General features: G+C 29.8%; 1 protein-coding gene across 7 annotated transcripts; it reads left to right on the plus strand.

The window, feature by feature from the left end:
* The first annotated feature begins 4,514 nt into the window (after window positions 1-4,514).
* LOC129919491 (ERI1 exoribonuclease 2) lies at window positions 4,515-43,659 on the plus strand. Of its 7 annotated transcripts, none has more exons than XM_056000383.1 (3): window positions 4,515-4,909; window positions 42,340-42,518; window positions 42,585-43,654. In XM_056000383.1, the coding sequence occupies exons 1-3, from the start codon at window positions 4,887-4,889 to the stop codon at window positions 43,154-43,156; spliced, it is 774 nt and encodes a 257-aa protein (XP_055856358.1). In that variant the 5' UTR covers window positions 4,515-4,886; the 3' UTR covers window positions 43,157-43,654. The 7 variants fall into 7 exon arrangements, 6 of the variants coding, with proteins under 6 accessions (XP_055856358.1, XP_055856355.1, XP_055856357.1 ...); XM_056000380.1 differs by lacking the exon at window positions 4,515-4,909 and adding an exon at window positions 12,859-13,061 and having other exon boundaries at window positions 42,585-43,659; XM_056000382.1 differs by lacking the exon at window positions 4,515-4,909 and adding an exon at window positions 30,573-30,672 and having other exon boundaries at window positions 42,585-43,658.
* Window positions 43,660-72,089: the final 28,430 nt, after the last annotated feature.

A 72,089-nucleotide genomic window follows, 5' to 3' on the forward strand; every position in this document is an offset into this window, starting at 1 on the left:
TTAAATTTAGTCTTTATTTCTATTTTAACTACAAAAAAAAAACAAAAAAAAAAACAAAAAAAAAAAACAAAAAAAAAAACAAAAAACAAAAAAAGAAAACAAAAAAATTAATTAATGCATGTTCAATATCAATATATATTCATATGTTTCTAGTTCTTGACAATATTTATTTATTTATTTATTAAGTAAGAATCAAATGAGGACTAGGTCGACTGGGGATACCTCGGTAAAAAAAACACCATATTTACTTTTTATATTATTTATTTATTAAGTAAGAATCAAATGAGGACTAGGTCGACTGGGGATACCTCGTTAAAAAAAACACCATATTTACTTTTTATATTATTTATTTATTAAGTAAGAATCAAATGAGGACTAGGTCGACTGGGGATACCTCGGTAAAAAAAACACCATATTTACTTTTTATATTATTTATTTATTTTTTACATACACGTACCAAAAATGAAGTAATGCATGTGATATATTATATATATACCTTTCTAGTCCTTGATAACATTTATTTAATTATTTATTTATTTTAATGCAATAAAACGAGGACTAGGCCTACTGGGGAAACCTCGATAAAAAAAACGCATCTGGTATTCTACCCCTCTATGTAGTGTTGTCAAAACATCGTTATTTTATCCATTACATATTTTCCTAAAACTTGTTTTACTAAAAAAAACAACAATCGATACTTAATATTGATACTAAAAAAACTTCAATACTGTAGTCAATATTTGGATGTTTCGGCAACACTATCTGGGTGATGTGGAAAAGAATACGCTATACCAAAAAAAGTTGATTTTGTTTTAAACTAAGTAAAATGTTTCAAAACTATTTAAATTGAAGAATTGCAAAAATGATGCAGAAAGTTTCGATTCTGGTCAGTTAAATTTTTGTAATGTTAAAAAAATGTTGACTTACCGATTGTTATGTAACTTTATTACAATAGGACAAAAAAATTTCAATGAATACCTATAAAATTCATTTTATCCCATAAAAAATAAAACTAGTTCGTTTAAAATCCTAATACCTTACAAAATATCTACATTCATTTATCAGGAATTTTTCAATTTAGTTTTTTAAAACACAAATTGCACAAATTGTTCACTTATCGATGAGCAATATTTCAACTTTTTGCCCAAAAATATTTTTAAATTTGAACATTTTATTCACCTTTCCTTTACCTAGCTTTTCCTTTAATTTTCTGTTTCAATAAAAATAAACATACCTACCTAGGTATCCATATCTAATAAAAACTAAGTACATATTCAATTGTAAATTTTCATTAATCGTTCAGTGTTAATTAATTGTGCCTCAAATAAAATCAACATTATTATCAGACTTTAAAAAAATGATTGCTTTAACTGAAATTGTATTTACGTTGCGCTAACACAATTTCATTGTTAATGTGAACACCCCTTTAAAATGTCAGTGAAATGAAATTGCAATTGCACTAAAATGAATACACAATTAAAGACTTCTGCTCCTTTTACCCAAAAAATTCATTACTTTAAGATAACTAAACTACTACATACATACATTGCAATGCAACCTTCAACTTCCAAAAAAAAAGTTCCACATAGAAAAATAAATTCATTTTACCGTTCAACCATTCTACGAAACGTAGATTATGAATGTGTTGAGTTTTTTCCCATATCCTTTGAATATGTTTTCCTAAATTTCCCCTTCTTTCAAAATGCAAAAATAAATTCGTGTTCATCTGTTTACTCCCACAAATATTGTCATAGAATAAAATTTCATCCTCTCTTTCTCTCTTTAGCTGTCAATTTTAACTCTCCACAAAATTTTTCACTAGCGCCACCTCAAAAACGTGGCGACATGAAAGAATACCAGATTGGCCTCCATGATAGTACTATAGATATATATATACAAAGATATTGATCATCTTCATTTTTATATTCATCTCTTTTCCGCTCATCTTTGTTAACTATTCATGTTCCTTCTCTTATTTTTCTCCCTACCGACGTACAAAAGCCATCTACATATCAAAATAGGAACTAATTTTTGATTCAATGAAAATGATCCCGATATTTTACATGTAAAATTGATCCTGTAGGATCCAGCGGTAGCTGCATGGGCATGGACGTACCATTTTTTCACAACGTTTGTATGAAAATGGAAAGCAACTCGCAGTCCATATATAATACGTCCATGTGCATGGGTATGAAAAAAATTCCAAACTGGAACATCAATATTCAGGTGTGGAATTTTTTCACACAACTACCCTTAAAAAATATTAATTTGTATTTGTCGATTATATTCTGCCAATTTTATATGGAAATTTTAAAGCCTTTACTGCATTGGTACACTTTTTGCAAAAGTACAAAAGTGAAATATTTTTTTTCCACGATAGAGATTTTAGTTTGTAAAAAAGAGTACAAAAATTTGTTTTTAAGCTTTCTGCGTCTTTTGTTTTAATAATTTTGCAGCCCGAAAAACTATACAAAAATGCGTTTGAAAATTTTCACATTTTGTATTTTTTCACTTTTTGAGCCAATGTAGTTAAGGTTTTAAGCCTCGTACGCTGTTCGAGATAAATTTTAGCTCCCATACAAATTATCGAAAAATTGTAGCCGAGCTAAAAATGATTCCATACAAATTATCGATAACTTGTATGGGAATTTTATCTAGGCTAAAATTTATCGCGAACATCGTACCACCCAGCAAACGTAGAACTACAGAAAAAACCGACGAAATATGTACGTCAAAGAAGTACTTCTTTTCCACTGAAAAAAGATAGGAGCTCGGGAAAAAACTCAGTTATATACTTTCTGTATATAAGAATACGTGAAGCATCTATCTCTTTCTTGCATGCAAGATGAAATGAATTTCCCCTCCTATAAAAGTACAGACAAGTGTACTTCAAAACTACATCAGCGAAGCACATCTGGAAGTGCTTCTGATGTACATTTTCTAGTACTTTTTTAGCTACAGAAAAACTACTGAAACTCCATATGGCTCCTTGAATCTAGAAGTACGTAATTAAGTGGTGAAATATGTACGTAAGAGAAGTAGTTTGTTCCTAGTAAATCTAAACCTTTTGAAACTACACATGAAATTACAAATAAACTCTGAAGTTAAAACTTTGGTTAGAGATTTAGATTTATTCAGTCGAATTATATATCAAAACATGAACGTCTTGTGAGACACTTTACTTCAGACTTCTATGAGGAATGTTGGCGTTGAATTTCTCTTAAATCTTACATCTACGTCAGGAATTTTGGAAATTCTTTTTCACTAAACGAAGGAGAGTCGCTTCATGCACACAACTGTTGAGGGGAACAAAATGCTTTCCTAGCAATGTATTTGTAATACGAACTTGCACATCTTGATTGCCACTCGAACGGACTGCATCCAATACTGTGGCGAGCAAGGAGTCTCTGACGTTATTTTTATACTCGACATTATTGTTGAATGTTTATTTTGTCTAGGATTAGAGCGAACACATCAACAAGTGGTCGGAGGGTGCAGACCTGAGAAAAAAAATAGTACCATCAGCTTCACAAAGAGCAGAAGGGAATCTCTTTAACTGTGAAATGTGGATCACACTCAAGTATTGTAGTCTATACTAAACATTAGATTCGTTTCACTCGTTCTGGATGGCGTGGAGGAAAATTTCGAACTGTAAACTCAGTCATTGATGTCTGGAATTGATCTCCACTAGAAGACAGAAAAATCAACAATTATATAATTTATTAATTTTAAAATAAAGCATACCTATATTTTCCAAATCCATTGGTGGTGGTTTTGTATCATTTTTTTTATTTTAATTTTTCTAAAGGCTAAGGTTGTGCATTTTGATGATGGAAAGAAATGGTGGTGGAATTTTTGTGGCGTGCCAAAGAATTTGTGCTACTACACATTGTGTATTGAAAATAATTTTCACAAATAACACTGATTAAGACGATATTTATTTTTTCAAATTAAATTGTTTTATTTTGGAGCACAGAAATTTTTTTTTTTTGCTTAGCTAATGTTGCTATGGCTTTTCAAGGAAAATGGCGAGCCGCCATTACAAAAGAGAGAAAACCTTGAGCATTGCATACATCGCACTCTTTTCCTCCCATTTACCAATGAGTTTATTTTTTTCAGGAGAAACAAAACTACAATATTTTGAGGGGAGAGGTTTTGGTAAATAAGGAAACACATACATCTACAAAGTAAAGACTTTGTTGGTGGTTGTAATTTCCCCTAAACTACTGAGGTTTGGTTTGCAGGGCAGGCTTTAAGTGGAAAATAACATTAATGCCACACAATTTAGCTCATGTAAAACCTTTATTAAGAAATATTTCGATGAAAACGAAACGAAACAATTTGGTAACGAAGTGGAATCCGTCAAAAAAATTAAGAGAGCATTAATTCAAAAGAGAATAAATTTTGAATTTAAAAATTTTAAGAGCATAAGCTGGAAAAGGGAAAATGGCGTTCTTCTTCTTATTTTTGTTCCTTGCAAAAAATAACTGCATAATTTTTTTTCCAGTTTCAGTCTGTCAAGTTTATTCAACCGGTTGGGTTTTAAATTATTATTTATTTTTTATATCCACACACACTCTTAATTCGCTGTGGTCGACGATATCGTGCTTTTTAATAATAATGTAAATATTTTGTTTCAACTTGTTTGTTATTTTTCTCTCAAAAAAATGTTAACAACGGGATCAATCAAACTGTGTTAATTAGAAATAAGTAACCTACCAAAAAAAAGGTCCACCCTAATCTGGTATTATTAAATGCAATTTTAACATTCGAAAACGAAAAAGAAAAACACAATTCTGAAACGCACGTTTTCTTATCTTTAATTTTAAAATACTAAATTGTTTGTGAGACTTCTTGTTAGTTAGAAAATCCATTAATTAGCTAAAATGGCATTGCTGAGGTTAGCAAGGTAAGTAAATAAGCAACTAAAGATAAAGAAACTTTTCTCTTATTCATCTTGTCTGTTGAAATGCATAAATTAAAAAAAAAAAAAAAAAAACAAAACAGGCGCATGTGGTCAAAATATGAAATTGAGTATTTTTGTCTGCAATTTCATTGTTTACGAAAGATGTTGAAAAGGAAACAAGTGAAAGTAAATCCAAAGAGATTTTAGGTAGGTACTAGAATTGTCTATCTTTCTTTGTAATTAAAAAAAAAAAACGAAATTCTAATTAAAATAAAAAAATGTGATATTGTGGAGGTTTTTTTTTATTTTTAAAAGTTATTTGCTTCAAAAAAAAAAATATTGCTTCACTTGTTTTAGGGAAAAGGAACGAGAAAGCACTTCTCAACCTGTTACTTCTGGTTCTCTCCTTCCCTAAATCCTTTTTGCAGTCATAACAAACTGAGATTTTCTATAAAAAAAACAACACGTCTTTGTCTTTCGTTTCAGTCACTTAAAAAAAAGAATAAACAGGTAGCTTTTGGGTGTGTCAGACAACAAAAGGAAAATAATAGAATTAGTTTTATTTCGTTTTATTAAAAATAAGGCAAGTTAGATGGTTTCTCAGAAACTTTGATTGATAAGTATAACAAAAATCTTGCTAGATTTAAATTTGCAGATTAATTATTCACAAGCCTTAAAAAAGTTATGACGACATAACTGTTTGCTATAGTTTTATTGTTGATCTTAGAAGACTGGATTTCTTAAGTTTCAGAGTTGTTGCGTCAAGTCGTAAAGTTGTTAATATATACCTAAATCGGTTGTGGACAGTAGACTGATTCAAAAAAATTTTTTTTTTTTTGTTCAAAGCATTATTGAAAATATTGTTGGAAATGACGAAAAAAAAAATACTGTAAAAGCTGAAACACAATCACGCTTTGCCAGACGCGTCGTCTCGTTACGTTGAGAAATCCTCAAAGCGCGCTTCTGTCACTTTGACTTCGAACAGCTGATTGAAACATAAAATCTGCTGCCAAATAAAAAAAAACACAGTCACTTACAAAATGATTGGGCCAAGGGTTTATCTTGATTTAAATGTGGAAAAATGAAGAAGGATATTAATGTGTTTAAAAAATGCATAGAAATTTGTTTATTCTTTAATCCTATAGTTATAAAAACAAAACCAATCAAAATAAATTGTTTTTAACAATAAAACTCAATCTACAACATCATTAAATTATTTTTGTTTTTAATACGTAAATTGTTTTGATTTAAAATATCTCGATGTCGTTTTTTTGTGCAAAATCTATATAGAGAAATTAAAAAACATTTCAACTGCCCCACGCGGGGAATTTCCGCCTCTTATGCCCCAAAGGCCAAAGGGGGCTTTTCCAATTGCCCCATACGGAAATTCCCCGCGTGGGGCAGTTGAAATGTGACCCGCAGTATAAAATATAGACTGTTAAGGATGGTGGGGCTAGTATTCTTGTTTGAGGATGTTTTTCTTGGCATGGTGTGGGGCCATTCCATCGGATAGAGGGTATTATGGACCACCATAAGTACAAGGAAATCCTAAGGGACACTATTCTACCTTTTACTGAGAAGGAAATGCCTTTAAAGTGGACATTTCTACAGGATAACGATCCAAAACATAAGACTAAGTCTGTGAAACAATTGCTATCCGTCCAAAAAATCGGTGTTATGAAATTGCCAGCCAGTCCCCAGATCTGAATCCTATTGAGGACTTGTAGAGTGACGTGGGAAAAGCGATTAACAGGTCTGATACCTCAAATTTGGACAAACTTTGGGAGGAATTTCGACGAGCTTGGTACTCGGTACCTTTTGAACGATTTTGGAGTCTTGTTACGTCTATTAACAGCTGGTTTTATGCTGTGATAGATAATAAGGGTTACCCAACCAAATACTAGTTATTTTATTTTAACTGTGTTAAAATTTTTGTTAGTTTGTTTTTGTTTTTAGGAAGTGTGCTATTTATTTTGTCCTAAAAAACTTAAGCTGTATTAATGAATTTGTTGTTATTTTTTGTTAAAGAATTCAATGTACTTAATTTCTTTTTTAATAAATCAAATATATCTGTGTTCTTACTTCCTCATTAATAAAACAGCTCTTTTAAGTTGAAATAGTGCGAAAAACTTTCATTTTAGAGATTTTAGGGTACATGTGCTGTTTATTTTGTCGCCACTGTACGTTTGCAATAATTTATTTTTTTTTATTCACATGTCTGATAAATGTCAGAAAGCGAGCAAAAGTTCAGTCTGGTTGAACTTTTGCTCGCTTTCTTACGTTTCCTTACGTTTGTCAAAAAAAGCGTACGTAAGAAAAGCGTCATTGTGGGAGGTTATACAGATTTCGTATGGTTGAACTTTTGGCAGTTGTCAAAATCGACGGCAAAGCGTGATTGTGTTTCAGCTTTAAAAGTTTCAGCCCTTAATATTAACATTAAGTACCGCCGCATCGCAAATTTCTATTTCCCATATGATTTACATGGGAAAGATTGCGTTTTTGAGTTTGGAATTTTATAACTTTTTAGATTTAATCATTTTCTTGTATAAAAATGAACGCTCTACAAAAAAGCTCTTATTAATTTTTTTGATAAACTGCCCCGTTTCTAAGTTATTCAACTTTAAAATATAAAATGTAATTTTTTTTTCTTCATTTTTGTTCAATTTTTTGATGAAAATATTTGTATTCTATGTTGTGTTTTGGTTTCACAGATCCTTTTATATAACTCTCAAACCCCTAAGGGCCAGTTGTACAAATTTTTAATCCATGGATCAGCAACATTTATCTTCAGAAATTGGTAGTAAAGCTGAGTTTTAGCACTGGTTTAAGGTCCATATATCGTCGGTCTCATAAGGAAACCTCGTAAGTCGTAACTCCCAAAATCAAAATTTTTCAGGAGAGACGAAAAAGTAGAGAAACAACAGAGTAGTTTGGGAGAAATGTGCTGTGCAAAATTTGAATTTAAGTCCATTTAGAGTTTCCGGAATGACCTCAAATTTTATCGGTTACTACGCTGACATATTTTCTAAAAAATGAAACTTTTACAGTATTTTTTTTTTCCAACAATATTTTCGGTAATGCTTTGAACAAAAAAAAAAATTTTTTTTGAATCAGTCTAGTGGACAGTGTCTTATTAAAAGATTAAGGGCATGCTTCATAGTTGATTGGGACCTAAGAGTAGGGTTGCCAACTTGTTTAATGTCGTTTTCTATTGACGAGATTCAGAATGAGATTTATGAATCTGACAGCTGAAAGGGGGGGAGGGGGGGGGGTGAAGAGGGGAAATAGTGAACAAATCTCAGATTTCATGATCTATTTGCGTCTTGAGATTCAAAAAAATGACAAAAAAATGAATCTGAGAATCAGAAATCTGAATCTGGATTTTTATCAAGATTCACGCATACAAACACACGCACTTTCTCACACACTCCTCTGTTTGACATTTGTCTGAATATTTGTTGTTGTTTTATTTTTTTTTATACCCACAGATTTCGTACACAATTACAAAACTAGATTTCATATTCAATTTGCAGTGGAAAATCTGAGATTTTGACACAAAAATCTCAAAAGTCAATAGAAAACGACATAAGAAAGAATAGAGTATATTACTCTCCAGTTACCGGCCACCTCTCGGAAAATCGTAAGTGATTCCAAAATTTTGCTATTATGCTGTTCTCTTTTATGTTAGAACAACATACGAGTGAAAATTTGGAATTAACCCTTTTGAAAACACTAGTTATAACGATTTTCCGAAATGTGGCCGGTAACTGGAGACGGCCGAAAATATGCAACTCTTACATATTTGATTTCAGAGACGAAAAGAAAGAGTGCATTTGAAAAAAGAAGAGTACCATTTATTTCAAGTCTTGAAAATGTATTTTTTTGTGCTTCTTGTCGTACATAACAATTTTTGCTGTTTTTAAAGTATGTGTATTATTCCAAATGTTCATATAAATTAAGAGCTCATTTTTGATAAATTTCAATGAAGTGGCAGAAACAGATAGATGGCTCCCATTTTTTGCGGCTATCAATATAATTCATCGAAGTAAAAAGAAATAAGAAGCTTAACTCTTATTTTTTTACAAGAAAAAATCTAATTTTTAAACAAAACAAAGTAAAATAGAGAATAAAATTTGAATTAAAAAAAATAGAATTAAATTCTTATTTCTGAAAAAGTAAAAAAATCCTTGTTGAACATTTTTCTTTATTTAATATTTAAAACTTTAAGATTTTTTTTTGTTGTAAAAAATCAATACATTAATATTTGAGTTAAGCTTCTTATTTCTTTTTATTTTTTGATTTTTTCTATAAAAAAACAAAGTTTAGGTTTTTCAAAACAGCTTTACTCCTTACAATGAAGAAACAAATAACAAACACAAAACAAAAATATGTCGTACTTAAACAACGACTAATATTATCGTGATTTTTACTCTTTAAATTACAATTGCTCAAATTTATAAATTATAAGGTCGAATATTTTAAGCCTCATTTTTATTTAAATAATAAATTTTTCTTTATTCAATTATCTTTAGAAATATCAAAGTTATCCACCAATTTGTAAAAGTTGAGATGTTTATGTGGTGGTACACTCAGCCTTAAGTAAAAAAAAGAGTATTTTGACGTACTCTATCAGAGTTATAGATTATAGAGTACACATACGTGAAAGAGAGTACAATACTCTTTTTTAGAGTACGGTTGGCAACCCTACCTAAGAGCTCATTATATTTCACATGTAAAAATTCTTATGTACTAGGTCCCATACTTTGGCATCAAGATCTTTATTTTCGTAACTAAGTAACTTCTACGATATGCAATTCGGATAGCACTTCGGTTAGCCGCATCTTTACTGATATCCTAGCTCTCCCTTAATTGACGGCTTTTGTTTCCTTAAACTCCATAACTTTACTCAACGGTTGCTAATCTCAGGGAGATGGCGGAACAGTTAAACATTAATCTCTTCTGGGTGGCGGAACGCAGACAAACTCTGGGAAGAAAGAACTATCACACCAATCTTTAGCTATATTCCCTAAAATAAATTTTTCTATTGCTTGGAGTGATAAAATGCACTCGAAGGGCTTCAACGGGATCTACTGACTTAGTTCTTTTTTTTTTGCTAAATACAAGGCCATTTTATCATTTTATGTCAGTTAAAGTTGAAAACTACTGTGCTACATCCTAATTCCTAATGTCGCTACGAGAGTTTATACGTATCTTAAAACACAATTTGATTGGTTTGTTTTGACCTTTAGTCCATAATAATGCGTTTCGCCAAGGCACTACAGATGGACTCATAAGTAGCTGTGTTGTTTTGGCATTGCTATACGTATCCGTAGTTCGCGTTTACATGCATTACAAAAAACAACACGCAGCTGCCGGCCGATAGGAATAGAAGCTAAACCAAGGATACAATTTTGACGAAGTGTGTAAGTTTACGTTTTCCTTTCTCTTGGTTCATGCATGCAATTTTTTGTTCAATGTTGATATTTGGGAAATTCTACTGCGGATAGCTTTGCCAAAAAAACACTCCCAGTAATATGCTGTTGTACTCGTTTTATACGCAAAATTTCTAGTTGATGACTATTAGCACCTATGTTTTCTATATTTTACATTGAAAACTCACTATAAACTACATAATATTATTTTAATCGAAACGCATTATTTTGGTCTAAATCCTCTCGCCGCCTAAACAAGACCGTTATTTAATTTTCGATTTTATCTTCGACTCTACTCAAATTATTTTTAAACCACTTCAGCCTTTTCTCTTCTTGGAATTATTAAATCTGAAAAATCAATTGAAATTTTGTATTTTTCCGATATAAGTAAACTATCTAATACCCGTTTGCTGTCGAAACAGAAAAAAAAAAATAAATGGGTGACGTGAAATAACGGCCAAATTCCAGAAAGGACCCCGCACATTTTGTCTAAAATTTTAGTATGGTGTTCTCTTGAAGCTCCTGATCAAAAGCTGATATGCGCAGGAAGTCGAAAAATTTACAATTTTTAAGATAACGGGTTTTTACCGATGACTATCTCAAAACTTTTTAAGGGATAGTAACTCTCTATATTGTGTTTTGGGCTATTTTTTAGTGGAATCAATAGGTTTTTAGGGTCACTGAAACCTTATCCGAAGTCCATTTTGCACCATCACGTCAGGTTACAACCTCAAAAAACTTTTTTTTTTATCTGGGAGTGCGATTACGTTAATCATATGTTTTTCAGGTCGCTGAAACCAGATTCGAAAACTATTTTGTTCTATCACGTCAGGTTTTCGAGATTACCTCAAAAAAGAAACGAACACATAAGAAGAATTCATTAATATTCCACAAAGTTTTAACTTGTTTAAATATAAATTTCAAAATAAATATGCTCCATGCATCCGATCCAACCAATGTTCAAGTGATACAATTATAGGCATGAATATTTTTTTATTCTTGCCTCTCTTTAAAAACATTCATGCCATATTTTATTGAACCATTAAGTTAATAAAGAAAATCATAATTTTGGTTTTAAAATTTTGTATATTGTATCGCAATAAGCGATACATTAATTTTATTTTACCTCTGACTACTTTGAGGCATTAAGATGCACTTTTTTTTAAATCTTTTCCGTGTTCTTATGAATAAATTAAATTGTTCAACGAATATTCTTAATTTTCTAAATGCCCTATAGAGTTACTACTTCAAGTCAATCATCACATGAATCACTTGTAGACAATTACATTGTATTAAATGCATTTTAATTCAATGACAACAATTTCACCATAAGCTTCTTCTATTTTTAACTACACAAACAAAAAAAAAATCTATAACTAAATTTACAACGTCTTTACTGTTGCGACAACGATGTTGACTTATTCCACCAGAATGCATCTTGTTTAAATATGAAGCTATTATTCGCTCCAAAACCGCATTCAATATTGGATTTATATTTTTAATTTCTTTTTTCATTCCTCACTTGATTTTTATTGTCAATAATAATAAATCATGGGCTTTGCTTGAACATGACCTAAGTTAAACTGAGTTCAAGAGATTTATAATCGTCGTCATCTTGCTTCTACCCTGTGTCGTTCTCGTCTTCGGTCGTTGTTCGGTTCAGTAGTCCATATTGCAACTACCCCCATTGAAATGGAAAGTGACAATTCTCAGAGTAAATTGATTTCGTCATTGTATCGTAGAAAATTGCATAAAATCTCTGATGGTTGATTCTTTCTCTCTCGGCGGCGCGGCGGGATGCAGTCAGAGCATCCCATAAAGTGGTTCTGGTTCTAAATTTAAATCAGCCAGTTTCAATCAGCGTTACATGAATAGCTCTGTACTGCTGTATTGTGCTGTGATGACCTTAATGCACTTTCAGACACTTTCGACTTGAGTGCCATTTGCCAATAGGTATATGTACTTTCATTCAATTAAAAAGAATGCATGCATTCGACAGACATTCACTTTTTTTTTTACAAAATAAAACTTAACAAGCTAGCACAGTTTTTTTTTATGGAAATTTTTTAATACTCGCAGTGTGCGAATGCGAATCAAAGCGGTGTTTTCTAGATTTTGGCAGAAAAATCAAAGACGGTTTATATTAAAATGCATTCCCTATCGCTCGCGTGCTTACACTTATTCAATAACATATATAATAGAGCTATAGTTGGTTAAAATAATTTATTTGTTTTTTATTATAATAATAGTCTGGAAAAAAAAGTTGGTACCAATTATAATGGTTTTAATATACTATTTAATCCGTTATTATATTCATGAATTCGTTTATTTCAGTCAGTGGATTAAATAAGAAAATTAAATATTTATTATATTCTTGTCAAGAGGGCTTAAAATTTATTAATTTTCTAAGCTTCTTTTGTTTTAAGATGCAACTTAACATTTCAAACTATTAAATTCTCACTGTATGCATGTATATTGCAAATTATTAATCTTACGATGCAACATTGTATCGATTTTATTGTATTTGACTTGTTTGACTTTGAGTTCTGGGAGTTTCAGTCCGAGCCTGAGATTAGTTAGTGGTTTTGACTGATATGGAAATTAAAGCCAGCTTTGAATCTGTGTGACTTAAGTTTTATCTAGAAAATGTTTGACAGATAATATGCAAATAACTTTTTTCAAATGCACATAATACATAAGTCTTGGGGTCAAGAATTGTCAAGGTAATCAATTTGTGTCCAAGTAACCTTTCATATGAAGAACATACATACTCAAAACTCATGAACGATCGCATCTTTTATCAACGAATTATCTCATTTCGAATGTCGCATCGACAAGATTGAATTATTCAGGCTTTGGGGAGATGACAAAAATTGGAAATAAATACTAGAAAAGGTGGAACGAAGTCCGCCGCACAGTGGATCAAAACTGTGAAAAAGTGGTCATGGGGCTGTAACTTCTGATCTAATGAACGAATTTTAAAACGGTTTTCACTATATTGCTTCTTGAAATTTACAGAATTGAATTCAGTAAAAAAATTACAAAAACTTTTTAGTTCTTTAATTTTTGTTTACCTAAAATATCAGTTAGCATACAAAAATTACCAAATCCTTAAAAAGCGTTTACTTTGTTTAACAGTCTTTTAAAATACTGATAATTTGCAACAAAAAAAATCTTATGAATAAAAAATAGATTAAAAATGAATGAAATTGTATATATGTACCTATTTTTTAAAGCAATTTTTTAAACAAAAAACTGGATTAGTAGTAATCTAACCTACATAAGTTTAAATTTAAAAAAAAACCGAAAAAAATACTTTTTATTTAAGGAAACGAGAAATAATTCAAATAACAATTTTTTTCTAAGGCAAATTTTAATTCGAAACCTTCAATTTGTTTTTTTCTTATTTTAAGCTTACTTAGTACGCTGCTAAAGTCTCCGAAGTCAATAGCGAAAGTCAAAATTAAATAAAGTCAATAAATTAAAACTAGAAAATAATTTTGAAGACAAAACACTTGAAATAAAAATTCACAAGGCGCAAATTTCTTTTGGACCAAGAAATTTGAACAAATCGCACTGGTTAACTCAAAATTTTGTTTTGCTTGAGGTGACATCATATTTTACATAATAACATTATATTTATATTTCTAAGATTTTAAATAATTCCTGAATAATTAATTGCATTATTTCTAAAAAGGATCTTGATAAAATTTGTTTTTTTATAATTTTGAACAGTTTGTAAATAAACAGTTTTTCGCTGAGCGAGAATTTTTTTTTTTTTAGTTACTAAAGCCTTGTAATATACTAATCAGAAATATTAGTGAAAAATTATTTAAAACTCTCCAAGTATTCAAAAACAGGTAAGAATATCATTTGCCAAGCTGTTGTGCTGTGAAACGAAAAGCATAACAAAATTTTTCTTTCTGCTGTTTTTTTATGAAAATTTTCGTTTCGCTTCATCAGGATACTAAACACACCCGACCGGGTGTGTGTGAAAGCATACTCATTTTTTGACAAAACCGTGTATCCGGGCCGGATAGCCGATCTCGGTTATGTGTGAAATGGGCCTAAGGGTTAAATTTACAAAGATGGTGCTCGAAAAAACGGGGTCGGATTCGGTCGGATCCAAAAGCTTAAAAATATTACACACAAAATACTAAGCTTTCATTCTAGACTACTTAGAAAGCTTGCGTATGTAAGCATTTTTTTAAAAGCCTTTTCAAAGTTAAGTGAAATTTTTAAAAAGGGTTAAAGAAAAACGGGTTTTAGGATTATTTAGAAATATAATTTTGTGATTTTTGTCTTAAAAATATATTTAAGATATCATTATATTATGGTAAAAATTTACTTCAAGAAGATATCTTAAAAAATGAGCTAGATACAAGAGTATGAAAATTGCTAAGAAAACCATCATTTTTTTTCTTGTGAAATGGTCCCCACTTGACCATCTTGGGAACCAAAACATTTTGATAAAAAATCACCCCATGACCGGAATTTTGTACTAGTCGATCCACTGTGCGCCGGGTCAGCTAGTTTTTTATAAAAGCAAGTGAATATTTTATGTTTGATACGTAGTTTGTTTTTTATGGCTCAGATTTAACTTAAACTTTTATGCAACTGGCACATTGCTTTTGCAGCATACACTTTTATTCTAACAGTGTCCTAGGTCAATTAAAAAATTTGAGTCATTGGCAAGGTAATGTACTGTTTGTTGGGAACAAAATCAAGTTTTTGCGTACCTTTGTATATACAATAGAATGCATCAACTGAACAATCGCTCACATTGCAATAATATCTTAAGAGGTTTATGTAGGAACTAGTGAAGCTTGCAAATCATAACAATCATATTGGAACTTGTATCAATTTTGTTTTTAATTATTTTCTTGCTGTTTGTTCTACAATAAATATAAAAACTTATTGCAGCATGGGTTTACGTTATAGTTCTAACTTTTTTTTTTATAATGACTTAATCTCACGACTAGTTTTCACGAACTTAGACATTATGAAATATAATACCATTATGTCTAATATTCAAAGTATTCAAAGTGAAAATGACATCAATCTTCATAAGACGACGACGTCAATTATGAAGAAAAGGCGCGGTATTGAAAAACAATGCAATTTAATCTTTCCAAAGACAAAAAAAAGGCTAAATAATTGTTCGTGTACTTATCTCACAATTAATCATCTTAAAAAAAAAGTGTGAAAGTGACTAAGTAGGTAGATGTTACTTCCGTCAACTATATTTTCTCTTTCAACTGTATAATATGTAATGTGCAGTTTAATGATGCCTTGCTTCTGAATGCTTCTAAAAAAAGGTTCGTTTGTTACTAAATGAAAGTTTTTCTTCTCAAAAAAAACTTACTTGATTTTGAATTGCAAGAATAAGTAAATAATAAGATATCGGAAAGATTTAAAGAGTTCTCGAAAGAAGGTAAACTGTTCTTATAGAAACCGTTACGATTTACATATGTTTAAACAATTTTGCTTACATAAAAAAATAACATCAAAAATACGGTTTTTGGATTTTCTAACGTTAATATTTCAAAAACGGAAGCTGATCAATTTTTCTGACTTCGGAGGATATTTTTGTTTTGGCAAAAAAAAGTTTAATTTTGTAAACCAGTGTAATTACCTGATCTACAACTTTTTGCCTTGCAAATTTTATGATAAAACTTAACGTTTTACCGAAAATCACGAAAACCCGGTTTTTATGACCGTTGACCCCAAGTAAAATTTTTTGCTGGAGTCGGATAGATGAGGACTTTTTAGATATAATTTATGATGGTGTCTTCAACAATCCTACCAGTTTTCTGCTTGCTGCGAATTTGTGCAACCTCACCTATTTTATTTTTGGTCTTATTTGACCGGACTAAAAGCGAAATTCTGCTTTTGCTGAAAAGCAAATAAATACAATGATCTGGATCACAGGCAATATAAAAAATATAACGAAAAATAATAATTAGAACATAACGCTAAATTTTCTGTTCAGATAACTTTTTCTTAAAAATAGAAAATTACTACAAGATTCATTATATATTTTTTTAGTTTTGAAAATTTCAAACGAAAAATACCTGCAATGTTGGATCCATCTTAAAGATCAAATATTAAAACAATTTATATAAACAAACTTAATTTCTGTTAAAGAGGCCATCACAATAAATTTTATTGAAGCAATAATTAATCAAATTTGCATTTAAACATCACCTACGTAGAAATTATTTTTGTAATCTCTTTTGGAGCAACGGGCAAATGAATTTGTTTGCAATTTTGGAACTTTTCCAGACAAACATCATAACAAGGATGTTATTATATCAAACTTGCAGCTTTTCATCATCGTCATACTTAATTTCAGGTATTCCAATATCGACAACATAAACATATTTGTTAAAACTATTCACTTCAAAGAGAGAAATTGCAAAATAACACAAAAATTTACATCATTAAAAATTAATTAATGAAATCTTATTCTTATTTAACAATGTCAAGTCCATGGAAAAGTACTGTCTATTTCTAAATACAATTACAATTTTAGTTTTATAAATAGAAACTGCTGTAATCTGTCAAGTTATTGAGTAATGTGCATTTCAAAAATGTTAGTGAAAGGGTAAGTAATAATTTGTTGCTGAATTATGAGGTTTTTAAAGGTTAAAGAGCTTTTAACCTTTTTTTTAACTCAACGTTAAATTAAAAAAGAATATTTAAATAGGGAAAAAAACTTGCATTAATAAAAAAAAAAACACTTTATTAATTAGCCTAGGCGTGGATATGCAAAAATAAAAAAAAACCATGGATTCTGTTTCGTAATTCATATAATTGAATTATCCAACAACCCTCGTGTGCATAATCGCATACTTCTTCAATATATACACCTACGTAAATTTTCTTGGGACTCTCATTCTTTATTTAACACTTCTTGCAAATCATCCCCTCATTATTGATTGACCCATTTCTATGTATATATTTTGTAGTTTTTTTTTTGTTTTTTTTTTTTTTTTGCAATTTTGCCCAATGAACCAAATACGTCACTCTGCAAAAAATTGTTGGATGTGTTTTCAATCAATGAAATAATGTAGTAGCACGAGAGTAGGTACAAAAAGTTATTAGCCTCATTCATTATTACTATATCCCTTCTTCTTCTTCTTTTACCTACAAGTCCTCTATAACATGAATAAATATTCTACATTTTTGCCTTTAGTCAAATTTATGGAATTATTCTGAGCTTTTCATAATCGAAACACGAATAATAAAATAAAAAAAAAAAAAAACTATAAGAATAGGCACATATAGATCGATATTAATGTCATGAGAATAAAAGAACAACGAAAAGTTATAATTTCGTTTGAGGATATCACGTCAATTTTTTTTCTTTTTTTTAGATTTCTTTGTCAAAAACTTCTTCTGACTTGATTATGATGTTGATGTGAATGTTAACATGATAGAGTTTTTGAAAGATTTAGTTTCCGTTTGCGTTAAAAGTGTATAATGTATAGCTGCTCTAGAAAACTTTTTGGAATCAAATATTGAAGATTTTAAATTTGGAGATTGAATGAATTTAGCCAAATAATATAGTGAATTATTTGGATTCTCTTTACTTACATAATATGATAAGCTTAATATATAATATTAAACTTAGCATCTAAGCTTTGACATCGATTCTATAAAATATTTCGATAAAAGGTCCTTAAATTGTGTTAATTTATTATTTAATTTCAAAGAATTTTGAAAATCGTTAGAGCCGACTTTTTTTTATTACTTTAAAATATTGGTCGATACATAAAAACAAAGTTTCACTTAAATCTATTTGTCCGTTTTCAAAAAATTGATTTTTCCAAATAAAGTTTTGAGCTTTTTTTAAAATAAAAAAAAAAATTTTAAATACATATTTTGCTTAATTTTAATATTAGAGTTATTAAAACTTTTTTGTACAAATATTTTCATAAAAATTGGGTTTGTCGTTTACAAGAAAATCATACTATAATTGAATATTAATCATAATATCTACATATCTTTTAAATGTTTGTTGGTTCTGGTTGGAAAATGGTTCCTTTAAAATATTACATTCAAAATTGTCCGTCAAATATGTTATTATATTTTACTATTTTTATTTGTTATATTTATTAGCCCTTAATTATACTCTATTTTCTTTCCTTACACATTTTTTGATCCAGTTTTATTGATTTATAATTTTCTTTTATTTTCTTAAATTAAAAATATGCGTATAAAACAAAATTTGAGAAAAATTAAGATTTGTAATTACGGCACTTGAAGGACAGGGTGACTAAATTTTGGATTTTTTTTTCGAATGCATGCATACAGTTAACTAAAGCCGTGTTTTATTGGTACTCAGTATTTTACTGAGTAAATATTTTATGCTGTAAACAACAATAATTGATTACTTATATATATTAATTAATAATCGTTATTGTTGAAGGGTCAAAAATCTATAAGTTTAGAAAAAAAAAAATGTCTATAAACCAATCCTTAGCAATCTTTTGTTGTTGTTTCCCGTGTAAAATTTTACTGAGCTAAGTACTGAGTTACCAATAAAACACGGCTTAAATACATGGCTAAATTTTTTTTTTATTATTTCTCTGATCAATGGATAAGTCTGGTCACTACCTATAGTCCGGTGCATTTACAAAAGGGGTATTTTTTAACAAAAAAGTATTAATCACTTTTGTATTTATTGTATAGCAGAGTTGTATAGAATTTTAAGGTGAACAATCTTTTCTCGGATAGTTTCTTTCAAAATTTTAGTAAAAAAATGCTCAAAACTTAATTATTTTTTTTTTACTTTTTTGGCTTGTAACTTTTTGAATACTCAGAATATCGAAAAAGTGTTCTTATCTAACATAAAAGACGTCTACGTTTTTTGTATTACCAACTTTTATTTTGGATATTGAGATACATATTTAATAAAAACTAAAATCTAAGATGGTAGCCAAAAGGTGAATTTCACAAGTCCGAAAAATCAGGGTAATGATATTCAGCCAATTTTCTATCGCATGAGAAAAAAAAATGGGGGTGGTACAAACTACTGGGTCACTATAAACATCATTATGAACATCATAAATGCACTATATTACTACCCTATCACCAGTTTTCGTTTCGACTTTTGGGACACCCAACAAATTTTAAATTTCTAATAAATATTTTTTTTTTTTAATTTGTAACGGAAAGCAAATGCAAAATGATTTTCTACAACCCTGGTGTGTGTATACAGTGTTCGTTAAAATATTTTGAAAAATTAATGGGTTACCAAATGAAAATACGTAGGTACCTAATTTTATTTTTTACTAGTTTCAACCCTAAACTAATGATAGCACGAGACACTTATGCATTTAGCTAGCTCTTGTTAACTAAAAATAAATAGTTTGAATAAAAATATATCAGCAGACACCCGATAACACTTTCTTTTTAAAGGGTTTCTCTTACGGCATCAATTTTTTAAACAAAAGAAAAATGTGTAAGTGTGTGTAGATGTTGGTTAAAGTGTTGGTAATTAAAAAGTATGTGAAAGCTTGTCAATATTGTGACTATATTAATTTGTACTTATTTTCATATAGCCTTTTTTTGACTTGAAAACCAGATAAAGATCAATGACATAAGAGATAATTAAATGAAAAGATTGCATTGAGTGATAACAATCGTCGTTATTGAAATTTGGCCGAATGCCCATTTTTTTTTTTGATTTTTTTTTATTGATTTTGAATGCTAGACCAAAGCTAATACGTTGTCTATATAATTTTATAAACAAATTCATTTCTGTTAAATAAAATCGATTTGGCTTTGATGGTCTCTTCTCTAAGCTAGTTGGTGGGTTAACGCCTCAATTGGACGAGTATAAACAAACAGTTTATAAACTATTGATTGTTTTTTTTTTTTTTTTTTTTTATTCATAACAGAATTATTGTAATAACAGCTTAGAGTTATGTAGTTGATGTTTATGATCGATTAAGTGTTGAGTTGTTTTTTATTGCCATTTCGATTTTTATTTTTAGGAGAGACATAAGTTTTTATTGACATCACTTTATGTTTTATAGAGTTGATATCATATTCCTAGAGTAGAGAGAATGAATGTGATTTTTATTCTTAAACACGAATGAAAATAATTTCTCTTCAACTAATCCATCAGTTGTCTGTTCCTTGCAGCCAATCTTTTTGGGCTAGACATATGATTTGACATCAACCCTTAATATTTTATGTCTCTAGAAGGAAATAAAAAACATCCCCTTTAAACAACAGGTATCTTGTCTGAGGAAAATAATAACAGTAAAAAAATTCAATATCGTTATGCCACTTATCAAGAAGTGGACTTTTTGTTTGTATAAGCAAAAGTTAAATTATTTGAACTTTGTTTTTCTTCTTGATTATTATTATTATTATTATTGATAGATTTTTTGTAATTAATCATGATAATGATATTTCTTTCGTTCATGGAAATAAAAGAATCGGATTTAAATGTTGGTTTGTTTTTAAAATTTAGCTTCAAATTATTAGTGCCAAAATCATGGAATAAAATTAAAAAAAAAATTATTGAAAATAAAAAGTTGCATTGAAAAAAAAAATGTTTGCCTTAAATATTTTTTTTTTTTAATTCGTTGCATTTCTGACAATTTTTGCTTTTTAACTGTACATTAGCTATTTTAACCACAATATTGAATCTAATGTATGGTCAAATAGCTAAATAGAAATTCGACAAATATTAAAAAAAAAAAAATATTTAGACAGTGCACACATTTTGCATCGAAATCTTTTTCTATGCAGAAAATTTTTTATTTGCAATAAAAATTTTTTTATTTGCAATACTAATTTTATGTTCAATGCAAATATTTTTAAGTTGGAATAATTTATTTTTACCGACTTTAATGCTATTTTTTTTAATGCATTTTTTGTATTTTCAGTAATTGGTTTTTTAAGGGGTAATAACACCTTGTAAACCACGAAATCGAGCGTCATTTGCATCACCGTATAAAACAAAGAAGAAATATTATTTTCTTTTGGTGTTTGTTTAATTTAATTAAGTATATTAATAGGTAACAGAATAGGCTAATGTTAAATTTTTTAATGATGTGAAATTTTTTAAATGGCGGTGTAGTTCAGGATGATAGTAAAATCATGTGCTCCCATCGGGCGACCAACTAACTCCTACAGTTTTTAACCGATTGGGCTGAAATTTTGTGTGGAGCTTGAAAATACTATTCTCTAGTGAAGTACGTAGGATTTTTTTTTATTCGTTTTTAAAGAAATAACATTAGTTTAAAAAAATTATTTCATTCCAAAAACAAAATTCGTTGAAAAAAGACCATAAAATCGTTAAATTTTAACGATTTTAACTAGAGAATAGTATTTTTAAGCTCCACACAAAATTTCAGCCCAAGCGGTTAAAAACTGTAGGAGTTAGTTGGTCGCCCGATGGGGGCATAGGATTTTACTATCATCCTGAACTACACCGCCATTTAAAAAATTTCACATCATTAAAAAATTTAACATTAGCCTATTCTGTTACCTATTAATATACTTAATTAAATTAAACAAACACCAAAAGAAAATAATATTTCTGATGAATAAGACGCTCGATTTCATGGTTTACAAGGTGTTATTACCCCTTAATTTGCAATGGAAAACTGATGCATTAAAATAAAATGATTTTTACAACCCTGGTTCACACACTTTTTTGTGATATACTAGGTACTATAGGGCAAGTTTAGGATTCGTAAAAATAAAAAAACTCGAGATAACAATTTTACGTGACATTACGATGATGGAGAATGCCAAAAAAAAAGTGGGCCCGGCAATTCTGTCTGTCTGTGTGTCTGTCTCTATCTGAAGCTGGATCCTAAACGAGTGAAGTGATTTTCTTCAAACTTGGTATTAAGCAGTTTTGGGTGATTCTCTAGAGGGGAAATTGAAATTTTATTTTTATGACCAAAACTAACGGTACCTGCCATATATAACGGAAATACAAAAGTTAATTTTTTTCAAAAACGGCTCTTACGATATTGATTAAAATTTTTGTGCGTAGTATTACACATAAAAGCCAACTTTTGAAATAAAAAAATTATTTTTTGTACCGTTATAAATGGTATCTGCCATTTTCATTTTCATTCGATTCAATTGCGAAAAATTATGGTCACACTAATTCCATTATAACTTTCAAGAAGTGCTTACTAACTTTTAGCAAATTACATATAAATATCTACTTTTTCAATTTCCATTAGATACTTTCTGATGATGTTGTTGTTGTAATAAGACAGTGTTTTAAAGTAAGATGACTGTCTTAAAAAATAAGAAGACAAAACTGATTCAATAATAAATTTGAAGGATTGAAGGTAGGTAAGTATAACTATATTCATTCATTCATTACGTTCGCTCTTAATATTGCATATCTATCTGACTGAAATTCTATTAAAGCTTAAAAATACCAAACAAATTTCGTAAATTCGTTGGGTGGGCAATTCCATGGTAACTCACGTTACATTCACAAAAATTTCCAACACATAAATAATTTTTTTTTTTTCAATTTTAATGTAAATTGATACGAAATTACTATCCATGAATGGAGCATAACTATTACTTTCATAATTAACTAAAAAAATTGTCTTTATTTTTAACATTTGCTTGGGAAAAATAAAAGTTTGATGGTAACTCACGTTACAAAAATCGGACACGAATTTTAAGAGGCCGACAGTATGAAGTTTTTATGTGAAATTAAGAATCTCAATTTGTTTTCAATGAAGATTCCATACATACAAAATTACAAGCTAGTAATATGAGTGACAAAACCAAACATTTTTTCAATATTTCGAGGAAAAATTTTAAAATATTTAGGTAACTCACGTTACATTATTTTGGTAACTCATGTTACCTGCGATTTGTGGTTCCAAAAGTAAAGAAAAGATGCATTTTCACTCAAGTTTTTTTTTAACCGAATAGTGTGTAACGAAGCTTGCTTAAATGTTAACTTATTTTAGCACTCACGAGGGGATATTGTTAACGTCACTATTAAACTCATCATATTTTCAGTTTGCTTGTTTTTCCGTCATTTTCATGTGAAATTCTTCTGCTGTTTGGCAAGCTCATGCTATAAAAATGCTTTAAGATTATTAAACTCCCTGAATCTTATGTCTATCCATAAGGGAATACAACAAAGAATCTTTTCTTGCAACTTGCATAAAGAGTTGCCGTTTGTAAATAGTAATTTGCTAATAAAAAAAGTAAAAAAGACTGCATAATTTGTTTTTTTCCCGGGTTGAAAAAAGTATTGTTTTGGTATGATTTTTTACACTTCAAAGTAACTTAAAAATAAATAAAAGGAATCACATTTTTAGGTATTTTAGGCATTTAAATTAAATACAAATCTGTTAGTTCTCTTATTCGATACTTTTTCCTCTGCGTAAACTGTCACATAAGGATTTATGTAGAACTTAAATGCTTGAGTTTCGATTCAGCAAACGGGTCTTAATGTACTTAATCTGTTGATAATAAAAAAAAAAAAACTTAACGATAAAATATTTCCCTCTCTATTTCAAAAAAAAAAAATGCTTGTCGTTGGGATAAGGACTACTAAACTTTACTTTGTTGTTTCCTTCAAAGCAAAAAATCTATAACAAGCTCTTCTTAAATAAGCTATAATTATTTTTATGTTCAGCAATTTAACCCTTTAAATTCTACATACACAGCAACCTTCATCAATTTATCTATGACTTTTCTTGTACAAATTCCAAAATATTTTTTGGCATTTTTGCAAATCACGAGTTTGCAATTTGTCTTTGCAAAATGAAAAAAAAAAAAAAAAATTAAATAAAACATTTGTTGGATTTCTTTCAATTTAATAATTTTGTTTATTTTTTTTTTCTGTTTTCGTGCTGGGTTTTGTTACGCTGTAGCTATTTTTAATTTTTTCCGTTATTGTTATAATAATACACATTCATAACATATTGAGGTAGAAATGTCGTTGGCTCCATTGCACCGGAAGATTCTTCCACACATTACAACATTTAAATGTATTCTAAAGGAACACAAAAAAAAAAAATGAAAACAGAACATAATCATAAAGAAAGTTTGCTAAAGAAAACACATTGCAGCAATATGTTGATGGTTTTGGTGATGCCACTTTTTTGTTTTCAAACTTAAAATTAAAAAAAAAGAAATACAGGAGTCAATTTCTTTTTATGTTTTAGCCTAACATAAGGCTATGCTATGTGTTTGACCGGACTTTATGAATATTATGTTCGCCTGTTCCATCAACAACTAATCGAAATTTGACAATAATGATGTATCGATTGAAGCGCATTGCTTATCTGCTATTTATTGACTAAATGACATAACATTAAACTGAATATGGCGCCCTCTAGATTCAAAAATTCTATACTATTTATTTGTCAGTGTAGTTGATTATGGATATCTATCAAAACATATATCAAAATTTTTTGTGTCCTTTTATTTTTCTATTATTCTACTTTGTACAAATAAAAACTTTCATTGGTACTTTTTGCTAACCTTCAAAATTTTAAACTTTTTGTACGACAAGGTAAAATTTTTAAATATCTACAAATTTATAAATATTATATTTCTTTTGATATAAAAGCACGAAATGTAGACATGTTAACATTTATTTTGTATGAATTGATGATCAATTAGTATTTCATACAAATTAAAAGTGATTTAAAGTCCAAAATTAATTTTGACTTAAACATTGAAAGACAATGAAATCAATGTTCAAAGAATACTGCTCTCTTCAAGAAGCTCAAAGCTAAAATCCTGGTAACATCACACACAATTTTTACAAGCTTCAAAAAATAAGAAAAAATGAAGATCTTTTAGTCTTTAGCAACTAAAGTGGGCGTGGTTGGAGGCAGATTCAGTTGACACTATTTTGTGTTATTAAACTCACCTAAATATTCAAATTTCTTAAGTTTAATTCAAATGGTGCAAGCCGTTTTTGAGATATTATATAATAAATGGGCGTGGCAAGAGGCGTACAAATTTCGTTAAATTTTTATAAAATTTGATCTTAAACATTTACAAAAATTTGTTTTTGCAAAGTCAACTTTGTTTTTTAAAGAAATATTTTTGTCCACCATCAAAAAGTTATGTTTTATTATGCCTCTTATTTCTTAACAACTTGTTTAGCTTAGCTTAAATTAGTGGTTAAACTTTATTTTTTTTAAAAAGGTTTTACTTCTTAAAAAAAATTTAACAAAGTGTCATCTTTGAGGTGTCATCATGAGACAGTTTTTCATCGAGTAATTGAACTTCGCGATGTTCCTTACACTCGTATGCATTCTACACACGAACGTTTAACTTGTGCGCATCCCTTAACATTATACCATTTCCTTTTTGAATCAGAGGGGGCGTCTCATCGGGGGCTGGTCTCTTAATTGTATTCTGCAGCGCAGCGTTTAAGTTCTTGTGGGTGGAAGACGACGACGAAGACGACTACAACAACAACGACAACAACGATGATGAAGACGAAAACAGCTACGAAATCGACGGCGGTGTCGACCACAACGTCGACCCACAACAACGTTACGTGGGGGCAATGCTCGCGATTGTTGTTTATATTTTGTTCAGTTCCATTGTCCGTTCTAGTTACAGCATCTATTTTTAGTGCAATGCAATGTTTTTGTTACAAACTGTTGGCTACTACTTCCATTCCATCATAAAAATTATAAGCGACGACGACGTCGTTCTATGCGTCTATGTATGTTAATTGTGTTTTTTTTTGTTTGCCTTCTTTATTTGCCATTTTGCGTTCATCAATTTTATAGCTGTTTTAATGAAAATGGAAAAAATGAAAATGGAAAATGAAAATAATGAATTATGAATATGTGAATGGGTGCGACTGCGGAAAACAAGTGTTGTCTTCCGGCACAGTGGCAACGCGCTAACGAGTTAACAAATCGTAAATAATTTCATTAGTTTGAGGTGTTTGTTATTTTTGTGTGTGTAACAATATTATAATTGGCTTATAATTATTATTGTTGGCTCAAAAAGCGTAAAAAAATATTTATGAATTATATTTCAGTATAAAATGTTATGTCAATAATTCGTAAAATATCTTGGCTTGGCTACACGTGTGTTTTGTTTTCGTGAGAAATATTTGACAAGATCTTAAAAGTATCCCAGGCACATTGATAAATAATGCTTAATTTAAAATACCTACTGGAAGTTGCATAAGTGAAATCCCAACTTACAAAAGATATGTACATTCACCGTTACGTATAGACAATTGTGCCGTCACGTACAGACAAATATAGAATGTAATTGTTGAAGATATTCCTCTTCGACCAGTTAAAACAAATAAAAATAAAATGGACGACTTGGTCACAGTCGTTTATTAAAGTTTTTTTTATAATAAAATAATAATAATTTTAGTTTAATTTTTTTTCATTAATTTAAAAAAAAATGTAAAAAAGTATTAAAAACTGTTTTTTTGTTTTTAATTACGAAAACACCGTTTTAAATGGTTTCAACTTCCAAATAAAATATCCCATTAAAAATCGACATTTTCGATTTTCTAAGGAAACAAACACGATTTTCTCAAAAATGTGATGTGATAGGATTGTTCTAACATAGGATTCGAGCTCAGCCAACCAAAAACCTTTAGAAAAGTATACCTTGTTTTCTGTAACAAAAAAAAAAGTTTAATTATGTTGACCAGTGTAATTAATCCACATTTAAAAACAAGGTTTCAAGAAATTCAGTAAACTATTTTGGAAATACATACTATTGATTTTTCAGTTTTTTTTTTAATCCAAAATTAAAACATTTCAAAATTTTAATTAATTTTTAAATTTAGATTACATAGCCCAGTCATTTTAGTCATTTTTAAGCCCAAGCTGCGGAAAAATTCCTACTGGGCTGAATTTTGGTAAACAGCTTAATGTAGGTTTTGTTATGAAGATGTGAAAAATCGACATTGATATTGTGTCCGCGTTAAGAGTTATAGGGGTCAAAAGGTCACAAAAAGTTTTTCGCAAATAGAAGGTGACTAGATTGCACTCACATACGAAAAAATACATATTTTTGGTTTATTTTGCTTGATTTTTGAGGTTTTTATCGAAGTAGCTTAAATTTTTTTAGTTTTATTAACTTATCATATTACGTAAATACGAATTAACTAAAAAAAAAATAAAAATGTACACATTGGGATAAAAAATATTATGCAAAAGGGGGAACCACGTTTTTTGGAAATGTTGTATGTTTCCCTTTTTTGTACAATAAGTGCCTTCATTATTAAGAATACACTTTTTAAACATGGGTCAATTTTAGTTTTGAGCTTGGTATAAACCTTAAATTACCATTAAGCTTTTTCAGCAGCTAGTTTTGTACTGTTATAAGATATTCTGCAACTTTTCTCTTGAGAAGCTCCAAACGACATTTTCTATGGAATTCATGTTTGGAAAATTAATAACAAGCTCAAAACTAAAATTGAACCGTGTTAAGAAAGTGTGTTCTTAATAATGAAGGCACTTATTGTACAAAAAAGGGAACATACAACATTTCCAAAAAACGTGGTTCCCCCTTTTGCATAATATTTTTTATCCCAAGGTGTACATTTTTATTTTTTTTTAGTTAATTCGTATTTACGTAATAAGATAAGTTAATAAAACTAAAAAAATTTAAGCTACTTCGATAAAAACCTCAAAAATCGAGCAAAATAAACCAAAAATATGTATTTTTTCGTATGTGAGTGCAATCTAGTCACCTTCTTTGCGCTCTACTCGCGAAACGGTTCATCTTACAGAAAAATGTGCTGGGCATATGTTGTAGATAATTTCACGATCATCAATTTTTATATAACCTTTGATGACCTCCGATCAATAGGTCGCGAGATATTTGGAAAAACTTTTCGTGACCTTTTGACCCCTATAACTCTTAACGCGGACACAATATCAATGTCGATTTTTCACATCTTCATAACAAAGCCGTCATTAAGCTCTATACCAAAATTCAGCCCAGTAGGAATTTTTCCGCAGATAAAACCTAAAATTACTGGACTATACAAACTAATAGTTTTTAATCAAAATCTCTAGAGCTGTTTTCGATAAAAATAACTTTTTATATGGCAAGTACCTTTTATTTTGATAGAGAAAGACAGACAGACAGATCGAAAAAATCTATGACGTCACGTTTCGAAGATAAAAATTGATTTTGAACTTCTTATATCTTAAAACGTGATGTCAAAGATTTTTTTTCTACTTCGGATTTGAATTTAGAATATTGAAATCTATTAGAAAATTATATTTGGGTTTACCAGTGAAATAAATACTCAGTTTTTTTGAGCATTGAAATTTTTCATTATATCATGTTTTTTAATATTTACTTTAAAACATACACTCAAAGACTACACTGGTCTGCAAAATTTAACTTTTTTTTCTCCTTCAAATAATTTTTTTGATATTATGAAAGATTAGACTTTCCTGAATCTAAATCTGGTTTAAGAAAAATTCTATCAGGTACCATTTTTGTAAAAATGATTTTTGAAAAATGTGGGTAGTTTCTAAAAAATCACCCTTTTAGATTCATTTGAACTTGTATAAAATTAAAACTATTTGTCGCATTGAGCTCAAATTTGTAGGACATATTCCTCATACTATGACCTATCGACACCAAATATGTCCTTTTTCATTAATGTTTACTCATATTTTAAAATACTGATTGACAAAAAAAGCAGAAATATCGAAATCCTTCACTTTTTAGTAAATCCTACATGAACAAAAACACCTTAATTAAAGAAAATGTAAAATATCAACGCCCATTCTATTTAAAATATGTATGTAAAGAAAACCATAATAAAATACATTAAACAAAATTTGTACATGTTTTGTAATTTTATATACTATTTTTCTATTTAGAAATATCTTATTTGTAATAAACCATTCGATAAACTGCTTTGTAAAGCTTCAGATTTGTTTCTCCTAGAAACAAAAGTTATTTTTCTTATAGTTTTTGATGTGCTGAGTTAGAATTCAAAGTCAAAAAAATTCTATCACGTCAGGATTTTGAGTTATTCACATTAAAGTATCACAAAATCAAGTTTTTTTTTTAGAAAATCTCAAAAAAAAAAAAAACTACTATATCTCAAAAACCAGAGCTGACCGAAATTTTTTGAGTTCAGATTCAAAAGTCCATTAGAAAAGTATACTTTTGTTCTAGGGAGAAAGATATGTATATTAATTTAAAGGGATCAGTTTTTGTATAGTTAGATATGCCAAACCTACTGAACTTACTTAAATTAAGATATCTCGGAGATGAAAAGAGATATTGAGAAGATTGAAACTGAATTTTAAAGAAAAAAATAAGTTCTTTCATAAACTGTAACAATTTTAATTGAAAAAGATTACATTATGCCAAAATATTTCTTAGAAAACAGCAAAAAAATGGGATTTTCACATATTCTAACGGGAATATCTAAAAAAACGTGACGTGCTAGGTCAATTCTGACTTCATATTCGGCATCAGCATACAAAAATCCTTTAGAAAAGTATACTTTTATTTAAAGGAGGATTTCCTTGCAGACCAGTGCTATTAAAATAGACACAAATAACCATATTTTAAACATTTAAAATAGTTATTCCAATATTAACTATTTTTTTTCTTTGAGTTTAGTTGGGAAACATATGACCCCAAAATATTCTGAACAACAAATAGGAGAGATGTGTGCTAATTTAAATAAAAAAAAATCATAAAATAAACACTTATTCTGTCCGCAAGGATTGCCAGAGTCGCTTGAAATTTTTCACGGTGTGGTTAAACTTATGCAAAACACTGTAAATAAAAACACGAAATCTGCTATCATATATTTTCAGTAACTGTAAATTGAATTTCTTAAAATTCGGAGGTTTAAAAAAAAAATTCCAAGAAAAAATGAATGACTTATGCTTAAATTTGTATAAACTTTTCCTTGTTCAAATTATTATCTTACTGTTTTGTATTACAAATGGAAACTTACAAAATAAACATTATATCATACACTTGATTGTAGTTTATCATTTTTGTATAAAAGTGATTGAACTTTTGTTGAATTTTACTGTTCCATCATTTTCAATAAGTTATTAGGGACCTACTACAATATTTTTGACATACCTATTTATTGTCGAAGGTTGTTTACGCTCACAATGCGGTCATTGATAAACTTGTTAATTTAGTGGTGGCTTTTTTTACCTATATGTTTATTATAAAGTAAACAATCATAAAACTCAAGTTGTTTACAATATTTAGTTTTGCAACTGAGTTATTATTATTAATTCGTGATCTTCACGTAGACGAAGTTAATATCGCGAAATCAAGAAATATGTTTGTTTTTGTTTGTCAACAAAAAAGGTGGGTGATAATAATTAAGTTTGTTGCATTTAGAAAAAATTCAAAATCTATTTTTACCTTTTCAACTCGTGTAGATAGTTTATTTTAAGAATTCAAGATAAGAATCTTTAGTTTCTAAGATTTGCTGGTAACATTAATTGAGATGACAAATTGTTTACTTGAGTTTTGTATATTTCCACTCTATTCTCAAAGAAAAAAAAATTATAATAAAATAATGATAAATGCATTTTTAACTTTACGTCGAATCGGGTGTTATGAAATTCTTATCGAATTTTATACAGTAGTGTTTGTTTGTGATAAGAGAGAACTTTGCACTTAATTATCCTAAGTGAATAATATTCTCAAGCTTGCTCTGTAAAACGTAACAAAAAATAGAAGAAAAGTTAAAAGAACATTATAGACGTTAATTTATTTTCTTAAACAATTTTTTTGAATGAAACTGTTCCACTTGGCCCAAGTGCGCCGCTATGTTTCTTACAAGAATCATAACACATTTAAATAATAATACTGAAATAAAATTATCAAGAAAAGGCTGTTGAAGCTCAAGTAAAAAGTTCAATTTAGCTTTCATTTTTCATAAACATACAAAAAATAAACAAGGTAATCAAATTGTTGTTTTCTTAATACAATTATAGTGGATATATGGAAAAATGTGATCTCGTCGATAATAATAAATTATCTCATTTCTGATGCTAATTGTTACTGATCATCAACTTATTTAGCATCAATTGCTAACATTTTTGTGATAATGAATAAGTCAATGGACCACATCCCCATTAAGTATTTAACACTTTCATATGAAAACATAAAATTAGAATTTATACATATTTGAATTTGATAATAAAATTTCTTTTATGGTCAATTTAGTCATTAATTGAAAAACAACGTTGGCAAATAAAGTTTTCTAAATTTAATCCAGACTTAACTTTTCTCAAGGTTGTAGATGGTTGTAATTCAAAAGAATATTAATTATTTTTCCAAAAGACATTTCAATATAGCACAACTTAGCGGATTCAAAATCATTTGAAATAATACAATTTCAAAAAAAGACTTACATGTTTTGAAAAAGTTGTAAACTTTTTTAAGAGAAAAATATCTTTTATTTGGTGTTTGAAAAGTATTGAATAAAACTTATGTCGTTTTTAATTAACGGAAATAAATTTCCGTTCAAATAAAAAACACCATATTTTCATTTTTATTTAAAAGCTACAAACACAATTACATATTTGAAAATGAACTTTATTCTATCGCTTCAAATGGTGTCTTTGTCAGAATTTCCGTCACAGTTTATAGCAACAAAAAAAAATGGATAAATTCCCCCGCTTGAGAGTTATACATACATTTAAAAAACTAACGTTTTCGACATTTAACATTGAAAAACATTTTATGCACGCTTGGGATTTTCAGGAGTTTTTGAAATTTTACTTTTACCAATGTAAATGCTCTGTCTGTTCAGGTCTATTCGAATTATGTACAGGTTTTACGATAGCCAACCTCTCTCTGAAACATAATTTCTTCAGAACGATGGGAAATGCGAAAAAGTACATCTCAAATGTTTTTTTTTAACCCATCATGGTTTATAAAACAAAAACTGCGTTTTTTAAATTTTTAGTACGAAAAAACGTATTTGGTTTTTGTAATTGAAATTAATACGCTTTTCTTGCTAATGTTTAGCTATGAGCAGGGAACATAAGAAAGAATAGACTTTATACAAACACGATTCATGTCCCTCTGATTCAAATATATTTTTTTAATTTTGGATTTTTTGCCTTTTTAACTCGTTAGTGCATTTTTGTTTCCTTTTTTACTCAACAGTGCCTTTTTTGTCTATTTTTGTCAATTTTGTTTGTTTTGTATGCAATGCATTTTTTTATGTACATTTAAAGTCAAGTAATATACATATTACTTGACTTTAAATTTCTATAAACCAAAATAGCTTGAAATTTCATTCACTTCAGTTGAGATTATTTCGTTTTAAAATATGGCCGTAACATAATCTTAAAAAACAAATTTTTTTTGTACTGAACACATTAGAAAAAGAAAGTAGGAAGATTGAGTAGGTACTTTCCTTTTCTAAATTAAATTTCTTATTTTTTTCTCAAGCATTAAAATAATTTTTGTTCGAACCCAAATTTTCGAAAGTTTGCGAAAATTACTTTGTTTTTAGAGACTGTAAATTTACCTACGTACAGTAGCGAGCAAAAAAAATGCAAACGAAAGAGGTTTAAAGAGTTTTGAACAAGGACTAAGTTACCAAATTTGGTATATTGAAAGTGTTTTATTTACATTAAACAGAGTCAATTTGTGGAATACTTTACTCCAGAACCATTATTTGGTCAAAAGTCTACCTAAATATGCGTTTTTAGACGAACAAAAAAATGCAAATTTTTTTATTGTTTGCATTTTTTTTGCTCGCTACTGTATGTATTTACTTTTATTTTTAAATCTTTTTTTTTCAAAGGACACCGATTGGGCAAATATTCCTCTTTTTTAAGAATATCAACGAAAATGAATTATTGACTGCTGTTTTCAACGTCAATCAGGCACTAAAATTATTGATCAAATAAACTCTATAATTTATGGCGAAATCAACTCCAGACTTCCCGAAAATATTGAAGTGAATAACTTCGACAGTTTTAAATTAGGTCTAGTAGTTTCTGCTCAAGTAGAGAGGTCTTTTAGCTCATTTAAGAGGTGCAGGGTCAAAAGTCCACAGGCCAAAAGTTCATAATGGACTATTGGCTCACTAGTGTGGGTCATAGCTCCATAAATCAATTATGGACACAAAATTCCTGTGGACTTTTGGCCCATATCAATTAAAAATTTATAACCAAATTCGCGCGAATTTTTATTTTCACACCTCAAAATTGATTTTCCCGTGGGCAAAATTTTTTTCCGCTTCGCGTTTGGTTTGTGCAATTTAAATAGATTATCATGTGAGCAAATTTTGTTTTCACTTCACTTTCCGCCAATTAATTTAGATTTATTTGTTTTTAATCTCCATGTGATAATTAATTAGCCCGCTTTGTTTGCGAGATAGTTCCCCAAATAAGTGGCGATTATCACTATGAGACTCCAAACTAATCGTCTGTTGAACAAAATTTTGTTCTTCTTGGCTTTGTGCGAGTTTTCCAAAATTACTTCAATAAGCTTTACAAACAAAACTCGAGTCAGTTAAGAAAAAAAAAACATACAATTTTCAAAAAAAAAAAAAAAATTATAAAAAAAAAACTAAAAAATGAATTTACAAATATTGTTGAAAAAAAATTAAAGTTTCAACATTCTTTACAAATTAATATTCCTTAAGCACCTTCCACATCTTTTTCGAAATTATGGAGTTCTGCCTCACTTTTTTGTGGGTTTCTGACACCCTTGGGTGGGTTGTAAGTCCATAATTGATTTGTGAACTTATAACCCACCCAAGTGAGTCAGTAGTCCATTATGGACTTTTGGCCCGTGGACTTATGACCCTGTGCCTGCACCCATTTAAGACGCTTCTTAGAAACAATCGCAGGAAGGCTGTTTGTTGTTGGTAGTTCAATACTTTCATAATTAAATATCTAGCTCTTTTTTCTTAGTATTTAATAAAAGCCTTTTATTTGATTTTTATTTGGGTATGAGAAATAATTACCTGGGTATGAGAAATAAAAACTGAGGAACACAAAATCTTAACATGCTCTAAAACCTTTTTTTTTTATTAAACCGACCGTTTGACGAAAAAAAAAATATTTTCGATTTATACCACTCTTTTTTCAAACGATAAGTGTTACTAAAGCGAATCTTAAGCTATTTTAAGAAAACTTAATAATTTTAAAACATGTATATTGAAAAAAAAACTCATATTTTACGAGCTACAAAGATTCGCAATTTTCGAGTTTCGAACAGATTTTTTTTTTAACGACAGCTTTAACAAGAAAAAAACAGACATTTTTTTAAAGACGAGCTTAAAATCTACAAGTTTTTCTAATACAAGTTTGCGATAGGACTCTCAATTTAAGAGTAATATGCAAAAAACCGTTACTTTCGACATTTAACACATTTTTGAATCGTGAATCGTGATGTTTTCTATACTATCGCTCATAGAAAAAAAAAATTACTTTATTTTTAAGGAATTACAAACCCTACAAGTCGTCCATATATTGTGGGCTTATGTCTCACCCAAGGGCTACCTTTGCGCCTACAAAGAGGCGTTTTTCCTCTTTTTTTCACCCAATCCACTTTCCCTCCACTTTTTAAAAATTGTCGAAAAATCCCTCTTTTTGATATTTTGGTTCCTCTTTTTTAAAATAATGTACGTTTGATTTTGGAAAATCAAGGAAAATGTGACTTATACCTACGGTGACCATATTTCTAGAAGCGAAACCCGGGACAGATAAAAAATTCGTTTTTAAAATATTGATTTTTCACAACAAAAAAAATTAAAAAAATAGTTTTCATAATTTCCTTATTTTGATATAATGATTTCTTAAACGATTTGATGGGAGCATTTTCATTGAAATCCTTTAAGCCGTTTACGAAATCAAGAAAGCGGATTTATAATAGGTACCTACTGTTAATAACTTCTAAAAGAATATTTTGTCAATAAAAAAAAACTTTTCCTGATATAGCTTTTCAACTCGACAAATACAAGCTGGAACTAAAAAAATGACAAAAAATTTTTAAAATTAAAGCCTAGTCTTGAAGTGAAACGAAAATTTTCATATAAAACCAGCACGACGAAATACGAAAATTTAGTTTTTCGATGCACATTCACGCAGCTTAACCACCGAAATTCTTTACTGTTTTCAATCGTTTTTCACTGACAAGTAATTTTTCTTACTCTAAAAGAGTTTTTTTACTTTTAAGACTTATTAGAAAAACTCTGAATTTAAATCAACCAAAGACTGTTTTTTCTTGTTTTCCGTTCAAAGTAGGGATGGGATCAACCGGCCGGTTTAAACCGGTTTCGGTTTTTTTGCTTCGGTCAACCGGTTTTTTTGTTCTCCCGGTTTTTGCGAAACAATCGAAAAACCATAAAAAAACCGACTGAAAAAAAACGTCGAACAAAAAAACAGACCCAACGAAAAAAAATTCCTCAAAACTCCTACTAAAAATGAAATCAATCTAAAAAAATCTTTGCTTAGGGATTTTCTTCGAAAAGTTTTTTTTTCTGTTTGACAAATTAAGTTAATGTTTTTTGGCTATCAAATCAAGCAAAAAACCGAAAACCGGTTTTTCCAAAAACCGGGTTTTTGGCCCGGTTTAAAACCGGCCGCTTTAACCGAAAGGAAAAAAACCGGAAAAACGGAAAACCGGTTTTTGTACTAACCGCCATCCCTAGTTCAAAGTTTTAAAATTTTGAATAAATAATCATTTTTATCAAAAAAAAAAAAAAAAAACCGACTTCCATGGACCGAAACTAGGTTTTATGGTTTTCTCATAGATTCTATAGCCAGAACTGGACCACACTGCAAGCACCAGCTTTCCAATACAAAAAGAATTATCAAAATTGGTTCACTCCGTCCAAAGTTATGAGTTAACAAACATAAAAAAATAAATAAAAAAAAATACAGACGAATTGAATACCTCCTCCTTTTTGGAAGTCGGTAAAAAAAATCAGAAAATCGGCAAATACGGGACAATCACGGGACAAATTCCTAAATACGGGACAATTATACGTCCCGGGTTTATTAAATAAAAACCCGGGACAAGCTGTTGAAATACGGGACAGTCCCGGGTAAACCGGGACGGATGGTCACCGTCAGCGTTGCCGCGAAGAAAAAAGCAGAGAGGGCCATTTCGAATTTTTTTGAGGGCCATTTGACAAAATTGTGGGCCAAATATTTACTAACAAAATTTTCCTAAAAACATAAAAATGCAATTTATTAAAAATTTTATTTATTCTTTTTTATTTGTTTAAAGCATTAATAGCCGATTTCATAAACATTTAACAGGCTTTTAAAATTTTAAATGACGTTTTTGTATGGGACACAAAAAACGATAAATATTTAAAAGGGGTTTATTGGCCATACATTTGTTAAATCTTATTAGTTTGCAAAATAAATTAAAAAAAAACACAGATGAACATTTTAAACTTTTACTTCACAGACATCTTTTAGCTTTGAGCCACTTATTAAAAATACCTAAATAAATACAACTGACGTGAGAAAAATCAAATTACTAAACGAGATAAATTAATTAATTCAGTTTACATAGGTACCTTTTTATGTGTGGTGAATACACATTGTAGTCGCGATGCATAGCGATGATATATATTTAATTTTGTAAAGCCTTTTAATTATTACTAAGTACCATATGAAGATGAATCTACTAAAACTTCACAGACATCTTTTAGCTTTGAGCCACTTATTAAAAATAAATAAATACAACTGACGTGAGAAAAATCAAATTACTAAACGAGATAAATTAATTAATTCAGTTTACATAGGTACCTATTTATGTGTGGTGAATACACATTGTAGTTGCGATGCATAGCGATGATATATATTTAATTTTGTAAAGCCTTTTAATTATTACTAAGCACCATATGAAGATGAATCTACTAAAACTTGGATTCGTGGGCCATTTCTAATTGGCCCGGGCAAAGGGCCAAAATATAAGATAGGGGGCCAAATGGCCCGATCGGGCACTTTGTGGCAACGCTGGTCACCGTACTTATACCACTTTCAATTGTGAAAAAAATATACGTAACTGTTGTTTAGCGCTGATTTGATTGAATAAGGTTATTTTTGATAAATTTTGTGTTGTTTCTTGAAGAAATTATACACAGGTTATATTATTCTTATTATGTTCACACAATTTTAATTTTAAGAAATTGTGTTAAAAGGTTTGTGTTGCGGTTCGGGAAAATCGCAAATAAGGTATTTCGTGTGACTGTCGTACTTAACTTATCTATTTTCACATATTTTTGTTGGGGCCTCTTTTTTTATCAAAATCCTCTTTTTTGGCCTCTTTTTGAAAATCTACTGCGGGCCTTATGTCCCTTCGCCAATGTGAACACCGTCATTATGATATATGGAGCATACAAAATACCGTATATCGAAGCCTAAAATTTTCAACAAATTAATTTGGTAAATTAGTTTTGTCGACTTAACCATCTTGATAAATCCATATCACATCATCATCATAGCTTTTTTGTTTCAAGCCTAGTACGCAGATCGGGAAAAATTTTATTTCTCATACAAATTTTTTTCTCTTTGTCTTGAGCATTTTTCGAAGCAGTACGCAGTTCACGCGCAAAATATAAATATTTGGAGCCGCTGTAAAGAAAAAGTCTCCACTTAATTTTGCGCGAGCCATTATTCTGCCGGCAAAATTGTGACAAGAAAAAAAATTAAAACAAAATTCAAACAAAATTAAGGTGGACTCTTAAATAAAATACTTGGAAAGTAAAGACGAAATAAATAAAACTCAGAATCAATTCAAAACCAAAAAAAAATAATTCAATTTAATTTGAAAGAAGAAAATTATTAATAGAATTTACTTAGGTAATTTCTCAAACTTAAAAATTTTGCGCGGGATTAAAAAATGTTTTGTAGAGATTAAAATGTGTAGAGATAAAATTTGTTTTTTCCCGATCTGCGTACTAGGCTTCAAGTAAAAATCCTCTATGGTTGTTAGATGGTAGTATGGTACTGAATTGTAACTAATACATTTTTACTGATTTTATTTTTCATGTTTTTTTTTGCATAATATACATGCAGTGGGAACACTGTTGCAAGTGTTATTTAAGAGAACTACACAACTACTATACTACACCATTCCAGTTTTCCAGTACACAGAGTTCTCTTAAAATTTTACATGTGCTGTATTTCATTTCATTTTCATATTTGTTCCATATAAAACAAATGAAATCGAAACATTTGGACAACAAAAGAGCGCAAAATTAAATATCTGTCACCTGTCATTTATATGTCATTTATTCAGAAGTTTTTTTCTTTCAACTTTTCTAGTTTTCTTCTAGTCACCAATTTAAAGGTGTTTTTTTTTATTTATTTAAATAAAATATGGAAAATACAATATTATTAATAAAGAATATATCACCAACAAATCTAAATATATTCACTCCCTACAATGCCACATCGATTAAACCATTTGGTCGTCGTCGAGCTCTTCTATCATTTCCGAATCCACAATCGGCAAATTTTGTCCTCCATCAATTTCATCAAACTTTAATTGAAGGACAAATAATATCTATCGAATATTACAAATCCAATAAAAACCATCAAAAATATGAAACTGATAATAAATCAGAATCAATGCCATCAATTTCGAATTATGTCAAAAAACTCTTTGCCACAAATAATGAGTTGCAATTTAATCAACCACCTCCTCCATATTTAAAGTATTCTTATCCAAAAATAAATAATGACATTTTAGATAGTATTTCCATAGCTTTAATGAGTAATTCAAGATTTTACACTCAAGTTTTGCATTTAATGAATCGAATGAATTTAGATCCACCATTTGGTCCGAAAAGTAATAATTTTGAATCTGTAGAAACTGAATTGTCTTTAGGAAGGCATGATATTGCCATTCAAACTGATCCTGTCAGTTTTTTGTCTGACGAGGAATCTGAATTAGAATCAGATTCGAATGAAAAGAAAATGAAAAATCGAAAAAGAAAACTTCCAACAGACAAAAAACAATTGTACAAGAGCAAAGCTAAGAAAATACTCCAAGTTACTGCTCTAATCAAGAATCAATCAATTCAAAACAATCCACAGAAAGAAACAGAACTTTCTTCTGTCTTTGAGTTAAATAAGCCACTTGTAGGGCAAAAAATTGCTTTGAATGTGGACAAAGTTAAAATACCAGAACCTTTAAATGAGGATAAAGAGATTCCTCCTATTAATGAAATGGTTAAACCTTTTATTCCTCCAGAAGATTTAAAAACCAATCAAATTCCATTAAATCAACTTGATGATTTGCCAGTTTTTAAAAACTATGACAAAGGTCAACCATCTAATAAGCTCTATATCAAGAATCTCCATAAAGATGTTACTGAAAATGATTTGCAAAGCATTTATGAGAGATTCTCCTCGTCCACTTTGAGTATTAAAGTTATGCAAAAAGGCCGAATGAAGGGTCAGGCATTTGTAACATTTGATAATTTGGAACTAAATCAATTGGGTATTGTGGAGGAAGCTCTTAAAGCGACAAATGGTTTCATTTTGAGAAATAAACCAATGGTGGTGTGTTATGCTAAACAATAGGCAGGTTGGATTTTTGTCTCGTTTTCATTCTGAGACTGGGAGACTAGTAAAGTATGTAAGTAATTCATTTATTGGTTTGTATCTTTAAATAGTATTTAGAACAAATTTTCAAATGAATTTTAAAGCTTTGGCTTTGCTGTTAGCGCGGTTGGCAAATTTAAATGATAATTTAAAAAACATGCATTATTTACAATATCAAAAATAAGCAAAATAGAATATATAAAAGACTTAAAATATTCAGTTTCAAGTAGCATCCTATATTTTAATACATATTTCAGAAAAAGATAGAATCTCTTCCATGTACGGACAGAATTGTTTAGCAGAGAAATTGTTTCTGAAGTGTGAAATTGTTTCTGAAGTGTGAAAGCTCTCTTTCCAAAGTATCAATAAATTCGAATTATTCATTTTTTCAACTAAAAATTATTTTAATTAATTTTTCGCGTCCGTTTTTTTTAAATTTCATAAATGCAATTTTGTAGAGCGTTCAATTTTATACAAGAAAATGATTAAATCTAGCCTTTTTGATGACCCATTAAAAAGATAAAAAATTCTAAACAGAAATACACAATCTTTCCCATACAAATCGTATGGGAAATAGAAATTTGCGATGCGGCGGTACTAAATGTTAACATTAAGGGCTGAAACTTTTACAGTATTTTTTTTTTTCGTCATTTCCAATAATATTTTCAACAATGCTTTGAACAAAAAAAAAAATTTTTTTTTTGAATCAGTCTAATATATAAGCACGTTATTGTGATGGTTACCGTTGATTTTTAATAATTTATTCGAATAATTGTCGAATTTGTTTCAAGTGCTGAAATGTGAGTCCAAGAATATGAAAAATTATTCTAAGTCCAAGAATATGAAAAATTATTCTAAGTCCAAGAATTTGAAAAATTATTTTAAGTCCAAGAATATGAAAAATTATAAAAATGTTTCAAAGTCCTGAAATGTGAAAAATTTCCCAAGAATTTGAGAACTTAACAAAATTTTTCACATTAAAGACTTAAAAAATTTTCAAAATTTTGAATTTTTTTTTTAAATTTCCTAAAACATTTTTATTTAAATGAAAACTAAAAGAGAATTCGAAGAACTTGAGGAAAATGCATCGAAATTTATCTAAAAATAAGAAATGAACAATAATTCTTTGAAAAACAATTCGTTTAACCAAAAACTCATTGCCATTTGATACAAGAAGTGTAGAAGTTTTTAATCAATCAAAAACCCAAAAAAAAAGCGATTTTGTGACTCTAGACATTTTTAATATTTTTAAAAATTCGAAAAATTTTTATTCTCAGAATTGTTTTTCGATTAATTGTTCTCGAAGTATTCTTTTTCAAAGAATTGTTTTCGACGAATTGCCATTCGATGAATTGTCATTGGATGAACTGTTTTCGACGAATTGTCATTCGAGGAATTGTTGTTCGCCGAGGAATTGTTGTTTGTCTTTTCGATGAATTGTGTTCGAAAAATTATAATTCGACGAATTGTTTTCGACGAATTTTCCGCAAATCGTCAGAATAAGCTGCTTTTGATTGTGCATACATACAACTCTTTAATTACATGAATGAACTTCGTTGACATACCCAGCTGGGAAAGTTTGTAGAAGAGTGCATTACGGTTGACAAGATCGAAGGCAGACTTAAAATCGACAAAGAAATTTTGTTCCTAGCTTGGAATGCTAGAGTTAGAGTAAAAATATGACCAGTTGTTGAGAAATTTTATCTAAAACCAGCTTGAAATTTGGAGATTAAGTCGTTGGCTTCAACACACTTTTCAAGTCTGTTGGCAAGCACACCACCAAAACAATTTGGTAATGACGTTCATAAAAGAGATGCCTCGATAATTTCCAACATTATTTTGCGTCGCGTCGGAAATATTACCTCTGTTTTGAATGATGTTAGGACATCCTACTTGTTAAAAACTTCATTAAAGAGTGATTTGAGTTGGATAATAAGTGCTTCTGTAGTCTTCTTGAAGAACTCATAAGCAACATCATCTTCTCCAGGAGCTTTATAATTTTTTGATTTCAGAAAAATAACACGCTTGAAATTTTTGACTAAAAGTGAATGAAAGTCAATTGGAAAAAGTCAAAAACGTAAGCAAATGCTGTGCAAAACTGACAAATCAACGTTGTCCAAAATCATAAAAAAAATAACTCTAACACTATCAAATGGTAAATTTTGGGCATTTTTTTTTTTTTTTTTTTTTAAGAAAACCCCAATAATTCCAAAAAGTTACATCTTTAAATTCGGAAATGGTTTCGTACATAGATTTTTTATAATTTTAAAGAAATATTGATATTTTATAAATTCATGAGGCTTTAAATGCATATTTTAAGTGCATATTTTCTATTTTTAAGAGCATATTTTAAGCGAAGATTTTTCGTTTTTAAGTGCATGAAAATCCTATCCCTATTAATGAGTCTTATTTTTCTTTTTTTTTTTTGTAGACAACTTGGCCTATTGGAGACAATCTATGTTGACGAAGCTGGCAATCAACATTCATCGAGAAGACAAAAAATGCATAAACTTGCAATACAACCATTTGACTATGTGATAGCTGTTGATTTTAAAGCCACCTGCTGGGAGAATATAGCACCACCTAAATGGCGGGAATCAGAGATTATCGGTAAGTTAGCGCGCATCTCTCCAATATTCATTCCATCACTTGATTAATGAAATTTCCAATTCATAGAATTCCCAGCAATTTTAGTGAATCTTAAAACTGGCAAAATTGAATCTGAATTCCACGAATACATAATGCCCATTGAATCACCAAAACTCAGTGCATTTTGCACCGAATTAACTGGCATCACTCAAAAAACCGTCGACACTGGTATGCCTTTACAAACTGCCCTAATGATGTTCCAAGAATGGCTGCGCAAAGAGTTGCGAGCTAGAAATTTGCACCTGCCAAAAATGTCCAAAGATAATAAAATGGGAAATTGTGCATTTGTGACATGGTCCGATTGGGATTTTGGTGTTTGTTTGGCAAAAGAATGCCAACGCAAACGATTAAAGAAGCCACAATTTTTCAATCAATGGATTGATTTGCGAGCATTATTTCGGGAATGGTATAATTATAAGCCAATTAATTTTAATGATGCTCTGCAGCATGTTGGGCTGGAATTCGAGGGTAGAGAACATTCGGGTATAGATGATGCAAAGAATTTAGCAGCATTAGCGTGTAAAATGGTAAATGATGGTGCTTCGTTGGCAATAACAAAAGATTTAACACCGTTTCAATTGAATATGAATTTCGGATAGAAAATTAAATTAATGAAATCAAAAATTTGTATTATAAAGAACTTAAACAGAAAAAGACTTAAGTTTTGATTTATTATTATTTAAAAAAAAAGTTTATTTCGCATAGAACTTTTGTAATATTAATATTATTTTTTTATACATAAATAAGCCCGGTACGAAATTAAAATAAATCGATAAACACAGCGTACTAGGATTAAAAAAAATGATACTAAGTATAGGAACAAAATTATAAAAAAAAATAAATAAATTATCATCTAATGCAATACTATTTAGTAATGTTTTTGTTCATTTTGTTAATTTTTAAGTTAATTTAATATCTGTTTTAGATTTAACATAAATATTAATAAGGTCACGCGTAACATAATTATCGTTTATTTTTTTGTTTTGTTTAATATCATTCATAAAACATTAATAAAATTGACGAATTTTTAATAAAAAAAAGGAAGAAAACAATTTGTATTTTTATATTTAAGTAAGAAAAAATCTTAAAAAATATATAAATAAAGCACGGAATACACTAAAAAAACGATTTGCTGATTCTAAAAACTATATAAATAAAATAAATTAAAAAAAAACTAAAATAAATATTCCAATCATAATGATCCCACAACATTTCAATTACATAAAATAAAAAGAAATGTAAATTTTTATACTCGCTTTTATATAACTTTTTTTTTTTTTTGAAAACTATCCATAAGAAAAATAATTAATATCATAGTAAAAAAAAAAAAACAAAAAAAAAAAAAAAAATAAAACTGTCGTAACGAAGAAAATTTTGAAAAATTGTTTTAGTTTAAATTTTAATTTACAAGATGGTTTTTAAGACAAAGTGCATATTTTTAGTAGGTACATACTCGTAAATGTTAGAGGAGATGAGGTTAAAATTATATGGCACTTCGCCCAAGGATTTTTTATTAGAATAAGAGTACACATTACACAACTTTTTAAATGCTGCGTTACTTTTTTTTAAATTGATTTTTTATTTAGCTTTTGCTATTTATTATTATTTGGAAGAAATTTTTCGCAAATTGGAATGGAAAAACAATAGTTTGAATTAAAACGGCAAACATTTATCTAATCAAAGGTTTGCAGACTATATTTGGCCTTATTCGGTCCTAGAGAGTTATCCGTCGGAGCGGAAAATTCTCCGATTTCATACGAATTTCGCTTCGAAGTGTACTTCCGGCAGGTAAAACCTCTCCGATTCGTATGAAATCGGACAAATTTGCGCTCCGACGGATACCTTGCTAGGGCCGATTATGAATTCCATTCGTATCGGAAATTTGCTACGATTACCGAAAAAATAATCACGGTATTCGTTCGTAATGGAAAATTTCAAAAATATCGTCATCACAATCGGATTTTGTGATTGTTTTATTTGGGAATCGTAGAAATTTTACGATACGAAAATACGAAATACGTGATTGTATTAATAGCCACGTCTATGTTTAGAATGCAAAAAAGTCGACTTATCCACTAATCGACAAAAAAACAAAATTGTAATGTCAAACGGCAACCATTGGGAAATAAAAATAGATGGTACCGTCTTAGATTAAGTAAAGACTATAATTATTTGGGTGAAATAATAATCACCAATAAAGGCAGGTAAAATGTAAACCACCAAAGTATGCATAGTAAACGCTTGGAGACAAACATCTCAATAGAAATAAAGAAAATGCCTTTTTGACGAAACAGTTCTTACGGTCTTAACATTATGATTGCCAAACATGGCAACAGAGTCCTCGAAAATAAGCTTCAATTCTGTCAAAGAGTGATGGAAAGGTCAATTCTGAAGGTGAGGTTATCTCAACAGATTAACCACGAAAACTTAAGAACCAAAAAAACCAGAAAACTTAAATGAGATTCTGCTGGACACATATTCCGAACCTCAGATGTTTGTTGGACTAAATTAGCAACAGAGTGGACTTCGAGCGACAAGAAAAAAAGTTTAGGAAGACAACTTAGAAGGTGGAGAGACGAAATATAATCTTATAATCTTTTTGTCTACTGCAGAGATGCCTTAAACCGGCAAATGTGGAAGCTTATTGATTTATATAAAAAAAAAATGGAAACTGAATAGAGCGTTAAAAATAATTATTTACAATGGCCTATGCAGAAAAAAGTAAATACTTGCACTAAGGAAAAAATTAGTATAAACTAGTTTTGACCAAAATGTGGATAGAAAAAAATCATACTTCGATCACTTTCGATCATTCGATTTTTCTGATGGTTTACGAGTATAGAGAAAAAACGATCGAGTACGATTGATTAAATTCTAGCAAAGAATACGGAAAACCTGTATTGGCATCCGGCATCTACCACCACCGTTGGTTCAAAATAGACACTTAAAAAAGAAATACTCAAGAGATTTATTCGTGTGTGGCGTTTATCAAACAATTGAACTTCATAAATAAAAATTTACCAATATGTTCTTTGTACGTTGTACGCTAAATTGACAACAGCTTAGTAAATGTCCTTTCTGATAAAAATAATAAGATATGTCTTACTCTGCCAAGACATGAACCTTTTCTTTTTTGTTTATTTTTGACACGTTGCTTCTTTCTGGTAATTAAATTGTTATGTCGATTTCCTTTTGAAACAGGGAGATTGATTGATTGTTATAATAACTTCAATATGAAAGTTGAAAGTCGCAATTACGACGACCATGAACAACGTTAGTCCTTAATAAATGTATGTCATGCATAAAAGAGATTTAAGAAATACATATACAATTTATGATCGCTGAAATTTTTTAGATTTGTACAAAATATAGACATTGATTAAATATTGATTAAGCTCATTATTCTTCGTATGGTCTGAAGCATTTTTCGTACTTTTTTAGGTAACCATCGCTTGTTTTGTCGGTGGCGGTGGCGGCGGCGTCGCTTGTTTTGTCGGTGACGTCGTCGCTTATTTCTTCGCCTTCGTTGCCTTGAACTATTAGGTTCTTGTAAGCTTTCTCTTCCATCAAAATCAATTTCAATAGTGTCCGCTGTTATTGGTGCCAGCAGGTTTGGGTCCAAATTATTAGCTTCTTCTCCATTCATGTGAATTTGAATTATATTTTGAAATTCTGGGTCCCGATTATTATTTTCTTGATTCATTTTTTAGATTTTTTAATTTATTTTTTAAATATTAAAAAAAAGTATATATGTTATGTATGTATGTGTATAGTAAGTACATTTTTGTGAAAAGATTTTCTTTTTACAAAAAACGATCAAAACTGGCATAAAACTAATTTGGTATAATTTTAGGTTTAAAGTTCATTTAAATGCGAAATTGCAGTAAATAGACGTATGCATTATTTCTTTAATTGTTTCAAAAAAGAAATACCAGTAAATTGTTTAAATAAAATTATTATATTAGTTGAGTGACTTAGTCCACTTTCATAATTATGGGGACAAATATTTATATTTATATGTTATTGTTTTTTAAAAGTTCCTTGAATATTGTGTTTTTTTTTTAATAAAATGTTCTAACATTTAAAGTTACTTTGCAGGTGGTGCATTGTAATGTAAATAGACTTCGGCTTTTATTGGAGTTTGTAAAAGCCTTACAGGATATAGATAGTTTATAATTTGAAGATCCAGGTATATTGGTTCATATTATTCAGTAATTTCTCTTTGATTTTTCTTTTTAATGGAATATTTCGTTTTTTAAATATTGAAGCATGATCGGCAGCCCGTGAATTAATTTTTCTGATCTAAGCTCCTATCTTTCCTGTGGACTATGAATAAATTTATTTGTAGGGTCTAAAGCAAAACAAAGACCAAGACAAATATTTTTAGTAAATGAGCTTTGAGAAACAATTTATTCAAACTCCATTAAATTTAAAGTCGTTATTTAAAGCAGGAAATTAAAAAAATTGTATGCGATTTGACAGTTTTTTTTTAATTTTTAATGGAGACTTCAAATATAATGGAGAGTGAATAAGTTGGCTCTAAGAATTACATAGTGCTACAAATGCGAATTTTACATATTCACTCAATAGTAAATAGTACTATAATATCAACTGAAAAATCAGCAACTCTTCCCTTTATGGGTTCCTAAAAATGTTCCAATATGCAGTCTTAACCTTTAGTTCAAATAGTTATAGTTAAATATTTTTATACTTCTATTTACATCAAGACTACTCCTGTATTCAAGTCTTCATAGAGAGGCGAAACTTACCATTATGGTATATGGAAATGGTTTTTAAAACTTAAATTAAACATGAGTTTTACACTATACACACTATACAAAATAAAACATTCATAAATTGTGGAAGATATATCCGGATTTAAGATAGTTTACTGGAAACTATGTATGATCTTGAATTTGCAGCCGGAGAAGAAGGATTCTTTATAAATATATTATGTAATCTCCTTTTTCGCATCAAATGATGCAACATTTTGCAGTGAATTTCCATGCATGTACGATTGTACGCCCACAAAAACACCAATCGATTTCCATAACACATTTTCCTCTCGTCAATAAAATTTTATGGCATTTGAATAAAAAAGGTATTTTGTGTGCTACTGAATGAGATAGATTCTCTGGTTCCTCGGATGCAGTCAAACCTGACGTACACAGAGGCTTCTTTGCTACTCTTTAACTTTGTTTTATAAAATGTAATTTTTTAATGCTTTGAGCTAAACATCTTGTAGATTTAACATTTCCGTTGACAGTTTAAATAGAAAAAGACACGATCGTAGGAGTAGCAGAATTTTATTATTGTTTTGTCGAAATTAAAGAAGTAACTAAAGCTCAAATCTTTGTTTCTTTTTCTTCAGTTAAAAAAAAAGATGTTAAAACAAAAAGAAGAAATCTTCTTAACTGCACACATTCTATAATGATGAAGCATAAAATCAAGTAAACTTGAACAAGTAATAATATTAAATCTATAAGATTCATTCAACTAGCATCTTATTTTTAACCCACCAATATGGTCGATAAAATAAACAAACTTCTACCATCAGCAATGAAACAACAACAATGACAATCTTTAGTGAATGAAAAATGGAATCATAGTTAGCCAGAGAGTCTTCTGTAATATTCCGCGATTCCATTCATTTGTCATGAATTGTGAAAAATGCATCAGCATATTCTTAGACAGTTTGGACAGTCCACATGTGCTACCAATAAATTTTTAAATCATTATTCATCTCTTATTTTTTTTTTTTTTTGATAGAAGTTAAGCGAGTCTGCAACGCAGGTAAACAGGGAATAAAAAAAAAAAAGAATAACAACTATTAGGCTTGAAGCACTCTCTTGTGTCTTGTTGAAGTGAAGACGAAGACTCTAAAGATGATTCTTGACAAGAAATGATATTCGCATACTCCATGATGAACTTAATTTTACTTTCATTTGCATACAATAGAATGTTAGTGAGCAAATTGGACAGAATTGTTTTTTAGCTGATGATGTCTGGTGAAGTATTTTGGTGTAAGAAAATTTCAATTTGTTGTTTAAAGTTTTGTTTAAAGTTTTAAATAAAAAATTGTTAAAATTGAAATTGAAATTCTTAGAATATTGAAGCTTTTATTATAAAACGTTGGCCAAAAGAGTATGAGCACCCTAATGTTTACATAACTTAATCTTTAAAACTGCTAAGTTTGACCTGACCTATGTAGTTTTAGGAATTATATACAAATCTCTGTAAGAATAATTTTCGAAAAAAAATTAATTTATTTGAAAAAAAATTATTTTATTTGAAAAAAAATCAAAAAACCGAACAATTACCGTTAATAGGGGCTTTTTTTTAAATTTTAAAATCATTAAAGCCTTTTTTAAGAAAAACAACCTTTTCCATTAAGTACCGTTAATTTCGTCATAAAAAAATTCTATTGAATTACCTAAAACTTTTAACTGTTTGATTTAAATATCTGCAGTGATTCAGCTCGAGAATCATTTTTGACAGTATTTTTCTACAATAGCGCCTGAGTTTTTTTTAGTAAAAATTTCAACTAAAAATAATGGCCTATTGAAATTTTCAAGATTCAAAACAATTTTTACTAACTATTTTTAATTTTAAAAAATATGGCGATTTATAATAATTTCAATAACAATTTATTAAAAAAAAAGCCCAAAAATGATAAATGATTTTCTGTTCAAATAAAATGTTTACAGAATACCTACAACAAATAAAAAGGCGACTGAATTACGGAAGCTCACTTTCCCATGACGAGTGTGTTTTTTTCTTACAAAATCTGAATTACTTTCAATTTTTGATTGAATATTATGTGTTACTCCTACTTTTTCAGACCTAATTATTTTCTCTTCAAATTCACCTATATGACTTAATTGAAATAAAAAGTCATTATCAACCAACATACCACAATATGTAGATCAATTTAAATTGCGTATAGTTATGTAATTAATTTGAACCTGAATTTAATTAAAATACTTTTTCTTTAAATTCAACCAAAAAAGGTTTGTAATTTTTTTAAGTGAGTAAAAGATACAAACCTATTTTCAATTAGTGCATTTATGAGAAAGCAAAATGGATGACTTAGCAGTTTCTATTACAATCAGTTTTTTTTTTTCTGGGAATGACCATATTATACATAAGTTTGTATTAAAATAAAGGTTACAAATGTACAATGTTCCTCCTGGAACTCCTCCTCTTATAAAGATTTACAAGATTGTATTATTTGGATAAAAATTGAAACATTTTGATTGAGTGACGTTCTCATAGCCCAGGCAAATTAGTCAAAATATGGTCATGGAATCGCATTTTTCGCGGAAAAATTTTTTTTTTTCATGGAATGTGTTCGGATATAATGTCCTTAATATAAGATTCAGTCAGTTTTTTGGTATGATAGGACTTCGGGAGCAGCAGCCGCCATTTTGGAAAAGAGGTTGGTACAGTTTTCATTTAATATCTTCATTTCTACTCATTTTAAACAAAAATGTCCAAGAACAGGGGTGAAATTCTGTATATCGCGTGTGCGAAAGATTTCCTTCAGGCCATGGAGCAAATCTTTTCGCACACGCGAAAACGTTTGTTCGCTTATGAGATACAGATATCGTCGGTCTCATGAGAAAACCTCGTAACTCCACTTTTTTTCAAAAATGACTTTTGAATGCCATTCTTTAGAAAAAATGTCAGCGGAGCAACCCAGAAAATTCTGTGTCATTCTGAAAACTCTAAATAGACTTAAATTCAAATTTTGCACAGCGCGTTTCTTCCCAACTACTCTGTTGTTTGTTTACTCTTTCGTCTCTCCTGTAAAATTTTGATTTTGGGAGTTACGAGGTTTTCTCATGAGACCGACGATATACGAATGTGAGTTAAGTAAATTCAATTTTATAGTTGCTCCGGATTTGTTTCGCAATGTTAGGGCAAAATGACATTTTATCAAATATCTGAAGAACTTTTGATTTGTTTGGGTGATTCAAGAATGAATTACCTATAACACTTTTAATCATCTTTAAAATGAGCTCCTAATCGTTATTGTAACCATCATATTGTAGAAGCAATCTGTTGGAGCATACCAATGCAGTAGGTATGACGGCTATGTGAAGTTGGCACCTCCAAAGGCTATTTTTTTTTTTTTTTTTTTTAAACCTGCGTGGTTCGATTGTCCAAGATTAGCCCAGGATAGCCCAAGATTTTTTTTTGCGTTTGCCTACCCACCACGGGTCGTTTGAACGCAACACTACTCGAAGTGTCTTGCACTCCATATGTTTTGATGCAGAAATGTTCCTTGGGGTCTAAATAGTAAGAAAAAAGCTTTTTTAAAATTTTCTATCGAGCTATTCGTTTTTTATGAGCTTAATAAGCTATGAAAAAACGTACTTTTACGTACTTTTTTACACGTTTTTGTTAATAACTCTGTTAATAATAATGGTAGAAACTCAAATAATGGCTTTATTTTTAGAAGAAATATGCCTCTTTTTAACGGCATTTTAATCAAATTAGTGGCATTTTTAGATCTTCAGATATTCGAATCTAAGTCCGTTCATTTTTTCTGCCCAATTCGATTTCACTAATCAAAAAGTTTTTTTTTATAGAAGTCAGGGTATACTTTTCTAATGGTTTTTCGTATGTTGAACTCGAATCCAAAGTCAAAAAAATTCTATCACATCAAGGTTTTGAGATATTACCGTTAGAAAATCAAAAATACCCTTTTTTAACAGTTTTTGAGGTTATGTCATCTTGCGTGATAATTTTTTATAATTACATTTGTAGCGGTTTCTTAAAGAACTAAGTTTTTTCTTTTAAAATCCGTTTAAATCATTTCGATATCGCTTTTCTTCTCCGAGAAATCCTAAAATCAATTCAACATGTTTGGTGAATATTCTCTATGATAAAAAATCTTATGCTCGTTTGGGTTTCATGGCAAATCGCAAAAAATTTTTGCATTCCTTTAAGTTTTTTGGTAAGTTTATGGGTAAGAAAATTTTTGACTAACTTTTTGATTAGTGAAATCGAATTGGGCAGAAAAAATGAACGGACTTAGATTCGAATATCTGAAGATCTAAAAATGCCACTAATTTGATTGAAATGCCGTTGAAAAGAGGCATATTTCTTCTAAAAATAAAGCCATTATTTGAGTTTCTACCATTATTATTAACAGAGTTATTAACAAAAACATGTAAAAAAGTACGTTAAAGCTTTGTATATAAAAACTATAGTACTCTCATCGATTGACATTTTGTGTTTGTTTTCCAAACCGGCGGCGTCGCTGCGTTCGCCTAGATTTCGTGTGGATTTTGCAGAATAAAAAGGGGAAAACAAAAATTTGTCTACTTTTTTTTTGCTATTTTTTAGAGGAGCGGGAAAAATTTGTTTACTTTTTTTTGCTTCATTTTTTTAGTTTTATTTTTATTCTTCGTTTGTTTATTTTTTTTTTGCTTTCTGTTTATGATTATGCATGTGTGCTTATGACCTTGTGTCTTTATAGAGTTTTGGGTGTAGATGTGTGTTTCCTTAAAATTTAATTTTGAAACTTTTTCGTATTTTTTGATATTGAGGAAAATCGTTCAAGTCCTTCTTTTTCAATATGTGAAGTTTTAAGAACATTTTATATAAGTATAAAAAAATGATAGACGTCTCATTTGAAAGGTACAATCTTAAAAGTGAACAAAAGGAAAGTGATTTTTAAAAATTCGACCATTTGATAGGGCAAATAGGGTAAAACGACATGGTACAAAAAAATGCATTTCTTAAACGGAAAGTCCTAGAGAGTTGATTTTTTTTCTAATCGATAGACAAATTTGTTTCAAGAATGGCACAAGTTTTGAAAAAATTCTAAAAAATTTCAATACAGAGTTATAAACTGTTTTTTAAAACCTAAGCATGAGGTAGACCTTTGAAAAAGTGGTTATTATGGGTTAGGAAATTTTTTTATAGAAATTTTAGGTATACCATTGGAAAGTTTAAGAAAAAAAAAATTAGGCGTCTAAAAGGAATTTTTTTCTTAGGCCCTAATTTTCGAGATATGAATTTTCGAAAAATACCTGTTTTTTAAGGGTATTTTTGAGTGGTTTTATATTTTTAAAAATGTTTTTAAGCTTTCCAAAAATCTCAAACTTACAGGACTTATTGGTATTACTAACGTTCATGCATGTGAAAAAAATTGGATTTCTAAAATGGTTTTTGAGTGAATAACGTGAAGAACAATTTTTTTGTCTCAACATTTTTAACAGTTTTCATCCCTTTTTTTATGCATATATTTTTTATTTTGATACATAGATGGATAAAATCTGCAGAGTTAATAAAAAATTTGAAGGACTATATATGCCTGCTTTTCAATTTTAATCAATTTCTTAGTCAAAATTCAGAGATAACCGTAAAAAGATATCGTAATCTCAGTTTTACATTTCAACATGGTTTACATTAAAAAAAATGATACTTTGAAGAAATATTAGGCTTTGAGATGGTATAATTTGTTTGTAAACTTTTCAAATAGGTTAAAAAGGTTCAAAATGAAAAGAAAGGTATTTTTTGCGCCTTTTTTTGGTAAAAAAGTGATAATTTTTTCCACGCTCCACAGTACAGATAAATATAATTAAAGTCTTAATCTTAAGCTTAAATATCATACAATGAGATGGTTTTATCATTTCCACGGAAAAAAACCGTTACAAAGTGCGCTTTTTGATATATGGTTACCACATTGGAAATTTATTTTTAGGTTTAATGTTTAAATTGTTTGGTAAATATTTTTAATATGTGATAAATTTCGTTTTTTAAACGAATAATATACATAATAAAACTGTCAAGTTAAACTTTTAAAACGTAACAAACTTTGAGCGTTTTTATGCACAATAATGCATAATTTATAAATCATTTTCCTCTGAAAATTGAAAATAAAATGGTATAAAACCATTTATTACAATTAAAATAAAACCATGTTCCTTAATTTTTTAAATGAAGACAATAACAACATGAATTTAAAAATTCTATTTCATACATCAATATACAAAACTTTATTTTTACATCAGCGGCAATCATGGCGATAGGTTTTTATTTTTCAATCCCTTGCTTCATTTTTTGCTTCAAAAGGCATAAAATTTAAAAATTCGCACACATTTACAAAACCATAATTTTTTATATTCATTTATTATTTTATATTTTTTTATAAATCAGCTGGTAATGTCAAACCAGTTTTGTTTTCTTTCTTTATTCTGTATCCCCCCTACTTTTGAATTTTGTTCTATTCCTTCATTGCCTCCGTATCTTTCCCCTTTTTTATGTGGAATCCATTCACAGAATCTGCGAAATGAGCACTTGTGTCTAAACCGTACGGCGGCGCTAGTGTATTTTTTCCCCGTGAGATTACTATGGTTTTCATATACAAAGGTTAAAGTACGTTTTTTCATAACTTATTAAGCTCATAAAAAACGAATAGCTCGATAGAAAATTTTAAAAAAGCTTTTTTCTTACTATTTAGACCCCAAGGAACATTTTTGCATCAAAACATATGGAGTGCAAGACACTTCGAGTAGTGTCGCGTTCAAACGACCCGTGCCACCTCACCTCAAAAATCATAAAAAATATTTTTTTTTAATTCAGTGTAAAAATTGTTGGCTTTGAACTGTAGTTTGTTTGCCCAACGTATGCCCAGGATAGCCCAACTATCCTACCCTTGGTTTAAAAAAATAGTACGCATACACCGCAGTGACCTTTTTAATTTATGATTTCGAAAAGGTAAATCCACTGGTGTGGGTACATTTCGCCTCAAATGTTATGTATTTGACTAAGAATTCTTAATTGATTAAATGTAGTCCCTAGGGCCCAGTTCCGCAACAGTGAATTCCTTTGTGTACACGAAAAAACGTGTACATAAGCTTAAGAGGAAAACTCACACAGAAAAACTCACTCTTGCGCAATTGGACCTCTGCTGCTAAGAAGCTTAAGTTGATTTGTTTTATTTCACCTTAAAAACTACAAAATACAAATATTTTTTCAAGTGTAAAAATCATTGATTTTTTTGGTTCGACATTATGAGCACCCATAAAAGCTACATGCTTATCCAAACTTTTTTCAAAAGTTACAACAAAAAAATATAAAATGGTTTGTAAGGCGATTTCTTTTTCAGTGAATAGTACTTTTTTAGTACTTTCTCAACTAATCATGGTAATTCCAACAAAATACATCACTTTTTTTAGTTAGCCCATCCTTAGTTCAAAAATTAGATTGGTAATTTCAAAAAAGTTTTTGATGTGGTACGTCTTATATATAAATCGATAATTTTTGGTTTTTAAGGTGAAATAAAACAAATCAACTTAAGCTTCTTAACAGGAATGTTTTATGGACTACATTCAATCAAGTAAGAATCCTAAGTCAAATAAATAACATTTGAGGGGTAGCCCAAGTAACAATTTAGCTTTCATAAGGGTTAATGCAAGCTATTTTTTGGCTTTCATAACAAGAAGGACAGGTCTTATGCAAATCATTTTGGCGCATTTTACCGAAATTGCATAGGACTTTCCTTCACAGGTAATCCACAAGCTAATAGCTTGTGACAAATAGTTTAAAACGGCCTTACGGAGGTCTTCCTGCAGGGGGGTTTATCTAATGCACAAACCGGATTACTTGCGTAAGATGTTATAATAAGGCCTTATAGAAATTGTTGAAGGTGTTGTAGAAAATGTTGAATTTATGCATAAAAAAGAAAATTTATTGATTTTTATTTCATTTTTACTTGCGATATAGGTACTATAGGGCAAGTTTAGGATTCGTAAAAAAAATCGAACTCGAGATAACAATTTTACATGACATTACGATGATGGATAATGCCAAAAAAGTGGGTCCGGCAATTCTGTCTGTCTGTCTGTCTGTAAAAACCTCGAGCTACAGCCTAAACTACTAGAGCTATTTTCTTCAAACTTGGTAGTTAACAGTTTTTGGTGATTCCCTAGAGGAGAAATTGGAATTTTTTTTTTAGGACCAAAACTAACGGAACCTTTCATGTAACGGAAATACAAAAGTTAATTTTTTTCAAAAACGGCTCTAACGATTTTGATTAAATTTTTTGTGTGTAGTAAAGCACATAGAAGCTTTCTTTGGAAATAAAAAAAATATTTTTTCTACAGTTATTAACTGTACCTGCCATAGAACCGTTTTTTTGATTTATGAATTTCTCGTAAACTACAAAACAGATTTCGACCAAAATTTTTATACAGAAAAGTTTAAGCAATTATTTTTCAAAAAACACATTTTTGGATTTTTAAAAAATATTTCAAATTTTTTTTTTGAAAATTCAATTTTTTGAAAACGGGTCGGTGAAAAATTTTGAAATTCCGTTTTTAGGTATAAATTAATTATTTATTTGAAATGGCATACCAAGTTTTTTTTTTGAAAAATGTTAGAAAATTTTTATATGTAAAAAATTATTTAAAAAAAACCGCTCTAACGATTTTCGAAAATTTTTTTCTGAAAATTCCTTTTTATACAAGAAATAAAATGGCATACTTATTTTTTTGTAAAAGATCATATAAAACGGTATTTAATTATTTATAAAATCAGTTGTTATTTTTTTTTTCACCACTTATGAAATTCCGTGAAAATATCAAATTTTAAATTTTCCTTTATTTTTATGAATGAAAAGCTTTAACATTAGACTAACTTTTACCATAAGAGCAAGTACGTGCGACCCCAGTCGTGCAATTTATTTTTTATTTTCTTTTGATTTTTTCTGTTTTGCATTTTCTGTATATTATTTTAATTTTTTCCTATTTTGTTTTTTTCCCTTTTTTGGAAATTCCACTGCTTTTTCTGTTGTTCTGAAATTATGAGAATGTTATTTTAATTGAAAAATAACACATTTTTTTTTGTTTTCATCACATGGCCCGGCCAGGAATCGATCCCACGTACCTCTGCATACCAAGCCAGCACCATACCAGTAGACCATGCTCGAATATTAAAGATGAGTGGAAAATTGGGAGCTAATTGAAACCTCACATTAAAATGCAATGTTTTTTTTCTAATGCGTTACAAACATTGCATATCTTCAGGATAAAAACTTTGCATACTTAGCTGTTCCTCTTGGAATAGGTCTTATAGAACCTTCTGTCACTTGAAAATACAAGGCTTCTTTAGAACGGTTCAAACAGGTCTTATAAAGGTCTTCTTTAACTGATATTTACAAGGTTTCTTCTTAACACTTCTAGATAGCCTTAAGGAGACCTCCTTTCTTTCCAAAATGGATGTCTTACGTAAGTAAGCCTTAAACTAAACGTATACAAACTATAGCTTGTCGAATCGAACAAAATGGACCTTATGCAAGTAAAATTGTTACTTGGGAGTGTCAGTGGATTTACTTTTTAATAATCATTTTTATCAAAAAACTAAACCGACTTCCATGCCTAAAACTGGGTTTTATGGTTTTTCTAATAGTTCCAGTTAGTTATGGCCAGAACTGAACGAAATTAAAATGGGACAACATTGCAGCCACCAGCTATCCAATACAAAAAGAAATATCAAAATTGGTTCACTCAGTCCAAAGTTATGAGGTAAAAAAAAAACAAAACAAAAAATACAGACGAATTGAATACCTCCTCCTTTTTGGAAGTCGGTAAAAATTATGTAGGTATAAATTAAAACGGTCACTGTGGTGTATGTGTACTATTTTTTTTTGAGGTGAATACAAAAATAATGTTTCTATAATTTTTAAACTAAGGGTGGGATAGCGAAAATAAGAATTGGGCTATCCTGAGCTAACGTTGGGCAAACGAACCAGGTAGGTTTGAAAAAAGAATGTGCATTTGGGGTGCCAACTTCACATAACCAGTTATGATGGTGACATACACCAGTCTGAAATCTTGCCTTGATGATCCATTTATCTAGCGGGTCCAATGATTGATCCATAAAGAGAGAACTTCAATAACAAAAAGTGTAATACTGATACAACTTATTAACTAGCAGCCTACCCAATTTATTGAAGCATCCAAACGTTACCATTAAGACTGTAAAGTTAATATCCCTGCTCCCGATCTGTTCTTTGTTTATATAGTCTCTCCAGAAAATTCCTTTTAAAATTCTCAAATAGACCTGACTTAATAAATTTGTGGCAAACATTATAGAAGGCTTAAATTATTGGCACCTTTTGTATACCATCAGAGAAGCTACTATGTTATTTGAACTCTCAAGAAACAGAGGCTTTGATGATAAGCTGCTACAAACAACACTCAGCATAGTTGCACTACATATTGAAGAAGACACGAAAACGCAGTATCATAAACAATTCGATGCACTTTGTCGAAACGAACACAGAAGATGCTCTCTGGATGCAAAAAACAAACAAACCAAGTCACTGATGAGGAGTTAAGGCCAAATGCATATACATACACTTGGTCTGCTTGGAGCAAGGTCATCACTTCTCTTCTCAAAGGTGTCGTCGTCTGGTGGCTCTGATCAAAAACCAAAAGTATGTTTTTTCTTCGCAATGCCAATTGACCGTCGACATTTGGAAACTTGTCTCACAGTTGGGTGTCGAATTGAGTGAGTTTGACACGGTCTGTGTTGTGGAAGGAGTTGAGCGTCGTCTTTGCTCCTGACTGGTGGACGGACAGGGTGTACATTGTCGGTAGTGGCGTTTAAATTGAGTGGTTGTGTTGGCATCGTTTGATGTTGCAAGTCGGTACCACTGACAAGGCAGAGTACTAGTTGTCCATTTCGTCTCAAAGTCGAAAATGAATCTTTGTATGCTTATTAAATTGTTTTATAGACGCCGCACTTTACAAAGGCGGGGGCTTACAAAAAAATCACAGTGTAGCTGGTGCCTCTTTTGCTTGTCAAACGAACTCGAACTTGCATTACAAGACACGGAGTACAAGATCGAATGGAGGTTCGAAATTTCGTTGTGCATTTTAATGGTACACACAAATTCGGAATAACAAATGCAATGATTTTATTTTACATGCGATGGCATCTTTCTGCAGAGTAGCTCTAAGTGGGCAAGAGTGTTAAGTATGGAAGATTTATGGGCGTGTGGTTGGGATTGGGACACGTTGTCAAGGCAAACAATTGGCAGGCACAAATGCGTAAATCAAAACTTTTTGTGTTTGCAATTTTCTTGTAACATGCGTCATGTGATATTACAAGTGCGGTATAGTGCAGTGAGAACGAAGAAGTGTTCAATTGGATATTGCTGGAAGGAAAGTCAATCTATAGTTATGTAGTGGTATTGCAAAGGCGGTGTTGGCGGCACGGTCCGGTCGGCCGGCGTGTGAATTTGTAATTTATTGTCTTGGAGATATATTGTACTCATATGCATCTTCAAAGACAGCACTTGTCTCAGTACTCTTGTTGCAATAAAGGTACAAAAAAATGGAGAAAAGTATTCTTACATTATGGCGCCGAGCACTGACGACGCACGTATTCGCGGGGATTTATTTGAGTTGAAAAATTGATTAATTACGTGTGGGCTAAAATGAATCTTAGGTAGATATAATAGTATGGTACTCGTACTCGTATATACCGTGACCTGTGGGCATAGTGAAGAAACGCAATAATAGTTTTGAATCAAGCATTGATATGTACATAATTGTATAATCTTGAAATGCTTTAATAAATGTTTAAAAAAAAAGCTTTTCAACTTTTTTTTTTCTTTATTCCATCATTTTTGTCAAAAGATACAATTAAAAACTTTTTTTCGTATCAGAAACCGAAAAAATATATAATTTTTTTCCTGTGAAAAAATCTTTAGTTTTATGTTTAGTAGTTCGTTTGCCCAAAGTTAGTATAGGATAGCCTAATTTTTATTTTCGTTATATTGCAATTAGTTTAAAAATTATTATAGAAGCATTATTTTGTATTCACCTCAAAACTCACAAAAAAATATTTTTTTTTCGTTCAGTGTATAAATCATTGATTTATCACTTTGGTTCGTTTGTCCAATAGTTGGTTACGAAGGCCAACCAGTTTAATTATTTTTTGACGTGATACCGTCTTATAAATCGATGAACCATGGCAGCCACCACAAAAAAGTGACGCCATTTTCTAGCGTTACACTCTCGCTTTTTCGCAGTGCGGCAAAAAATTTAAATTCAAAATTAAAAATAAACTATCAGAGATACAAAAATCTCCTAAAGCTTATTTGAAAGATAATAATCTAAAGCCTAATCCAAATGAAGGATTTTTAAAAATTCCGTCATTTAATAGAGTAAACAGGGGTAAAACGGAAAGGAGAAATTTGGGCTAAAATCTAAACGCGTGGTCGTAGAAAAATGATTCTTTTTGTTGTAGATAGAAGAGACTGATTTAAGGATAACTGCATTTAAGACAAAAATTCTAAAAAATTCTGAAACTCCACTATAACCTTTTGTTTGAACGTTGATCAGGTGTTGTGTGTATGACAAAATGTTGATTATGGGTAGGGGAAATTTTTTTTTGACAATTCTAAAGGTGCCAAGTAAAAGATGAAAGAAAAAAAATTAGGTGTCTCATACGGATTTTTTTCCAACACTCTGCGTTTCGAAATATGAATTTTTGAAAAATACCTACTTTTTTAGGGGTATTTTTGGGTAGTTTTTGATTATTAGCTTTTTTTTGGAGCGTTCAAAAAATCTCAAGTTATATGGAACTGATATATGTAGGACTGATAAATGCGCATACATGTGCAAAAAATTGGAATCGTTAAAAGAGTTTTGACTGAATACAGAGAAAAAATAAGTTTTTAAAAAACAGGTTTTTTGGCCATTTTTAACCGATTTTCATCGTTTTTTATTTTTAACTTTTTTTCTTTAATAGATAGAGGAATATTATATATTAAGTAATGATAGACCATGACTACGACTATATGTGTGTCAATCATTTTCGTAGACACAATTTTGAGATAACGGTAAAATAAAATTTTAGAGTTCAACAGGTTATAACTTTTTACCAAGAGCAGATAAAAATTTGATTAAACATGTATGAGCATCCTGATACAATTGCCTTTCATTTGGTATATCACACATAACGCTAGACTAACTACAAGCCACACAATGTTAAATCAAGAAACTTGCGAAAAACATCAAACCACCAGTGGAGATCTGTTGCGCTATGAACAGTCACCAGTGTAGTCACGGAAGTACCGCACATGGTTGACTTTAAAAAATTCTAACTTCTCTTGTAGGCATCTTTGAAATGAGATTGATACGTCATTTGAAAGGTGAAACAATAAGCTTTCAGATGGTATAAAATTTTTTTATAGGTTTTTAGGGAAAAAATTCATTTAATAGCATGAGAGCATAAAAATAAATGTTTTGTTGCTTTTTTTGATGAAATTTCATCGAGTTTAAAAAATTCTAGCTCTTTTTGTAGATGTCTCATGGACTTGATCTATATATATATTTTTAGCTAATACAATAAGCTTTCAGATGGTGTATAGATTGTTAAACAAAAAAATGGATTTAATAGCGTGAGAAGATAAATTTACATGTTTTCTTTGATTTTTTGATGAAAATGATTGTTTTAAATAAATTATTTTAATACTTTTTGCTCATTGTGAAAATTTAAAAATGGTTTTATTATTTAGAAGAAATATTTGGCTTTTTAATGGAAAACATTTTTTTGTGAGCTTTTAAAATAAAAAAAATTAATATAATGAGAAAAGAAAAAAATTTATTTTTTTTTAGCTTTTTCTTGTAAATTATGATTGTTTGAAATAAATAAACGCTTCAAATGGCTCATTTTAAAAGCACACAACCTGTTTTCTTACGACGTTATCACGTAAAATCATCGTCCGGAAACCGGCTTTACAGACAAACTCTTTTTTTTTAGAAAAAAATAGTACGTATACACCACAGTGGCCTTTTTAATTTATTATTTAGAAAAGGTAAATCCACTGGTGTGGATTTGACTTAGAGTTCTTACTTGATTGAATGTAGTCCACACAACATTCCTGTAAAGAAGCTGAAGTTGATTTGATTTATTTCACCTTAAAAACAATATATTTTTTCAAGTGTAAAAATCATCGATTTTTTTGGTTTGTCATAATATGAGCACCTAGAAAAGCTACATATAGCAAATAACAGCAGCATCCCAGCAACTAGACCTCCAAGAAACATTTGGTTTTCATTTATGAATAGAACTTAAATTGACCCTTCTTTTGATGCGTCACTCAATGCATTTGGAGGAAATTTTGTCCAATTAATTTTTTTTCGGCAATGATTTTCTCAACATATAGTCTAAGAGCCGGCAGCATATTTTGGCAGTTTTGATATAACCGAAATTCGAGTGTGCACATATCTAGATATGCACCACAGTATGTCAACGGAAAAAGTCTGGCAGTGATCTTTTTCAGCTTTCCCTTGCCAGACGCATCCAAAGTGCAGCAAAAAATCAACTTTTGGCGTTTTGGTATAACCGAATAAATGATACACCAAAAAATCATAAAAAATCCCCTGATTTCGAAACTGTGGGTACCGCAAGTTTCTTTTTCAGCTTTCCCCCGCCAGACCGCTTTAAAGCATTTTTAAGTGCATTTTTCTAATAAAAAACCTTATTACTTATTTTCTGTTAGGTATAACCGTATGATGGTAACAAATTAAAATTCTATGTCTATTCCTGGTTTAGAAAATATAAGTTTAAGCCAGATATTTTTCAGCCTTCGCTCTGCCAGACGCCTTTAAAGGTTTCCCAAACAGGTTTTTCCATACAAAAAACACCTAGTTTCTATTTTTGAAATAATATTTTTTTGTTTAGAGTAACCATATGATGGCCAAATATTAACTTTCTCTGCCTTTTCCTGATTTAGAAAATGTAAGTTTAAGCCAGTTTTGTTTCAGCCTACCCTATGCCAGACGCCCTAAAGGTATCTCAATAGTACGGGAAAGTTAGATTTTGCTATAGGTATGAGGGTGTGGGAAAAAATCCAAAATGAATTTTGACTTCAGGGCTCGAAAGGCATAAAGACACGAGTTTTAAACCACATTTTGTACAATCGCACCAAGAGTCATTTGGCCGCCTTTTTTTTTTAATAAAAATTTTAGTTTTTCACATAACTCGCGTATTTTTGAACATACGAAAAACAATGTATGACAAACTTGAAATAATTTAATTTTCTACAATATATGTATATATATATGTCAAAATGCATTTCGGATTTTTTCCCACACCCTCATATAGCAAAATCTAACTTTCCCGTACTATTGAGATACCTTTTAGGGCGTCTGGCAGAGGGTTTTTTATTAGAAAAATGCATTTCAAAATGCTTCTAAGGTCTGGCGGGCCGAAAGCTGAAAAAAACTTCTGGTACCCACATTTTTGAAATCAGGGGATTTTTTATGATTTTTTGGTGTATCATTTATTCGGTTAATACCTAGCAAAACGCCAAAAGTTGATTTTTTGCTGCACTTTGGATGCGTCTGGCAAGGGAAAGCTGAAAAAGATCACTGCCAGACTTTTTCCGTTGACATACTGTGGTGCATATCTAGATATGTGCACACTCGAATTTCGGTTATATCAAAACTGCCAAAATATGCTGCCGGCTCTCGGTCTAATATATTCGCCTCTGAGTTCAACAGATTTATTTTTCAATTGTTTCATATCTTTTATTGATTCCAAGATTTTGACTTTTTTTTATCTTAAAGATGCATCTTAATTTATATTCATCATAATTTATTTGTAGTAGTAGTAGAAAATTGACCTGTAAACAAAATACACAATGTAGTTATAATACAATTTTACTGCTAGCTTTTTTATTCTTAAGTTTTTTTTAGTCTATTATATATCTATATTTATGTATCTAAAAATCTTTTTAATGCCTCCAGTTCTTTCATAGTAATTTTTTTTGTCCTATTCTCATTTCAGTTTAATGGGGTCACCCCAGGTTATCATGGGACAAGCTATCATGAGACATCATACGACAAGTTATCATGAGCAACCTATCATGACGCAACTGATCATGATCATACGGTTTGATTCGAACAAATTCATTTTTAGTTCATTCTATTTGACTCCTCCTTTTTTGGAAGGACTTCTATTTGGTGGTTGTTTTTCTTTATTTATTTTTTATTTTTGAGGTTTAGGTTTATTTTTTTTTTAGACGGAATTTTGCGTTGATTGATATGTGCGAAAGGTGTTTGGTTTTTTGCAATTTTTTTGTGTGTTTTTTTATGAAGGGAATGAGAAGTAGGTAGGGACATAGTTTTTTTTATCTTCTATATAGGATGTGATTATGTACCTTACCGTTTTTTTATGAATTTAGGGTGTGTGGTCTAGGTGGTTTTCGTGGGAAGGAAAGACGTATGGTGTATTAAGTATAACTATATAGAGCGAGGGAGAAAAAAATGTGTCAAGATCTTTATGCTTGCTTTTTTTTGCATGAACAAAATGAGAGGTAACATATGTATATAAGTAGGGATATACTGATTTTTTTTGCATTGTTTTCCTTTCTATGTGGGTTATTGCAAATATTTTTTTATGATTTTGGGGTGTGTGGCTTAGAAAAAATCATTCGAGACGTATGGTGTGGTGTCTATTGTGTATATATAGAGTGAGGGAGAGAAAAATGTGCCAAGATCTTTATTCTTGCTTTTTTTTTTTGGCATGCAGAAAATTATATGGGTACATAAAACATTATATACAAAGGGATATACCTACTTACCTGTTGTTGATTGGATTATTGCATTTATTCTTTTTATGAATATGGGGTTTGTTTGTTTATGGTTTAGGTTTTTTTTTAATTCGGTGACGTATGGTGGCAAGTGTGTGGGTATATTAGGATAATGAGAAGAGAGGCAGAGAGGGAAAGATAGGTACCTATGTGCAAAGATTTTGATTCAATTGGTTTGGTTGATTGTAGGTAGGTAGGTACATAGCATAGGTACAGTAGCGAGCAAAAAAAATGCAAACGAAAAAGGTTAAAAGAGTTTTACATGATAACTAAGTCATTTTACATCGTTATGCTACCAAATTTGGCACACAATATTGAAAATGTTTTATTTTCACGAAACAGAGTCGATTTGTGGAATATCTTACTTCAAGACAATTATTTGGTCAAAAGTCTGCCTAAATATGCGTTTTTAGCCGAGCAAAAAAAATGCAAATGTGTAAAAAACAATAAAGTATAATGATTTATTCATTTTTTTTGTTTATGTTTTTGGTTTTTTAGGTTCATATTTTATTAATATTTTGTTGGGAACTCTTTATTTAAAACAAAGGCGCGGATTTTTTTGGTATTGAGTCTATTAAAGACTATCATAAATGTTATGGTATTTGTTCACATTCTGATCAAATTTGCTCCATCAGAACTTTGCATTTTGAATGCTTTCGCTTTCTAATCACCCGATCTACAAGATCCTACAAATTTTCTGTGGTATTGGGGTCTGAAGATCGCGTTAGACACTTCAGAACAGCGAAATTGGTCATTTTCAAAAAGCTTTTTTCTAACCGGCTGGTGTTTTTCGGGTCATTATCTTGTGTAAACAAGCTATTTATGAGGCCAAACTTTGCGCAAGACGACCGGAAAAAAAACCTTACAAAATTTCAATTAATAGCAGAAAGCGGTTTGATTTCGCGAAGTGCCATATGCATTGGACAAGTGAAAAAGTGAGGTAGGATTTTTTTTAGCAATGAGAGCAAGTTCAACTTGTTCTTGTCAGATGGCTTTCACTGTCTGTGAAGGCCTCTAGGATATCGATATAACCCTATTTATCAAGTTCCTGCTATTAAACACGGAGGAGGTGTGGGGTAAGTATAAAATATTCATGAAAAGAAATTAATAGTAAGTTTTTGTTTAGGGTTTGTTTTCTTGAGAAGTGTGTCACTTGTGCCAAATGAAAAGAATAAATCGGATGAATGCAGAAATGTGCAAGGACATTGTGGAAACCCATATGTTCCACATTTTTAGTCCAATATCCCCGAAAACAGCTTGTTTACACAAGATAATGACCCGAAAAACACCAGCCGGTTAGAAAAAATCTTTTTGAAAATGACCAATTTCGCTGTTCTGAAGTGTCTAACGCGATCTTCAGACCCCAATACCACAGAAAATTTGTAGGATCTTGTAGATCGGGTGATTAGAAAGCGAAAGCATTCAAAATGCAAAGTTCTGATGGAGCAAATTTGATCAGAATGTGAACAAATACCATAACATTTATGATAGTCTTTAATAGACTCAATACCAAAAAAATCCGCGCCTTTGTTTTAAATAAAGAGTTCCCAACAAAATATTAATAAAATATGAACCTAAAAAACCAAAAACATAAACAAAAAAAATGAATAAATCATTATACTTTATTGTTTTTTACACATTTGCATTTTTTTTGCTCGGCTAAAAACGCATATTTAGGCAGACTTTTGACCAAATAACTGTCTTGAAGTAAGATATTCCACAAATCGACTCTGTTTCGTGAAAATAAAACATTTTCAATATTGTGTGCCAAATTTGGTAGCATAACGATGTAAAATGACTTAGTTATCATGTAAAACTCTTTTCACCTTTTTCGTTTGCATTTTTTTTGCTCGCTACTGTAGGTAGGTAATTCTTTTCTGTCAACGCGAAAGGGATTTTGTGATTTGATTTTTTTATGCTGAACAGAATGAGATGTAGCATGAAGGTACCTAGTTAGGTGTGTAGGTACTTATATAGTTAATGCTCTTGTTTAATGATTCAAGTGATAAATAAATTGATAAAAGTTCAAATTAAATATTAAAAAATTAATCATTTTATAAAAGTTTTAGTGAATCGAAACTTAAGCATTTAAGTTCAACATAAATCTTTCTGTGACAGTTTAGGCAGAGGAAAAAGTAGAGAATAAGAGTTTATGTTCAACATAAATTATTAAAGTTACCATTCAGCAAATGACCCTTAATCGTTAAGAATGATGATAGGTAGTTGGCATCCGTAATAGGGTTAGGGTTGTCTGGTAGGTACCTATACTAGGTTGATGAGAGAGAGGAATAAAAAACTATCGTAGATATAGATAGGTACCTACTGTTAAGACTAAGAATAGGCACCAATCGGCAAAAATATTTTTAATGGTTTAACCCTTTCGAACCCAAGCTATGAAAATCAATATTAAAAAATGTTTTTTCGGTATTATCGGGTCAAAAACATCACAACTACGAGATATGAATAGCAAAAAGTTATTTTCCAAAATAATAAATAGCAAAACTAATGTGTTATTCTCATGTTACATGTAAGTAACATGCACTGCCTATGACCACCAAAAAACGTCGGAGAACTGAGAAAATAACTTTTTATGAATCTATAATGTATGCTACTTAGTTTAAGGTAAAACTTATTCATAGAATAGTTAAATTTGTAAAATATGTTTTAATAGAATCTTTAAGTGAAAAGATTCATACACTTTTTCGGTTGAAGGTATATTTGACTCTACGTAAAGAAAATATTGCTACTCGTAAGGTTTATACTACTTTTAATTTGTTCACCATAATTTTCTTGTAAAAATTACTTTACGGATCCAAGAAATGTTCAATACGTAAGGTAAAATTTACTTAAAATCTAGGGCTTTTTACTTTAATTACCTTACTAGTCATATGGAGTATAAAATACTAGATTAATTTTTCTCCGTGCACGAAAGGTATTTGAAATAATGATTATGTTATTAGAGTGCAACAGTAAAATAACTTGACATGTTTATGCCAAATTTTTGATTTAACTTAGTTTTTTTGGTTTCTTTGTTTTTTTTTTTAGAAAAATTACAGATTTTTAAATTTCAATACACTGTTTACTTACCAAAAAAACACGAAATTTAAAAATAATTTTTCTCGTCACCTAAAACGTTTTGTTGGGCATATGAGTATTGAATAAATAATAAAACTACATACTTTGTTTTCAAAATACCTTCGAAATCTTTGTCAATTTTTGAACCTGTACTTAAAAGAAGATATTTCAACCTTTCAACATTTACATAAAGTATGTATTTTTAATTAAAAACTTAGACTTCATAAGCTCAAGAATTTTAAAAATAGTGTTTTTTAAGCATACTTTTGAACTAAAAAATGTGGTTGGAATATAAAAGTTTTCTAATTTTTCGGATAAAAGCATTATTTTTTAAATTTTTTCGTCAATTTGGTATTTAGTTCCATAGTTTGTGTTTGTCAGGTTGAAAACTACAGTAAGAAGTTTTTTTTCGAATAATGAACCCAGATAAATTTCAAAACTTTTAAGGAACTGTGGCCACAAGCCATAACCACCTAAGCCGAGTTAAGAAAACGAGGAATTAACGATTTTATATTGCCTCCCTAGGGTAAACCTGCGCTCGCATAATTTATTTGATACAAAAAAATATTATTGCAAAACAATCTTAGTCGAGTTAAGAAAAATTTCAGCTGATAGTGCAGCAAATTAATAAATGGCAAGCATTTTAGTGAGATGATCTCTAAAAAATCCTATCTCGACTTAGGCGGTTATGGCTTGTGGCCACAGTTCATTTTATTATTACAAATTTTCAATTTACTATTACAAATTTTTCAAAATCATTTAAAAAAAGATTAAAATTAAAATAAAAAAAAAAAAAAAACAGCTCTCACAATTTTTATTTAGAGAATATTCTTTTTAGAAGTTATTTACAGTAGATACCTAATAAAAAACCCTGACTTCCTCGGAAACGCCTTAAATGATTTCAACGAAAATGTTCCCATAAAATCGTTAAAGAAATCTTGATATCAAAATTAGGAAAAATTATGAAGACTCGTTTTATTATTTTTTCTTCTTGAAAAACCAATGTATTCAAAATGATATGCAACGAATTTTGTATCTGTCCCGGGTTTCGCTCGTAGAAATATGGTCACCGTAACTATAATGCTCTTCAATAAAAAAAAAAAAACTTTTTTAAATTTTTGGAAGATTGTTATTCTCCTTGATAAGAAATGTTAAAAAGCATAAATCAAGATCATAAAATCCTTCAAACTAAAGAAAAACAAAAACATTAATTTTTATTCAATCAAAACACGATTTTCCATTCGTTAAACCAAAAACCAAACAAAAAAAAAAAAAACTCTTCATCACTGACACTCACGATGACATGTTATGTTTCCTTTTTGCCTGTATTCCATCCAAAAATCTATATACATATGTATCTTAGTTTGCAAAAAGTTGCAGCACATCATGTTGCGCAAGTTAAAAAAAATATCAATAACAATCACATTTCCTTCCCCAGTGCATACATAGTATATCGCATCAAAAATTGTATGTTGTAACATTGCAAATGAAAAGGAAAGCATGATGGTACCTTATTGCTATAGCATATCTACATACAAACATATACTAAACGAGATGCATGTACTGCATGCTTTAAAGATGCACTGATAGATCTCCTTATTTTTTTTTCTCCATGCAACAGCAGCATCAGCATCAACTAACGACAAAAATTGAATACCAGATCAATAATATGTATATCTTATCTGTGCCTTAAATCAAAGTCAGGACAGAAGGTGGCATCTTCGATTCCCTACGTTCAGTACACTGAACTTAAAAACTGTGTTAAATATTCCACTGTTATGTCAATAACATTATCCTCTACTAAAAATGATTTGTTTTTGTTTTTTTTTTGTTTAATTAGTGATATCTTCTTCCTTCTTTATCTCAGAGCCTGGTGGTTATGCCTTAAGAACTTCAGCAACAATATATTTCGTTAAAGAAGCATAGAGTTTGCTGAACACTTTGAGGCCTTACTCACGGTAAACTGTTATACTTGTTATTAATTGCCATATCGCAGCAATTCTAAGAGTTATATTTTGAGAAATGCCAATCTATGACTCTTCCATATTAACATTTTAGCTTCTATAAAGATTCTGTAAGTCCTTATGGAAGCTTTATAGAAGCCGAATTTTTATTTGTAGTTGAAACAGATACAGTAGCGAGCAAAAAAAATGCAAACGAAAGAGGTTTAAAGAGTTTTGAACAAGATCTAAGTTACTAAATTTGGCATATTGAAACTGTTTTATTTTCATTAAACAGAGTCAGTTTGTGGAATATTTTACTCCAAAACCATTATTTGGTCAAAAGTCTACCTAAATATGCGTTTTTAGACGAGCAAAAAAATGCAAATGATTTTATTGTTTGCATTTTTTTTGCTCGCTACTGTATATACTTGGAAGATATTTCTCACTCCATTCCCAAATCAGTGACATGCTTAAGTTGGGCATTTTTCTCTAAGTGTACAAATGAATGTTTGTTTATTTTTTTTATATACATATATATTTTAATAAAATTTATCGAGGGAAAGTAAAGGTTGTCACATCTCTGGTACACCTCCTTTCAACTCAAGATCTTATAGTAAGAAAACAAAAACAAATACAAAAGCTGTTTGTTTACTTAAAACTTGAACAATACAAGAGTATACGACGAAGAAGTATCATCGAACGGATCACCATCAAAAGAGTGATAGTGTCGTCAGAATCGTGTCGGGACAAATTCATGTCAACACTAACTAGCTACAGCTACAGCTGGCATTAAGTTAGTATATCTTTTGTGTTGGTTTAGTTCACAAAGATGTACAACTTATACCTTCTTCACTTTTTCTTATTTCGAATATTACATGAACTGAACAAACTGTGCCACGAAAAAGCGTACACTGTTTGTATATATATTTATTTTCATCGTGCAAATTTGTTTAGTTTATTTGCAGCTACTTAAGTAAATATTTGAAGTGTGATTTAGCATCTATATGAGTGTAGGTATGTATGAGAAAAATGACGTCTTGAAGTGAGCCAGCATAGTTTTTTAGATTTTAGTTTTTTTTTTTAATAAATATTCTCTGAGAAGACTGCAAAAATGTATAATGAATTTTAAGAAAAAAGTCATCTTGATATGACATTTACATATTTTGTTTTTTTCTTGCAGTAATCTTAAGACCTTCAGAGAATATATCACCCGGATATTTAAATTAAATAAGAATCATTAAACAACAAGACTTGTTAACATGGTAATTTTCTTGATTAAGTTGTAGAAATTGAAATAAATGTTGCATCTCTTGTTAAAATTAACTGGTCACTGTGGTGTATGAGTAATGTTTTTTTTTTTACAGCAAGTTTATAGGTCTATATATCGAGCTAAAGATAACAATTAGAGATGAATTAGAATGCAAAAAAACGGGGTCTTGAAATTCTGTTTTTAAAACTTAAGTCATTTAATTAAATATGCTAAATAGTAGTGAAAGGAGATGGTAAAAAAAAATATTATTTTTTAAAAGGTGGGTTGTAGAGAGTTGAATTTTTTTAAGTCTAAAGATAAATTTAATACAAAAATGAAAAAGCTGTATAAAATTTCAAAGCCAAGTTCTGAACGGTTTCTTAAAACAGAAAATGAAAAAAATCTTCGATAAAGTTCTTATTATAAAAAGGCAAAATTAATATAAAATATTTACAATTTGAAAGAAGCCACTGAAAAGATAATAATAAAAACAAATAAGGCTTTTAATATGGATTTTTTTTAAGGCCTTAAATTTTTAAATATGACTTTTTGAAAAACACTTACCCTAAAAAAGTTTTGTTCGCCGGTTTTGAATTTCAGAATATTTTAAAACATGAAAAAAAAAATTCAAGCTTACAGAAGTTATATGGATTAGTCATGCGCATGTTTCTAAATTTGTGGATTTCTTAAATCATATTTGACTGAAAAACGGGAAAATAATTTCTTGTACCCCAAAGGAGAATGCCCAAAATTATATGGAGGACAAAACAGAGCAAATTAAAGTGGGACATATATGGCTTGAAAGGGCACCAACCCTAGATTACAAATATGAAATGGCAAAATGTGCATTTTGCATAAAAACAAGCAAACAGCGGCATGTAAAAAAAAAAATTCATGTGTGCAACTCACACGTGGTTGAAGTGAAACCTTAAAAATCATTTTTCTTGAAAAAAAACTGCACAATTAAAATTTTCCTGAAGAATAAGGCCATACTTTAATTTTTACAATGCGCAAAAAGTATAAAAATAATTTATCCAAAACAATCATTTTTCATGAAAAAAGGCAAAAAATAAATCTTTTTTCTCTTCTAAAACAATTTTTTAAAAAGACAACATATAATAAATTCTATATCATCTGAAAGCTTTTTATTTCACCTTTTGTATGATGCTTCAATTATATTGCTACGATGCCTACAAAAGAAGTAAGAAGAAGGTGGCTGGTTATCAGCAACAGATATTCAAGTACGACACGTTTTAGTTTTCAAAAGTAGGTACTTGAAAAATTATTGCATAATGTTATGTATGTTCATGTTCAAGTAAAGTTCCGCAAAAATTATAAAATAGAAGAAAAGTTGAAGTTAATCCCTGCCTCTACTTTTAGTTTACTCATTTCTTACTGCAAATACTCTCAGAGGATAAATAATTTTTTTGACTAGCTACGAGTGGATACACTTTTTCTTCAAAGAAAACAGAAATATGTTTCAATTGCATCAAACCTGGCCAAGCCTTTTTTCATGAAACAAATCTTATTTTTAATTGCGTAACGTAAATGTGTGTGGCACACCGCTATTAAACAAGCCTCCTTCCGTGTTTAACATCGTATGACCTTTTGTGCTGTCTTGAGTTGTCACCTAATCC

This window comes from Episyrphus balteatus, chromosome 4 (genome assembly GCF_945859705.1).
Source record: "Episyrphus balteatus chromosome 4, idEpiBalt1.1, whole genome shotgun sequence".
Lineage (NCBI taxonomy): Eukaryota > Metazoa > Arthropoda > Insecta > Diptera > Syrphidae > Episyrphus > Episyrphus balteatus.

What these genes read in the sequence shown, in the direction of transcription:
- LOC129919491 (XM_056000379.1), top strand. Translation starts at nt 39,874, where the DNA reads ATGCTAAACAATAGGCAGGTTGGATTTTTGTCTCGTTTTCATTCTGAG. An exon ending in GAGACTGGGAGACTAGTAAA is followed by an intron (nt 39,939 to 42,339) that starts GTATGTAAGTAA and finishes TTTTTTTTGTAG; the next exon opens with ACAACTTGGCCTATTGGAGA. An exon ending in GCGGGAATCAGAGATTATCG is followed by an intron (nt 42,519 to 42,584) that starts GTAAGTTAGCGC and finishes TCCAATTCATAG; the next exon opens with AATTCCCAGCAATTTTAGTG.